We start from the raw sequence: 72,089 nt of genomic DNA, 5'->3' as shown, positions 1-72,089 counted from the left end.
AACACTGGGCTGGATGAAGCACAAGCTGGAATCAAGATTGCCAGGAGAAATATCAATTACCTCAGATATGCAGATGACATCACCCTTATGGCAGAAACTGAAGATGAACTGAAGAGCCTCTTGATGAAAGTGAAAGAGAAGAGTGAAAAAGTTGGCTTAAAGTTCAACATTCAGAAAACTAAGGTTATGACATCCAGTCCCATTACTTCATGGCAAATAGATAGGGAAACTGTGGAAATAGTGGCTGACTTTATTTTTTGGGGCTCCAAAATCCCTGCAGATGGTGATTGCAGCCATGAAATTAAAAGACACTTCCTACCAGGAAGGAAAGTTATGATCAACCTAGACAGCATATTAAAAGGCTGAGATATTACTTTTCCAGCAAAGGTCAGTCTAGTCAAGGCTATGGTTTTTCCAATAGTCATGTATGGATGTGAGAGCTGGAATATAAAGAAAGCTGAGAGCTGAAGAGTTAATGCTTTTGAACTGTGGTGTTGGAGGAGACTCTTGAGAGTCTCTTGGACTGCCAGGAGATCCAACAAATCCATCCTAAAAGAAATCAGTCCTGAATATTCATTGGAAGGACTGATGTTTAAGCTGAAGCTCCAATACTTTGTCCACCTGATGTGAAGAACTGACTCATTGAAACAGACCCTGATGCTGGGAAAGATTGAAGATGGGAGGTGAAGGGGATGATAGAGAATGAAATAGTTGGATGGCATCACTGACTCAATGGACATGAGTTTGAGTAAACTCTAGGAGTTGGTGATGGACAGGGAGGCCTGGTGTGCTGCAGTCCATGGGTTGCAAAGAGTTGGACATAACTGAGTGACTGAACTCACTGACTGATTTACACTCTACAGAGAGAATATGGGCCCTGGCAGAGGGCTAGTGCAGACACAAAATGTGGCACGGTAGTTTTTGTAGTCTGGGTAGTTTCATATGCTAATGAGTGGAGGTATTATTGCAGTTATTCCTGGGAAAGGGTGGAGGTTTCCGGGAATTGGCCCACCACCTCCTCCTTGGTCTTTTGTCAGGGCCTTGGAGCTGTCATGGCTCCTCTGGCTGTGCCATTTAGCTTGCTGACTGAGGATCAAAGTCTAATCAAAGTCGACTTGTCTGCCATCGAGGACCCATTTGATTCTAAACTGTTAATGTTGTGTCCTTGGGCTATGTCCATCTTTCAGAAGTTGTGCTTTGCCCCTTTCCCTCTTGTTACACACTCACTCAGTAGCACCTTGGCTTGAGGTCAGTGTCCTCAAAGTGCGTCCTGAGAGTGAGAAGCAGCATTATCATCTGGGACCTTATTGAAATCAGAAAATCTGGTGTGGCACCCAACAAGCTCAGTTTTTGTAAGTCTTTCAAAGTTCTTGGGAAGCATGCCAAATTCTGGGAGTCACTAATGTAGGATAATTTGGCTAAGGGCAAGTGTTGTAGGATAAATTGACTTACCCCTGAGGATATATCCTACATTAAGCCTGGTTGATCGTCAGTGGGAAAACGAAGCATATACCATTTAACACGTTGCATTTATCCTTTCTTAATTCAGGATAATTGTGCTGAGACCAGCGCCACTTTTCACAACTTATCTTATTGTCAGGCCACTCTATTTATGTCTTCTCAAATGCAGCCCAGAAAGTCCTCTGATTCTTATATTTGGGATTGACTTTAAGACAACTCCTGATAACCCTTAAAGATAAATTTTCTGGCAGGAGGTATCTGGTTCTTTTAGAAAAAGGCTTGATCTTTTCTCTATACCTAATTGTACTGAAAGATTAGCTATCTTTTCTCTTCTATTGGGAGCAGAGATAAGGGAGCTGACTGGAGTTTATTTTCAGCTGGAAGCCTACAGGGGAATGAAAGTTATGTTAATGGTATGCTGAGAATTCTATTCTGACACCATTTGAGATCTGCCTGTAAAACATAAAATGACTTATGTACATAATTTTTATTCAGTTTCTTGTAGTCAGAATTTGGGAAAGGTAATAGATGAAAAATTAATTTTCTTTCACCTGTTTTTACTAGACTTATAATGTGAAAACACCTATGCTATTATGAAAACTTGTCAAAACAAATCATTTGATTTTTTTTAAAGATAAGGATGACATATTCTAGCCAGTGTTTACCAAAGGGTGGTGCTTATATCATTGATTTTATTTAGTACAATGTAAAGGTTTCAGCTGAGATGCAAAAATGAGAAGTTACATTCTATAATCACTGGGTTCCTCTTATTTTCTGTCCTTTCTTTCCCCTCCCCTCCCCTTCTCTTCTCTCCTTCTGCTGTGGTTTTGCTGCCCTAAATTCTTTTCTTAAATGAACTGATGCTGCCAAATAACTGGCTGTTATCACTTCATCCCACTAGGGTTCTTTCTGATTGCCTTGACTAGGTATTTAGATTTCCCAAATCAAATCCCTCCCAGGAACATCAAAAGGAGCTCTGTATCCTCCAGGCACATAGTTAAAGCAGGAGACTGCAGATCTATAAAATATGATACTGCTCTCATGGATATGACTTGACTAGGCCAAGCATTATTCAGGGCCAATGAAATTGCCTGTCCTGGGAACTGGAACAAAAATATGCAAGCCATAGGCTAGTGTATCTATGGATAGAAGAGCTATAAACTTGGAAGCTGGGTCAGTTACATCTTGTTGTGTAAACTGGTTATCATAAAACTTTGCTCTTCAGAGACAAAAAAGTGAAAACCAGTGCCCTGAGAATTTCAGGGGGTAGTGATGGGAAGAGAGAACCTTGATGCTGTTTTGGTCCTGATTCTAATTTATTGCTAACGTTAGTATTTGCTCATGCACTAGGGTGCGGGAAGTAACAATTAAACAAATCCTCCTTTTGTAATCAGTGAATTCAATGGAATTCTGTTTCAGCTTTTCAACCAAAAACATTGCATATGTGTAGTATTATATTTGTGTTTCTTATCACAAATGGACACTTAAGTTGGTTTTATAAACTCAGATTAGAAACCTAAAGAACATATTGCATACTTTTATAGTCAAAAGAGTTTGGGGTTCAGAAATTTTTTTTAAAATAATTTTTATTCATTTATTTATTTGGGGGGATTGCACTGGGTCTTGGTTGCTGCCCGGGCTTTTCTCTAGTTGCGGCGAGTGGGACTTACTCTCTGGTTGCGATGAACAGGCTTCTCATTGTCTTGGCTTCTCTTCTTGCAGAGCAAGGGCTCTAGGGAGTATGGACTTCAGTATTTGCCACAAGTGGGCTTAGGAATTGCAACTCCTGGGCTCTAGGGCACAGACTCAATAGCTGTGGTGCACAGGCTTAGTTCTTTTGTGCCCCAAAGATGTTTCCCGATCAACGATCGAACCTGTGTCTCCCGCACTGGCAGGTGGATTCTTTACCACTGAGCCACCAGGGAAAGTCCCTGAGTTCAAAATATTAACGAAAAACAAAATTTTAGAACTGTTGTCCTTTTGTGAAGGACTGTATTTGTGTTCTTTATTGATATTTTAAAATACTATGGAGCCTACAATATTTTTTATTCATTGTGACTTTAAATCATGTTCTTTTGAAAATAGCTTAAATTGTTTATAAGGTTAAGTATGCTTTTAGATATTTGTCAAATTTTATATCTGAGAGTAAATATACAAGAGGTGCATGATAACAGTATGCTGCTCTCATATATGTATATATACATATAGTACTTATTATTGGGTGCTTTCATTTATTCTAACCCATAAATGAGAACCAATTCATTTTTTTAAATAATGTTAGCATCTTCAAATCTTAACATACTTCTAGATAATACAAATCATCTGAAAAATAATACTATGGTATTCAGGAAGAGAAAAAAAGAACATGTTTTACTTTAGTGTAAACTGAAGGGCTCATAAATCCAACATTCAAAATTAAGAAATAATGTTAAAAAATAAAAAACAGGCAAAGATATTATGAATCTTACTACAATTTCCAGAATAAAATAAATTTGTAAGCTCTATAATGTTATTAATATGTGAGTGATTTATTAAGGAAATTTACACATTTTTTTGTTTTTAATTATAGAACTGAGATTAAATGCATAAATATATAAGAAAACAAATTATAATGAGAAAAGATAGAAAGTTTTGTTAGATGCTTATTCCAAGACACTTTCCTAGTTCACACTAGTTACATTTTTGGTGGTTCTTCCTTCACATTGCTGTCACTTGGTATCTATTAAACTAGATACACAATAAATGTTATTTATCTGCAACTCATTTCTCAGATACTTTTGCCATCATATTTAGTTTTGAATTTCTAGATTTTCCATGTGTTTTTGGATAACAGTATTGTTTTAGATAAATTTCCTATAATTTCTATTTATAAAGTTTTAATTGGAAAAAAACAGGGACACTGACATTTATTGATTCCCTTTTGAGTGCCAATCACCTTCTATGGATTACTCAGTTATGCTAGCCACCCAACATATACTCAGCAATTTACATTTTGAGATTGAGATTTTCCCCTAAGTATCTGAGATTCAGAGCAATTGAGAAACTTGCTGAAGAATTCAGAGCTTTGAGAATTGAAGCCTGAATTTCAATCACAAGCCTACCTTCTTTCTAATACATCTGTCACCTGTTTCAAGTAAACACTAATGTGCTGAATACAGGGAACTGAATTTCACATCACTGAATGAATGGTTTGATATAAACATTTGTTTGATCGTGTAGGACTGACTTTAATAGCTTGAAAGGTTTATATTTTGGCCATGTCAAAGTTTATGCATTTGTTGAAATCAAATGGAGATGTGTAAAACAAAAGATAGCTCCGCCTTATTAATTCTATGAAAGTAATGATAGAACTTTTGAATCCATGAAACATTGTTATACAGATTTTTTTAGATAATTAAGGATATATATTTGCTTTTCTCTTATGAAGCATTATGAATAGGTCTAAAGCATAAAATGAGCATTTTAACGCATTTATTATGCTTTTCAGCAGGCATTATGTTCTCCTACTGGAGAGTTAAAATATTCAATATATATAATCTGTACCTAAAAAAGATAAGTGTGGATATTAACATATATTCCACGTTTCACTGTTAATTCAATTATATGAGAGAAGGAAATATCACAATTATTATAAGGAGATTACAAAAATTTGGTTAGGTTTACAATTGTAGGCTATAACATCCATGCATGTTTTGTATATTAATAAACAGAAAGTAATGAATTCTACCCTGTGAACAAATATACCTTTACTTAGAATAAAGCAACCACAGTAGCCAGAGTTTGCTGACACCTGGTTTCTCAACTAAGTCACAACTAAAAAGGTATCCAAAGCAAGCAATTTTAAGTTAGGCATTTCCTAAGGCAGAGTAATGCCTCTCTTCTGAGCCTGCGTTTGAGTGCCACTGGAAGACTATGCTTGTGTTGGGCATGTGCCAGTGTGAGTGAAGTTTCTTCCTGCATACTAGATCGTAACAAGGGCATGGAGACCAGGAACTCATCACGTTAAGAAAGTTCTGCAGTCCACTGAAGACTGAAGGTCAATTCGAGATGAACACACGTTGGTACATGTCTTAGAGTAGTTAAAAAAAAAAAAATGTACTCTTTAAGTTTTCTGATATAAACAACATCTGGGGAGCTGAGCTGCAAGATTGGAGGAAGATGGCTCCTTCCTAGTTAACTGGAGCCATCTTATCGAAGGTATTTGTTCAAAAATAAACAAGTAAAGGAAAAGAAAGGGAAGAAGGGAAAGGAAGTAGGAAATAGAGAAGGGGAGAGAAAGTAAAGACAGAAAGAATCATTTGTGCAGTCCAGAATAACTAGAAATACTGTGCCTTGACAAAGAATGCTAATTTTGATTTCTAAAAGCAGTCTGACAAATCTTTTCTAATTTAACTCCTGAACAATTTTTCATTTATTACTACACTGTCGATCTCCCTTCACTTTGGTCCTCAGTCTCTGCTGACTTTTTGTTATAGGCATATATGACTAATACAAATTTGTTTCATATTTTTATTGTTTACAAGTTTTGGCACATTCAGAATCTTACACCAAACCACTAGATGTTTTAAGGGACAAAAATGTCAACATTTTTTTCCATATAGTAACAAATAGTTATATTAACGTTCTTACACAGATCTTTTGTCTATGTGCCAGTGAATTTCTGTAAAAATTATATATCACATTTAATAAATTGGATATGTTGGAACTTATTATATGAAAACTGGAACAATTCACAGGAACTTTCCAGGAACAACTAAAAATTTAGTACACTTAAGTCATGCAGTCTTCTAAGGCATCTTTTCCTGCTTCAACAGAAATAAGTGAGACTTATGTATCTACACAGAGTAGAAAGTATTATCATTGCATGATTTAAGTTACTGATGGTGACTGCAGCCATGAAATTAAAAGACGCTTACTCCTTGGAAGGAAAGTCATGACCAACCTAGATAGCATATTCAAAAGCAGAGACGTTACTTTGCCAACAAAGGTCCGTCTCGTCAAGGCTATGGTTTTTCCTGTGGTCATGTATGGATGTGAGAGTTGGACTGTGAAGAAGGCTGAGCGCCAAAGAATTGATGCTTTTGAACTGTGGTGTTGGAGAAGACTCTTGAGAGTCCCTTGGACTGCAAGGAGATCCAACCAGTCCATTCTGAAGGAGTTCAGCCCTGGGATTTCTTTGGAAAGAATGATGCTAAAGCTGAAACTCCAGTACTTTGGCCACCTCATGCAAAGAGTTGACTCATTGGAAAAGACCCTGATGCTGGGAGGGATTGGGGACAGCAGGAGAAGGGGACGACAGAGGATGTGATGGCTGGATGGCATCACTGACTCAATGGACATGAGTCTGAGTGAACTCCGGGAGTTGGTGATGGACAGGGAGGCCTGGTGTGCTGCAATTCATGGGGTCGCAAAGAGTCGGACACGACTGAGCGACTGATCTGATCTGATCCGAAGAGCAAAAGCAATGTCTTTTGGTATATAAATATAGATAAGTGTGTATATATCACACTATATATGTAGTACAAAGCTTTATAAAAATATATATTTTCTACAATGGCTTTTATCAAATACAACACAGACTTATGTTTTTCACTCATGTATTTTCTCTTGGCAGTGGTACCCAAAAGTTATCAGGAAGTAAATAAGATGTTTTTTTGGCTGCAGGATCAATACTCTACATTGGGCAAATACAGAACTCAAAGTGAGTTATTTACGCATCAGTTTTTCTTTGAAGAATGGTCAGCAGTAGCAGCATCAATGATAACTATCTCAAAAGGGAGCAGAGGGGCCGTGTGGCCTGCGCTGACGGGCAGTCTGTGAGTGCTGAAGCCCACACTGAAGCCTGGGTGTATCTGTGCATGAAGCTCACCGCACGGCGTGCAGCCGCGTTTTGGGGCCTCACAGCAGCCACGTGAGCACCGAGGGCCGTGTTTCCCTGCTTTGGAACCTGCGTGCCTAGTCCCTTTTGTGCACTGCCATTCCCTGGCTTCTGAAAAGTGATGCCAGCTCAAGAAATGATGGATCGTTTATTCTAGGGAGAGGACGTAATGTTGTACAGATACATTGCCAAAATAACATTACCTAACAGTACAATCTCAACAGTCAGTGGATAAAGCAATAAGCATTTGCAGCTCTTCTCACCAGCTTACAGGCCTGCTGACCATGTTTCTTGTTTGTTCTCACTCATGTATCTACAAGTTAGTAACACAGTGTTTCTGATCTTCCCTAAGCTCTTTCCTGTTTCTGGGGTTTTTTCCCCTGAGACAGATAGACTGACTTGGAACTCTACACTTTCTTTCCAACAATGTAGGTAGGAGTCAGAAGTAAAAAAGCAATGAAGCCATTAAACTCAAACTTGGTACTGGAAAATCATCACGTTTGCCATACTCTATTGGCCAAGCTAGTCAAAGGTTTATCTCAGCATCATTGTGAGGACTCTGAATAGCCTCTTGTGGAATCAACTCAATTATGGATAGTAAGAGACATGGAGAATTGGATGAGTTTTTCAATAAATCTACCACAGGGAATCTTACATATAGTTTGACAGACATGACAATGTCTCCCAAAAATGTTCAATCCTTATTTATAATCTTTACAGTTTAGTATTCAATTTTTGGTATACTAGAAAATTGCTTAAAATTAACTCAAGATATCTCAATGAAAAATTCAACTAAATTTTTCTATTATCATTTTTTTAAATAGAATATTTGGATACTAAATGTCACAAAGTGAGCAACATTAAAGTTACATCTCTCTGTTTCAAATCTAACAATAAACCAAATAATCACTGATATCCTAAAACAGTAAACTCAGCAACTTGGTATTTTGCTCTAGGAATCCCTCTTCTGAACAAACATCAATGAAGCAAAACTTTTTTTTTTTTAACAAAATGCCAGGTCCATGTGTTACCAACTTCTTCATTGGAACTCCTGTTTACATCAACAGGAATAATTTATGTAGCATATGGTCTTAAGAGGTAACTTTTATTTGGAATTTTAACTCCAAAAACAATAAAGGGCTTTCAGTTATAATTTTGCCTTTTCCTCCAGTTATTACTCTTTTAAGGGATCAGAGGCTTATTAGCAAGAACATTGTAAGAAATTTTAAAAGCCCACTAATTTGCACACAAGATAGTTTTGCAAAGCTGATATAGTCAATATATTAAAAGAAAATAATATTATGCAAAAGTAATATGTGATAAAATATTTGTATTAATTATCAAAATAAAAACAATTTCCTTTAAGTTAACTCTTAACTTTTTCTTATTTTATTTTTATGTGTATTTGATATCTGAAGAAGAAAAACATAGCAGAATAAATGTTTTTCTTAAAGTTTTATCTGAAAATTAAATGGAAAAATACTAACGTCATAAACAACCTATGGTTTACCAAGATAAGTTTTAGTGGGCTAACATAATCCAAGAATGTACAAAAAATGCAGCATCAGAGCACGAACATTAGAGTCTGACAAAAATAGGTATTAATTTAAACATGGAAATGCACGAACTGGATAGCTCTAATTTTTCTTGCCCAAGCCACAGTTTTCTTATTTGTAATACAGGAATAACAGCGGTTCCACGCATCGATGACATGAGGATTAAGGCTTCATGTATAAAGAGAATTTTACATAGTACCCGACAAAACTATCATCTGTTAAGAAAATACGCACTAGGCAAGCTGAACCTTTTGTGTTTCGTACTTATTTTTGTCCTTATTGGTGCTAACATTCTCATTCCCTTTTACTTTCTCCCTCACCTTTTCCTTACACCTTTTCCTCCTCCTCCTCTGACTCTTTCTTCTTCTTCTCAGGATTCACATTAATATTAGAAAGGTAGTTACTAAAGATGCAATAAAACTAAATTAGTTCCCTGCTTGTTATCTTATCTCATTTCCCTTCAATTAGACAAGTATGAGTCCTGTATAAGATCACAGGTCTAGTTAGCTTTGCACTTGGTAACTCAGACTGTTTTATTCTTCCTTTCATTCATTCAGAGAGTCTTGCACATAGAGCCTTTCATAAACCATAGGAATCAACTCACTCCAGAAAAATCACGTTAACGACCTGGCAAGAAATTCACTATCACTTTTGCAAATTACAAGAGCCCTTTAGTGAGGTGGGAAATTAAGATGACATTTAAGGCTGATTTCCTATTAGGTTTTCTTCAGTAAAACACCGGACTGCTGGAAAATAAGCCATATGTGGAGCATGATAATAGAGAGGGCAGCAAGTGAGTTAATTAAATGTGTAGAGTGATTTTTCTTTCTTCAGAAAGAAATCCATAAAAGAAATATAAGAAATAATTTTGTGAAATATTTTTACATTCCCCCTTAAAATGATGAATTTGTTTAAAATATAATTTTTAAACTCTCACAGGTGAAATGCCTCAAGGAATTATGGGGGGGGAAAGACATTATTAGCAGTTGTCAGTTTTTGTTCTGGATATATAGTATAGAAAAAAAAAATAGAGATAAATGCTACACTGCATGTTTTGTGGAAGTAAATATTCATACATATAAAGTATATTTATGGACTGCACCCAGATAAACAGATAAATACTAGTCCTTTAGGAGCTTCCCAGGGGGCGCTAGTGGTAAAGAACACGCCTGCCAATGAAGGAGACTTCCGAGGCACAGTTTCAACCCGGATCAGGAAGAGCCCCTGGAGGAGGGCATGTCAACCCAATCCAGTATTCTTGCCTGGAGAATACCATGGACAGAGGAGCCTGGCAGGCTACAGTCCATGGGGTCACAAAGAGTCGGACACGACTAAAGTGACTTAGCATGTGTGCACACACAGTAATATAGTACACAAAAAAATTTCAACTCAGAAAGATAAATTTTATAAAATGATTATTAGAATATTTAGAGTCTGGCTGAAATATGACTTTAGTTAATTGCCTGTTTACATCTACAATGAAACATATTCAGTAGCAGTTTATCATTCTTCTTTCATAAACATATGCCAGTTGGCAACTTATTTCTTACCAATTGGTGAGTTTGAAGTTCACACTGATATTTGGGAACAATCGTGGTGTGGTGTGTACTTATGGATATCTGTATGTATAAGGGGGGTGGGAAGTGATGGAGCGGAAAAGTGTATTATGTACCAATTCTGGATTCAGTTAGATGGATGAGAACTATAGAAATTTAAGACACACATCCTATCAGTATTCACTCTGCATGCCTAATGAATTGGGATATTCATTTGCATTAGTCTCACAGCACAAAAATACCTGGGGAAACAAAGATTCCATCTAACTTTTCAAAAAAATCACCAATATTGTATACTTTAAATATTAATTTTATATCATACTGTGAATTTTTCCTCTGGAAGAGTGTGGTTGAAAATTCCAGTGGCTCTTTTAAACCTACTATTATTTTTCTAAGTTATGACTAAAATAATTTTAAAATAAATGTCAAGATTTTGTTGTGTTTATTATGAAGGTTTAAAGTATATAGATGTATATTTATACACCACATAATTACAGATCCCCTCCTACAGCTAATCATGCATGCATATCCATTACACTCAAAGCTTCCATTCCTTAATCAAGCATTCTGTGATTATGCAAATTTAAAAGATAACGAGGTACACCCTATAACAGACAGCAAATCAGCCTTGTTAAATATGTCCTGAAAAATGAAAAAATTGAATCTTCGGTCTTGAAAATCTTAAGGAACTTTCATAATTAGTGAATTAGCCACATGGAGGAAAGTGGCATATTTCGTACATTGTATCAGTTATCTCTTTGTACTTATTTGGTTGTTTCCTTTCCTCATTGTCAGTGATTAAATACTCCCTAAACTTCTGGTCACCTCCAGCAATCAGAAAAATGATGAAGTAGATAAAAGAGAGCTTCAATCCAAAACCATATTTGTCATGACTATTGCCTATTGCTGGTTCAGAATTTTGTTTTTAAAGATTTACTCTGCATGAATCACTTGCCTAATGAAAGCTGTGATACTTTCAAGAATCATGTAGAATTTTAGGTTTTGGTACTTTCTCATCCAGATGTATGTGGCAGCAGAGTAAGTAACTGCATTTTTCACACTTTGCTCTTTCTTATACTGTGTTGATCCCTTCCATATAACTTCGCTTTAATCATTGTGGTGGACTACAGAGTGGTCTTATGCAAGTCAAAGTACATTTTTACTGAAAGTTGTCATTTTTTCCCTTTTGGAAAGACACTCATGGCATGGGAGGAGTTGGAACAAAATGAAAATGTGTTATATTTTCCAGCGATTTCTGTTAATCGGTCCTTGTTAAGGGTGGGTTAGTAAATACTCCCACTTCAAAAAACAGGAATACATCATAACATAAATATTATTTTCTGTAAAATATAAGAAGTGTGATTACAGATTATTTTAGAAGCCCAATAGGTGTTCAACAATTCAGTGTGATTTAGGATTAGTAAGAGGCCTCCCCATTCTAGGATATTTTGTCTAGCTGTATGTGATAGAAATTGAAATGTTAGTCGTTCTTTCAACATTAGCATAATGTGAGAGGCATATTCATTTTAGGTGGAATAGAAAGTCAAAAGTATAAGATCAATATTCACGTGCTAATAGTTGTGAATTTTATTTGTTAAGTTGTATTCTTTCAAATATGTTATGCTTAGTTGATTATTTGCATCAGATACTTGTATTTGAAGACCCTCACAGTGGTTTACTTTTCTAAAATTCTCAGTCATTTTCCTTCTTTTCAACAGTCTCTATAACTCTTTGTTATAGAGACTGTTTGCTATACAGTCTCTATAGGTTTGAGAATGTTATGTTTGCTGTAACATTCAAATGTTTATATCTTATAGCCTTTTTGATCACTACTGCAATGTACTGTTATATTTTTTCGTATGATTATATTTGAAAATTTTTTTAATCATTATATATTTATTTCTTCAAATGTTTCTTGCCATCGAGCAAACAACATTTCCCTCCCTTTGGGAAGGTAGTAGATAGAACCTAGAGTAAGAAAAGTCAATTAGGTGAAGAGAGATTTCAGCTTATAGCAGGTACTTTAATTTGAAACCAATCACTTTTGAAATGAACACTTCACATAGACATAAACGTATTAACTTTCCAAAGACTCAATTTGAAATTCCCTGCAAGACTCTACAATGCTGCTGCTGCTGTTCAGTCGCCCAGTCATGTGCAACTACTGGGGGCATCTGGTCTTTACAGTGCTAGAGATTAGATTAATGAGTAACAGATCTCGTGATAGCAACCTGTAGAGTAGGGAGTGGTACAGGTGAAGCTGGAGACATGGAGGCCATGGCAACGTGAATTCTGGACATGTTGGGAGGAAATTCAGTATCAGATGGCGTGTTCTTTGCCTGTCACTTAGGGACCTGGCAGGAGACCATCTACTGTGAAGATGAAGAAGCCACAGGTTACATCTGGCATTTTTATAAATGTGGACTCAAAGCAGTGTAAGTTTGTAAACATAAGTGAGTCCGTATCCTCTAGTAAAGATTATTATTAAATAGCAAACATTTATATAAAATTTAATAGTTTGTTATACAAATATTTATTGAGCCTCTATCATGTTACGTAGAAAGAAAACAAGGTCCCTATACTCACAGAACGGACTTGTAGAGAGAAAGGAGGGCTAAAATTGAGAGTTTTCAATATCAGCAGAATTAAGTGCTTCTCAGCTGAATTGAATTTGTTATAGAAAGTAACATTACATTTTTGTAAATCCGAGTAGTGAATATACATGGAGAATGTAAATTTAGAACTTAGAATTCTTACACAGCGTTCAGATCTTTCAATCCTTTATAAAACTTTAGAGACAAGTGAAGGTGAGGGACTTGCCTAGTGGCCCAGTGGCTAAGACTCCAGGCTCCCAGTGCAGGAGGCCTGCATCTGATCCCTGGTCAGGAGAAGGAAGCTTGCTTTCCTGGTGGCTCAGACGGCAAAGCTTCTGCCTGCAAATGCAGGATATCCGGGTTCGATCCCTGGGTCGGGAAGATCCCCTGGAGGAGGAAATGGCAACCCACTCCAGTATAATACTGAGAATTCTCCAGTATTCTTGCCATGGACAGAACAGCCTGGTGCAGGTTACAGTCCATGGGGTCATAAAGAGTCAGACACGACTGAGTGACTTCACTTTCAGGAGAAGGAAATGGCCACCCACTCCAGTATTCTTGCCTGGAAAATCCCATGGACAGAGAAGCCTGGTAGGCTTCAGTCCATGGGGTCACAGAGTCAGACAAGATTGACTTCACTTTCACTTTCAGGGAACAAGATCACACATGCTGCAATAGGAATTCTCATGATGCACCTAAAGTTCCTGCATGCCTCAAGGAAGGTCTGCAATCCTGTGTGCCACAAAGAAGATGGGCTGAAGCCAAATAATATAAATTTAAAAATACTCCCCCCCAAATAAAAACCTTAAAAAAAAGGGACAAAAGCTGAAACAATTATATTTTTAAAAGAAACACTACATGTTATTTGTCAGATTCAACTTTTTTTTTTTTTTAATTAGCAGCGGAGGTTTTCACTTGACCCCTAGTTGTTTCTGCATTCATTTTATGGAGAAATCAAGAGTAATCACGTTCTGTTGAAACTTAAGAAGATATTCCTGACTCTAGATAGACAGAAACATGGATATGCAAACAGACACACTTATTTCTTAACAGTATCCCCTCAAAATTTAACATTTATCTGCCTAGTTGATAATAACTCTTATATTGATAGTTCCTGGTACCTTGTCGATGCTCATTTTATGTTTTTAAATGTATTAAGCATTCATCAGCCAGTATTAGATGTACTGTAGTATAGCTAGGGCTTCCCTCATAGCTCAGCTGGTAAAGAATCTGCCTGCAATGCAGGAGACCCTGGTTCAATTCCTGGGTCAGGAGGATCCCCTGGAGAAGGGATAGGCTACCTACTCCAATATTCTTGGGCTTCCCTTGTGGCTCAACTGGTAAAGAATCTGCCTGCAATGTGGGAGACCTGAGTTCGATCCCTGGGTTGGGAAGATCCCCTGGGGAAGGGAAAGACTACCCACTCTCCAGTTTTCTGATCTGGAGAATTCCATGGGCTACAGTCCATGGGGTCACAAAGAGTCAGACACAACTGAGAGACTTTCACTTTAGTACAGCTAGTACAACTTAGTACAGCTAGGTTTATAATACTTATTTAGTGATTATTTTAATGTACATGTTTTCATTTTAACTATATATCCCCTGAGGAAATTTAACTAAAGTTAGGCAAATTGCCATTCTTCAGCAGAAATGTAGAAAGTCCTGTTGGTAGTAGAACTATACTCATGGGATCCTAGAGTTGAGTTCCTGTTCTATTAAAAAAAAATTGATATCATTAAACTCACAGAAACTGAGATATGGAAGATAGACACCCTGAGAAAGTGAGGGGAGTACAAAGACACATTTTCCTGTATTTTGCAATTTTGCCCAGAGGTTGCTTTGTTTTCCAGTTATGATTTATGACTATGGGAGATCCCTGAGCACTTACATGATTTCACATTATCATCTTTCTACTTTCTGGAAAGATTTAAGTACATTTGAACAGCTGACATTGACACAAAGTTTTGTTTAGCATGGAAGTGCTCCAGGAATTTCAGATCATACTTGGGAGACTACTTGTCACCTAATGGTATTATACATGACACTTCTGTGAAGAAATTTACAATATTTAGCCATCTGCAAATATGTATAAAACAACAGAGGGAGTGAAGACACACAGCAATGCTTTATTTACCCTTTCTCCCTTAGACTAAATGTAAGAAGTTTCTCTTTGATGTCTTTAACACACAGGAGACCACCACTGCTAAATGCCAGCATAGTCACCCACACAGAGTTGATCAGTGATTTAGCATTTGTCGGCTGGAGTCAAGGCAGGAAATCCTTGTTTCAAATGGCAATAATTTCTATCCTGTTCACCTCCAAGAAGATTTGGAGTAAATGCAGGCTTTTATTTTTATCAGGAAAAAAAAAGACCTCATCATAAAAAAACAGACTGACTTGAGCAACTTATCCCTAAATTGGAGGAAGGGTTGGGAGAGACTTTCCCAAGAAAAGTCTTCCTTTTCTCATTAACGTGCTGCTGTGTGTCATGTCACTTCAGTCATGTCCGACTCTTGACGACCCCATGGACTGTAGCCTGCAGGCTCCTCTGTCCATGGGATTCTCCAGGCAAGAATACTGGAATGGGTTATCCTCCAGGGGATCTCCTAACCCAGGAACCAAACCCAAGTCTCTTATGTCTCCTTCACTGGCATGTGAGTTCTTTACCACTAGCGCCACCGGTGACTGTACATGAACAGCAAATGGGAAGCAGGGCTGTCAACTAGTCAAAGGGCTAGGTAAGGCATTGTTTACTTAACTTCTACTTAGTATAATATAGAGAGCCGTAAAATAAAATCCATTTTATGACTTTAAAATACAACTAAGGGAAATCAGGAAAAGCATGCCTTCAGATTTATTTCAATTCTATGAATGGCTTTGCATGGCCCATTTTTAAGTTTGTGAAAACATTACTTGCATTATTGCTATTTATAGTACAAATTGTTTAGGAGACTAATGCTGACGAGTTTTTGACTACACTGTTCTGAAATAAAACAATACAAAGACATGCTAACCTTTAGGATACACGCATGCTTAGTCTCTGTCAAGTCCAACTCTTTGAGACCACACAGACTATAGCCTGCCGGACTCTTCTGTCCAAGGAATTTTTCATCCATGAGCACTGGAGTGGGTTGCCATTTCCTCCTCCAGGGAATCTTCCAAACCGAGGTGTATCCTGTATTGGCAGGTGGATCCTTTACCACTGCACCACCTGGGATTCTCATCCTTTAAAATATGCATAGGTTATAACATGTTTACAGCAATTTGGGGAGAAAATGTAAATAAATATATACAAATTCATAAATATATCCAAGTAAAGAAGGCAAAACAAACTCATGCAAAATCATGATAAGAATAAACATTTGCTTTGTCCTATCAGTTTCAATAAGAAATCAAAGTGATTTTGAGACAAGCTGGTTGGGAAGCAAATTATTTTTACTGAATTGCAGCCACAAATATTTGATTTTTGACATTTACAAAGGCATTTAATATTGACAAGCTAAAGACAAAAAATCATAAGATTATATTAATTTACAGAAAAGAGGATTTTACAAACCATCCATTCTAACCCATTACAACATCCAGCTAACATCATACTTAGCAGTCAATATCATTCCCCTAGGACTGGGAATGAGGCTTTTTCAATATAGCACTAGAAATTCTAGCCATTGCAATAAGTTGAGAAAAATAAATAGAAATATATATAATGGAAAATGAAAAAAAAACCTGTGTTTGTATGCAGATGACATGATTGCAGAGGTAGAATTGGAAGGAATCTAAAGAAACACTTGGAGAATGAAAAAGTGAGCATATTAAGATTGCATGATATAAGACTCTAATCGGGGTCTGACTTCATTTTTGATGTTTAACTGCAACATCTTTTAAGCCTCGTTCTCCATTTTCTCCTAAGCATTTAAAAAAAATCAGTTGCTTTTCCTTATACAAACAACGAACACCCAAAAACCAAAATTAAAAGCACGAAACCATTTATAACTATGCCAAAGAAAATGAAGCACTTAAGTATGTATTTAACAAACCATGTAAAGGAAATGTATGTTCAAAATTAGGGTAGACCAAAAATCATAGAGTGGCTTCCCAGATGGCTCAGTGGGAAAAGAACGTGCCTGCCAATGCAGGATAGGCCAGTTCGATCCCTGGGTCAGGAAGATCCTCTGGAGCAGGAAATGCCAACCCACTCCAGTATTCTTGCCTGGAAAATCCCAGGGACAGAGGAGCCTAGCGGGCTACAGTCCATCGGGTGGCAAAAGAGTCTGACATGACTTAGTGATTAAACAACAACAAAGTCATAGAGAGGCAAACCATGATCATGGAATAGAAGACTCAAGATAGCAAATATGTCATTCAGATCTATAAATTTAACACAATAAGCATAGAAATTCTTGCAAAGTGTTTTACAAATACAGACAAAACTATCTTCAAACAGATATAACAATGTGAAGAAATTAGAATAGTTAAGGCGAGATTGACAAAGAATGAAGTAGGATAATCATTTTACTGAATTGAATACTGTTTTACTATGTAGCTGCAGTAATTGAGAGACTTGCTATTAGTAAAGTGATACATAGAACAGTGGAACCAGATATACAACTATACAATATGCCCAACTGACTGTTAACAAGGTACAATATAATTCAGTAGAGGAAAGATATCCTATTAATACATAGTGCTAGAGCAGTTGGTTATCCATAGGTAAAAAATAAACTAAAACCTAAGCTTCACACATTATTAAAAAATTAACTCAAAATGGAACACAGACATAAATGTAAAACATAAAGCTTATGCAAACTACAAACAAAAAAAGGAGAACGTACTAAGCGAGCATGGTTAGGCACAGTTCATAGTCTTGGCATGAAAGATAATTTCTAAAGGACAATATGATAGCTGTGTCTCATCAAAATTAAAAACATTTCTTCTGGAAAGACTCATGTGGACATCCTACAAACTTAAGAGGAAAATCAAACAAAAAACAACAAAAAAGACAAATAGCCTGATTAAAAACAGGCAAAGACTTGAACAGACAATTCTCCAAAGAAGACATAAAAATGGACAACACGCCATTGTGAATGAAATATAAAGCGGTTTAGCATCATTAAATATCAGGAAAAACAAATCAAAACTACACTGAGATATTACCTCACATCTGTTAGTTTAGCTGTTGTCAAAAAAGAAAAAAAAAAAAAAAGAAGGAAAAAAGCTAACAAGTGTTGCCAAGGATATGGAAGAAGGGAAACCTTTGAACATTTTTTATGGAGGTATAAAATGGTATAACAGCTATGGCAAACAGTATGGCATTTCTTCAAAAAATTAAAATACAACCTCTATATGATCCAAAATTCCCATGTCTGGGTGTATACCTCCCAAGAAATTAAAATGAGGATCTGAAAAAGATACCTTTATTGCAGCATTATTCACAATAACCAAGATATGGCAATTACCTAAATGTCCATTAACAGATGAAAAGATGAAGAACAGGATATATGCATACAACGGAGTATTAGTTCAGCTTAAAAAAGACGGAAATTCTGCCATTTTTCAACAACATAATGAATCTGAAGGATATTCTACCAAGTAAAAGAAGCTAGTCATAGAACGAAAAACAGTACATTATGTGTTCCTGGGCTTCCCACTCCAGTGTTCTTGGGCTTCCCTGGTGGCTCAGCTGGTAAGAGTCTGCCTGCATGCAGGAGACCTCAGTTCAATCCCTGGGTTGGGAAGATCCCCTGGAGAAGGGAAAGGCTACCCACTCCAGTATTCTGGCCTGGAGAATCCCATGGACTGTATAGTGGGACACAACTGAGCAACTTTCACTTTCACTTTCCACTTATATAAGGTATCTAAAATAATTAAACTCATAGAAACAGAGAATATAATAATGGTTGTGAGTGTTGGGAGTAGGGAAGATGGGGAACTGTTGTTCCATGAATGTAACATTTTATTTATGCAAAATGCCAAAGTTTTAGAGATCTGCTATACAATATAATGTCTATAGTTAACAATGTAGTATTGTGCATTTCAAAATTTGTTAAGATGTTAGAGCTCGTATTAAAAGTTCTTACCACTTGCACAGAAAGAAACTCCAAGAAAATTTGAGAGGCTTGGATATGTGTGTTACATTGATTTTGGTGATAGCTTCATGACAGTTCACACATGTATGTCCAAATTCATTAAATTTTGCACATTAAATATATTTAGTCCTTTGTAATAAACTATTCCTCAATAATGATGCTTTAAAAAAACAATGTGAAGATGAGAAAATAAGCTACATTTTGAGGAAAAATATTTATAAACTATGTGTCTGCCATAGGATTAGTATTTATAATAAACAAGGAACTCTAAATATTCACCACTGAAATATGGATAAGAGACACGAACAGACATTTTGCTGTAGATATTTAGCATCAGTAACTACCAGGAAAAGGAAAATCAAAAGTACAAAAATATATCACTGCATACTTCCAAGAATACCTTTAAAAAATAGTGATAAAAACAAATGCTGGTGAGAATGTGGAGAAATTGTATCATTCAGACAGTTCTTGTGGGAATACAATGATACAGCCAATCTACAAAATCATTTGTCTCTTTTGTCTAAACTAGATATGGCACTGCTATAGAAAACAGCAATTGCTTTCTGAGACATTCATCCTAGAGAGAGAATTTTTGTTCATGCCAAATTCCATATACATTTTCATAGAAATTTTATTTGCAACATTCATTTTATTTGTAATGTGTAATATTCTTTGATTTTCTTCCAAAGGTGTATGGATAAGCAACTGTGTATTAGAAATGCTGTTGTTTAGTCACTAAGTTGTGTCCAACTCTTTGCCTTCTCATGGACTGTAGCAAGCCAGGTTCCTGCACCCTCCACTATCTCCCAGAGTTTGCTCAGATTCATATCCATTGAGTCTGTGATGCTATCTAACCATCTCTTACTCTCCCATCCCTTTCTCCTTTTGCCTTCAATCTTTCTCAGCATCAAGGTCTTTTCCAATAAATTGGATCTTTGCATCTGGTGGCCAAAGCATTGGAACTTCAGCTTAAGCATCAGTCCTTCCAATGAATATTCAGGGCTGATTCTTCATTTAGTATTGACTGTTTGATTTCTTTGCACTCCAAGGGACTCTCAGAAATCTTCTCCATTGGCAAAATTCAATGTATCAATTCATTGATACTCAGCCTTCTTTATGGTCTAACTCTTACATCTGTACCTGACTACTGGAAAAATATATATATAGTTTTGATGAGGCAGATCTTTGTCAGCAAAGTGATGTCTCTCCTTTTTAATATGTTCTCTAGGTTTGTCATAGCTTTCCTTCCAAGGAGCAAGTGTCTTTTAATTTCATGACTGCAATCACCATCTGTAGTGATTTTGGAGTCCAAGAAAATAAAATCTGTCACTGCTTCCACTTGTTCTCCATCTATTAGCCATGAAGTGATGGGACCAGGTGCCATGATCTTAGTTTTTTGAATGTTGAGTTTTAAGCCACTTTTTATCACTCTCCTCTTTCACCCTCATCAAGAGGCTCTTTTTTTTTCCTTTTCACTTTCTGCCATAAGGATGGCATCATCTGCGTATCTGAGGTTGTTGATATTTCTCCCAGCAATCTTAATTTCAGCTTTTGATTCATCCAGCCCAGTGTTTCTCATGATGTACTCTGCGTTGAAGTTAAATAAGCAGGCTGACAATATGCAGCCTTGTCTTACTCCTTTCCCTATTCTGAGCCTGTCAGTTGTTTCATGTTAGGTTCTAACTGTTGCTTCTTGACTTGCATACAGGTTTCTCAGGAGACAGAGAAGGTGGTCTGGTGTTCCTGTTTCTTTAAGAATTTTCCACAGCTTGTTGTGATCCACACAGTCAAAGGATTTAGTGTAGTCAATTAAGCAAAATAGATTTTTTTCTGGAATCCTCTCGCTTTATGATGTTGGAATCCAATGATGTTGGAAATTTGATCCCTGGTTCCTCTGCCTCTTTGAAACCCAACTTTTACATCTGGAAGTTGTCAGTTCACATGAAGTCTGACTTGAAAGATTTTGAGCACAACCTTGCTAGCATGTGAAATGAGCACAAATACAGTAATTTGAACATTCTTTTGCATTTTCTTTGTTCAGGACTGGAATGAAAACTTACCTGTTCCAGTCCTGTGGCCACTGTTGAGTTTTCCAAATTTACTGACATACTGAGCGCAGCACTTTAATGCGTCGTCTTTTATGATTCTAAATAGCTCAGCTGGAATCCTGTCACCTCCACTAGCTTTGCTTGTAGTAATGCTTCCTAAGGCCCACTTGACTTCATGCTTCGGGATATCTGGCTCTAGGTGAGTGACCACCATATCATATTTGTATGTATATGCACATGAACCAGTGAAAGTCACTTTAGTCGTGTCCGCCTCTTTGCAAGCCCATAGACCGTAGCCCGCCAGGCTCCTTTGTCCATGGAATTCTCCAGGCAAGAATACTGGAGTGGGTTGCCATGTCCTCCTTCAGGGAATCTTACTGACCCAGGGGTTGAGCCTGCATCTCTTATGTCTCCTGCATTGGCAGGCGAGTTCTTTACCACTAGCACCTTATACAACTCCGCAATAAAAAGGAATAAACTAGGTATGTGTATCAATTTGAATGAATCTCTAGGGTATTATACTAAGTAAAAAATACTGATCTCCAAAAGTATACATAATGTGTGGTTCCACTTATATAACATTTTTGAAAGAAGAACTGTTTCAAAGTGGAGAACAATTTAGTGGTTGCCAGTAGCAGGAGGAACATAAGCATGATTAAGAAGGGGCACTAGAAAGGATCCTGGTGATACTGAAAATGATTAATATCTTGCCTGTGTAAGTTTAGTGTAGAAATAGGTACATATACACAAATGAAAAGAAGTAAAACTGGGGAAATCTGAATAAGACTAGTGGGTTTAAAAAAAAAAAGACTAGTGGTTATACTAAAGTCAATATCCTGATCTTAATACTATAGTATAGTGAAAGTCGCTCCGTTGTGTCCGACTGTTTGCGACCCCATGGACTATACAGTCGATGGAATTCTCCAGGCCAGAATACTGCCATGGGTAGCCTTTCCCTTCTCCAGGGGATCTTCCCAACCCAGGGATCGAACCCAGGTCTCCCGCATTGCAGATAGATTCTTTAGCAGCTGAGCCACAAGGGAAGCCCAATATTATACTATAGTTTTGCAAAATATTACCACTGGGGGGAACTGGAGAAATATGGCTTCTCTATTTCTTATAACTGTATGTGAATCTAAAATTAAATCAATATGAATTTTAATTAAAAAAACATAAAAAGTACATTTGAAAACCAAAAAGTAAAAATTAAAATGCATTTAGTTGTATTAAAGATCTATTGATTCAGTATAAGTAACAAATGTTTCACTCTCTTTATGTACACTCCAAAATATCATTTGTTAAGCCATATGCTCTTCAATTACAAATCATTTTTTTCCTAAGAAGTACAAAACTTAATGTCTTCAGTGTAAGTAACATTTTTCATCACAGTTGCTCTTGCATACATTGGATTTAGTGAAAAAATATATGCAATTAAGAACTATGAAGTCTGGAGCTATAAAAAACTGACATAATTTCTAAGGCAAAAATAAAATAACTGCTTTTGTCATTTTTCAGGTATTCCCAAAATGATGCATATATTTTTTGAAATTCCATTTTTGATGAATATAGGCCAATTCATTTGTAGAATGTTTCCAGTTTATTTTTTATGATGATTGCTTATGATCTGATTCAAATTATGCAATTTTTGAAGGATATCGAAGTCTTGATTTTTTGCCTAAGTATATTTTATTCAGGAGACCTATAGTGTTGGTTTGACCCAACACTGTTAATGTTGTCTTTGATCACTTTGATTGTTAGATTCCCCATGATTAATTATAATATGTCCCTTTATATTGTAATAAGTAATTTGTATAAAGATAGTTTTGTGCAGTATAGATATCTCTCTTCATCAACATTTCACTGCACCCACACTCCACCTGTAGCAATTTGCAGTCATCTTCAGAAGAGATTTTCCTGTTTTACTGATCTATGTTAGAAAAAATATTGCTCCTTAGATTATAGAACTTAAATACACATTGTGTGTACATATATATACATATATATATATATACATATATATATATATATATATATATATATATATATATATATAAAGGCTTGCTGGTGGCTCAGATGGTAAAGAATCTGCCTGCAATGCAGGAAACTCAAGTTCAATCCCTGGGTCAGGAAGATCGCCTGGAGAAGGAAATGGCAACCCACTCCTGTATTCTTGACTGGGAAATCCTGTGGACAGAGAAGACTGATGGGCTATAGTCCATGGGGCTGCAAAGCAGTTCAGACACAACTTCATGTCTAAACGTCAACAACAAATTGGCTTTTTACAATTCTGACTTGTGCATTTTCCAAAACTTAAAAAATAGGAAGATTTTATAAAGTTTTTTGATACGGACGCTGGGGAAAAAAAAAAAAAAAAGCAACTTTCTTCTAAAATGTAAACATTACTGATCTCTGTAGCATAATAGGGTCATGCAATCTTATTCGTGTTTGTGTAAAATGTCTGAAAATTAGGGTCAAAATTAATTGGAATTATTTGAGGCAACTTTTCTTTTCTTTTTTTTTTTTAAACTACACTTTAATGCAGTATTAGTCACTCAGTCATGTCTGACTCTCTGCAACCCCATGGGTGCAGCCTGTCAGGCTCCTTTGTCCATGGAATTCTCCAGACAAGAATACTGAAGTGGGTAACCATTCCCTTCTCCAGGGGATCTTCCTGACCCAAGATTGAACCTGGGTCTCCTGCATTACAGGCAGATTCTTTACCATGTGAGCCACTAGGGAAGCCCTTAATGTAGCTGGGGTAATTAATTTACAAAGGGTTATGAGAATGAATATGGCATTACTTCAAAGGATACACAGTTTAAATGGGAGAGATACGAAAGAGGAAAAAAAAAATTGCTTCATCTCTGTGTGATAAATTCTTTGTATGAGAGCATTGTTCAAGTTGCAATACAACCAGGAAAGGAGGCTGAGGGAAATGCTCCGAAATGCTGAAGGAGAGAACTCAGGAATGTGAATCACAGGAGAAGTCATAATACAGGAAGGAGGTCATCGGGTACTTTTAGGAAGAGCATTTGCAGTGGCTGTCGGGGAAGAAATAATAGTTAAGATGGAACATACTCTTCTTGGTGAATTTGGGTGGAAGAAAGACATAAGCTGTATTTATAAATTTGTTAAGTGTGATAGGAAAACCAGCTAGTCTGTGGCTTCAGGTGGACTGAGCCAAAAAGCGTAAGTTGAAGAAAAAATTTTTAGAAATTTAAATACTTGGAGTGCAATATTTCTGGAAAGATTAGATCAAAATTACAGGAAGGACTTTTTTTTCCTTCCGGCATACGAAATATAGTGAGATACAGATGCAATTAAATTTAAGAGACTTGAATTAAAATATATTCTCTAGTATTTTTAGTTTGCCTTTACCTCTGAATCTCTGCCACAATTGATTGTCTTTTTCATTCCTCCCGCATACTCATTCTTTCCTCCTCCCTTCTCTACTTCCTCATTATCTTCTGTTCCTGATTTCTCTTTTTTTTAATCCCCTGTTCTAATCGGACTCTTCTATCCGACTAGCATCTGATTAATTATTGCCACTCTCCTTTCAAATTCACCTTTGCACATGAACCTACCCTAAAAAATTTTCCTTTTCTTTTTTTCTATTCTTCTATCATTTGACTTCTGTGTTTCTTCCTTAGAAAACATCTAACTACCATGCCTCCTAGACTGCTGAAGATCCAAACGGAAATCATGAAAGGAGATGGCTGAAGTAGGCTGAAGGGTGTGCCACTCCTGTAAAATCAGCCTCACATAGCAGTCAAGACTTTATCTCAAATGGGGCCTAAAATTGGAATCAGAAGGAAAATCGTAAATCAGGTGTTAATAAATATGAGTGCATCCCCTAAAAGTAAGTTAAAGTGTTAGTCACGCAGCCGTGACTGGCTCTTTGGGACCCCCATGGACTGTAGCCCACCAAGTGCCTCTGTCCATAGAATTCTCCAGGCAAGAATACTGGCATGGAGTATTTTGGTTGTCATTTCCTTCACCAGATCACCAAGATCTTCACCAGGTTAGATCTTTCTGACCCAGGGATCACACCTGGGTCTCCCGAATTGCAGGCAAATTCTTGACCATTTTATAGTGAACAGCAGGAGTTTGAATAGTGTTATCAGCTTGTATGACGTCCCTGGTGGCTCAGATGGTAAAGAGTCTGCCCACAATGTTGGATACCTGGGTTCAGTCCCGGGATTGGGACGATCTCCTGGAGAAGGAAATAGCAACTCATTCCAGTATTCTTGCCTGGAAAATTCCATGGACGCAAGAGCCTGGTGGGCTACAGTCCATGGGGTCTCAAAGAGTCAGACATGACTGAACGACTTCACTTTCTTTCTTTATCAGCTTGTATGAACTTCAGTGGAGGAAGGTTTTGGTTTTTGTTTGCTAGGAAAGTGTGGAAGTTTGCTGATCTAGATGGGCAGCAGGAACGTGGACTTGCAGTCTGACTGATGAGGTTGCACGAGAGAAAGAAGAACCTATTTTTCAGAGAAGAAGAACCTATTTTTCAGACAGCTGTTGCGATACTGTGTTTGGGATGAGGGTGTAGTTTTCTGTTAGTGCAAAGAGGGCATGAAAAATAGGGATGCCCTCATAGTTCTCAACATCTTCCCCATGAAACCGTGTTTCCAGAATTGGCAGAAATTCTAACAGGCTGGCCAACACTTGTCTTCAACTTCCAGAGCAGATGGAAGCTATCAAACGTTTCAGAAAAAATCAGGATGTGGACTCTGTGGGAAAAGATTTTCTGTTTCTTTTCCCAACACTCATCTCCGAGGGCATTCTACTGTATCACTACACAGTAGTGGCTTGCACACTGTGTGACTGGAGGAGAATTTATTCTTATGCAGGAGGGGCCACAGTAGAGAGGGAGGAGACGAAAACGCAGGCCTGCTCTCCTATACTATTCGGAGTAACTAGAGTTACAGAGTTTAAAGATGAACTGCTGAAAAGCAAAGAGGCCCCGCCTTCCCTTATAAACCCCTGCCTTCCTTTACACTTAGTCCCCTCTCAGAGGTCCCATTTAAAGCCAGTTGCCTTCACAGGAGACAATTAGACTCCCTTGCTTTGCCAACTCAAATACATGTTTTAACATATGGTAATTTAGATGCTGTTGCTTGTCTCCTTAAATATCCTTCTAAGACCATTTACTGTTTTTATGGCCAGTTTTAATGTGCTGCCATGTTTTTGGTGTTGGCTGCCAGATAACTATTTTAATACTGGCATAGCTCTTGCAAGGAAGCAACCTGCTTCATTATTATTAAGTTATCTCTTTTGCCAGTAAGTTCTGACTGGCTCAAAGATTATGTTGTAGAAGAAGAAGAATGTCCTTTCACAATCATGGTTGCCTCCTTGACGTTTCTCTGATAAACTTGTTTTGTGTTATCTCGTTTGCTTTGTAGAGCTTTTCTTCCAAGATTTCATTACAGCCAGGGTGACAAGGATTTTGTTGTTGTTGTTTAAGCAAATTGGCATGTGCTAAATTGCCTCCGATAGAAGAAGAACTCAATCAAAACTGACATTGTCTGTCTAGTGTTTCACTGAAAGCCCACTAGGTTGTGATATGTTTTAATGTTTAGACTTCAGTTCTGCAGTGAACATTAAATCAAGAACTCTGGCTTGCATACCAATTCAGGGAATTAGCACAGAGCTTGGAAACTCTTGAAAATAAGGTGTGACCCTTCTGAAGATAATTCTGGCTTCCAGGCTTTCATGGAGGATATATTAACTCATTAAATTATTCAAGCATGCTGCATACAAATGCTGACAGGGATTCAAAGGTTTGTTGTCTCCTATTAATCACTTTATTATTCATATCATCCTTTCACTAGAGGCATTAGAATGCATTTGATTAATATCTCATTTCTATTGTTCTTATGAACAATGTTCACTGGGTCTGCTCTAGAGAACTTTGTTTCCTTTTAAGTAAATGTGAATAAAACAAAAGATGATTACCAAATCTTGGTGTTGTTTTCTGCGAGTGCACAGTGTCTCCTGACAAGCATGGCTGTCATGCCTAATTCAGCCTGAGCCTAGGATGGATGATGGTGGTGTGTGGTGTCTCATCTTAACCTGACAAGAGATGAAGACTCATTGATCACCTGCCTGAAGGCACATAGTAACACCTCTGAGTGATCCCTGGCTACCTCATGGTTCTTCCATTTGGTCTCCTTTCACAGAGAGCCCATTCATTTGGTCTGAATGTCAGATCAAGGGGAACTGCTTCTCTTATCCATGCTTCGAACGTAAAGGGAGATGAGGGACATTTTAGAAGTATCTTAAAGCCTCGAATATTAAACTCACTATTGCATATATTCCTTTCTCTAATCTTGAAGGCAAACAAACCATTAGGTAGTTCTTAATGGTTTGTATGCCAACTATTTTGCTTCAATTTTTAAAGCATAGATTATTTTAGAAGCTGTTTTGATTTTATTTAGGAAAAACTCAAATTTGGATGTGTTTCATGTACAAATCTTATGGTCTTTGAACATTATTATTAGTGAATGTGTTGAAAGAGAAAAATGCCATTTACTATGAAAAAGGAAGATAAGCAAACAACGCCTGAAGAATAACAGAAAGAGTGCGCACGGAAACACGCCTCTTGTTCAAAAATATTTTCTTGCAAGTTGCTGATATTTTTTCTCTAGCTCCTAGATGCAGCACTTAATTTTTTAATACAGATAATTGCCCCTGACATTTGGGTCCTGCCTTCTTTCAAATGCCTCTCTCTGCATCCCGTGTGGTGAGCTGTTCACCACAGGAAGCTGCACAGAACATGCTGCTCAGAGCTAACTCCTCAGCATCCAGATGGCTTGATCAAGGTCCTTTATAAGCTTGATTGCGTGCACCTTTCCTAGCATTTATTGACCCTGCTGCTTTCCTTCTGTTCACTGCGTCGCCCTTATATGCGTGTTCATTTTCCGCCTTCCTGAAATTAATAAATAATCAACCAATTGGGCGGAAGATTGCCCCCACAGTAGTCAGAGCCATCTCACTTTATCCAGATTTCAGTTTTCTGGCTGTCTTAGTTCCATAAAATCTAGCCATGACCAATCCCATATTGGTTGTGTGAAGGAAAAAAAAAAGTCATTGAATGAGAGCTCACACTTACAACTGAGGGCATGTCAGCAGATTATCAATACTGTAGGAGGAAGAGTAGAGATGGGTTGCTGGGAGCATTGCTGTTTTGTGCACGTGACTTCATTTTCACACTACTGTGACCCTTTTCACACTACTGTGTGTGTTAGAGGGAGATGGGAAGAAATAGGAAGAGAAATGGCATTTGGGGAGAAAGTGAAAGTGAAGTTGCTCAGTTGTGTCCAACTCTTTGCCACCCCATGGACTGTAGCCTACTAGGCTCCTCAGTCCATGGAATTTTCCAGGCAAAAGTACTGGAGTGGGTTGCCATTTCCTTCTCCAGGGGATCTTCCCAACCCAGGGCTTGAACATGGGTCTCCCACACTGCAGGCAGACACTTCACCATCTGAGCCACCAGGGAAGCCCAGAAAAAGTTTCAAATCTTGCCTTTGGCACCTATGACATTGGGCGAGTTAAACTTGAGTTTCATTTCCTTCATTTGTTAAATAGAGAAATATTACTTGGTTTGTTTAAAGGTTTTGTGATTTCATCTGAAGTTCCTGATCCTACATATGACCTCAATAATTGGGATTTTTATTTCCTTTTCTTTAACTTTATTAGTCCAAGTTCTCCTGTCTTGAGATGTTTTCCACCTAGACAATGGGAAGGATCCAATAAAATATGTTGTGTGAATCTATGGGTGAATAAGTAAACCTTGATATTGCTTCAGAGAAACGCTTAAGTTCTGTTAAGATGCCTTCATAAATCCTAATATTTCTAATAAGGCTGCTGCTGCTGCTAAATCGCTTCAGTCGTGTCCGATTCTGTGTGACCCCATAGACGGCAGCCCACCGGGTTTCACCATCCCTGGGATTCTCTAGGCAAGAACACTGGAGTGGGTTGCCATTTCCTTCTCCAATGCATGAAAGTGAAAAGTGAAAGTGAAGTCGCTCAGTCGTGTCCGACTCTTAGGGACCCCATGGACTGTAGCCCACCAGGCTCCTCCATCCATGGGATTTTCCAGGCAAGAGTACTGGAGTGGGTGCCATTGCCTTCTCTGCTAATAAGGCTAGTTATGCAGTTTTTTAGAATTCAGCAAAAATTGGAGAATTAAATTAGAATTAGGCTCACAGATAGCCAGTCAGGTACACAAACAATAGTAGAATTTACGAGCTCACAGATTGAGGAGAGAGAAAAGCTGAACAACATTTGAGTGTGACCTGTTCCATAGCTCTCCGTGTCATGCTGATTCCGTTTGCTATTATATTACAGAACAGATTGGCATTCAGATAGATAGACGCTTTGAGCCTTAATAGAAAAAGTAAAATTATATGAAACTCATTGTGTTTTAGAAGGCATAAATGTGTGTAATACGTTTCAGAAATATTTCTATTAAGATGGTTACTTTCAAGTGCTTGAAAAGTTTAGCTTCAGTTATCTGTAAAATTAACGTATGTATACAGATCATTCCCCATCGGTGTCAGATTAATAGTGTTCTGCCTATTATCACTACCACTCGTCCTCTGCTTCCATTTGGCAGTTTTCCCCTCCCGAAGTAGGTTACAGTGATGAATAGGTTTTCTAAGGAAGGCTCCTTTTAGGAAAGGTAAGAAGAGCTGCTTTAAAATTAGCAAAAGCTATCCTAGAGCTATTCCAGGTGGTCATTTAAACTTTTATATTTCATTATGATGTCAAGGAGTTTCCCAGGCTCAGCCTGGCATCGGTACTGTGGTATAGGTTTGTAATCTGAGCCAGACATCTGTGAGTGAACTCAACAAGCCCCAGGGCAGGAAGGCTGGCATTTTTCCACCTGAATGCCTATTTAAGTAAAAGCAACACAGAGGAGAAAGACAGGGTAATCTGTTTTCTTTGTAATTGGTGTGGGCTCGAATGTATGCAATTTATAAGCTAGCTCTAAGACTGTTCATTTTCAAGAAGACAATGCTTCCACATAATGTAGCAATCATCGAAGAGCTGGATGATACAGTAACGTTTTAACTATGTGAATAGTCTAAACTTTTCCTTATAGCTATCCTGCATTCTGTAGCTCTGCCCTTCCAAATAGACCTCCGCATCCTTTACCACACACATACCTAAGGTATGTGGACATTTCCTTGCTCTCTTGGCTTAGTTGATAAATGCTTTAAAGTATATTCAAATAAAAAGCAAAGTCTCAAGTTCCTTTTAATGACTCATTGAGTGAAAATGATTTACAGATGGACTGATAAATATTGAATATGAAAAGAAAAGCCAATTATAAAAATCATACATATGTTAATATAGACTCCCATATAAATACAAAATTAAAAATTTGTAAGAAAGTAAAAAAGAGATTAATGCTATCTACAAGTAGATGGTGACTGCAGCCATGAAATTAAAAGACGCTTACTCCTTGGAAGGAAAGTTATGACCAACCTAGATAGCATATTCAAAAGCAGAGACATTACTTTGCCAACAAAGGTCCATCTAGTCAAGGCTATGGTTTTCCCTGTGGTCATGTATGGATGTGAGAGTTGGACTGTGAAGAAGGCTGAGTGCTGAAGAATTGATGCTTTTGAACTGTGGTGTTGGAGAAGACTCTTGAGAGTCCCTTGGACTGCAAGGAGATCCAACCAGTCCATTCTGAAGGAGATCAGCCCTGGGATTTCTTTGGAAGGAATGATGCTAAAGCTGAAACTCCAGTACTTTGGCCGCCTCATGCGAAGAGTTAACTCATTGGAAAAGACTCTGATGCTGGGAGGGATTGAGGGCAGGAGGAGAAGGGGATGACAGAGGATGAGATGGCTGGATGGCATCACTGACTCGATGGACATGAGTTCAAGTGAACTCCGGGAGTTGGTGATGGACAGGGAGGCCTGGCGTGCTGCGATTCATGGGGTCGAAAAGAGTTGGACACGACTGAGCGACTGAACTGAACTGAACAAGTAGAAAGTAAATAGGAAGCTAGTTCCAGTAAAAATTTTTGAGAGCAACTTGAATAAATTATTGTGAATCCTGGTACAAGTTATTTAGTGTAGGTGCCAAGCAGACAGTTCAGCTGGAGCAAACTGTGGACATACAGAGATATACTACATGGGACTTTAGCCTAGCTGTGGGGCTCTCCTTCTTTAATGCTCTTTTTATGGAGCAAGGATAAAAGCAGATGCATATTCAGGGAATAAATATTTTGGCTCAAGCATTCGTCAGGTTGAGCCTATATGCCAGTTTTGAGGAGATTTCAAGGAATTACCATCTGCCTGATACTTGCAGACATTAGTGGTCTTCAGCTTCAGACAAATTGAAGGTGGGCAAATCCCTACCCCCGAGAGGATGGACAATTTCCCAGCCTCAATAGGTCATTTAGGAACAACTGGAAATGAATCTCTGGAGTTTTCTCATCTGATTTTCCTTATTGCTTGTCTGCACAAATGTTTACATATCTACTGAACAGCAATTTTAAATCTGAGATCTTATTATTAGAGAAATATGAATTTTATGGAATTCATTTAGAAAGCATAGAATTAAGAATGTACAACATTTTTCTTCCTTCAAACCCTTCATTTTGCATGTGAAAGAAGAGAGTTTAAGGACTTTATTTGTTGGGATTTTTTTAATCTTTCTTGGTTTGTGGTTTTGGTCTAGAATTATCTTCTCAATAACTAATCAATTTTACTGAAATGAAGTATGTTGCATGTCTCAGAATTACCAGCTGTAGGACACTCTTTTTCTTCTCATTTTTTTTTCATTTTCATTTTTCTTTCTCATTTCTTCTCATACTTCCTTTTAGTACAAATTCTATAATGAACCAAACCTATACCAGTTTCAATGACACAATTTCTGTTGATACATCCTCAGCACTAGAAGGTTCAGGAAACGTTTGTAATTCAGCCTGTCAAAGGAAGTTACTGTGTGACATACACCTTTTCCTCTGCTACTTTGACACTTGTTACTATCCGATCTTGTAAATCTTCATCCTTGGCTTTGCTGAAGATTGGATCCACAGAACAAGCCAATGGCAGTCTCCAGTTAACTAAATATTCCAACTGTGTGAAAGTGAAAGTGGCTTATTTGTGTCTGACTCTTTGAGACTCCGTGGACTATAGAGTCCATGGAATTCTCCAGGCCAGAATACTGGAAAGGGCAGCCTTTCCTTTCCTTGGGGCATCTTCCCAACCCAGGGATTGAACTTAGGTCTCCCACATTGCAGGAGGATTCTTTATCAGCTGAGCCACGAGGGAAGCCCAAGAACACTGGAGTGGGTAGCCTATCCCTTCTCCAGCGGGTCTTCCCGACCCAGGAATTGAACCAGGGTCTCCTGCATTACAGGCAGATTCTTTACCAGCTGAGCTCTCAGGGAAGCCCAAGGGCACAATACATTTCTGTATTTTATGAAAAAGCTAAGAGAACGACCTCCAGCATGTTCCCATAGCCTTATGAAATGCTATAAAACAAACAAATAGAAACCAAGCCAATCTAAAAAACCATCAAAGGTGATGACTAAATAAACCACTGCTGCTGTTGTTCAGTCACTCAGTTGTATATGACTCTTTTGCAACTCCGTGGACTGTAGCCCACCAGGCTCCTCTGTCCGTAGGGTGTTCTAGGCTAGATTATTGGAGTGGGTTGCCATTTCCTCCTCCAGGGCATCTTCCTTACCTTGGGATCCCTGTGGTTCCACATCTCCCTGTATTGCAGGTGGACTGTTGACCTCTGAGCCCCCAGGGAAGCCCAAATAAATCATAGCAATGTATATCTATACTGAGGCAAAGATACTCAAATATGGAAATGAGACTGAGGACAATACCCCCACAATATTATATTAACTATTAAATGCATAAATGGCTGCAGAATGATATTGTAACATTAAAAAATAATAATGAAACTCTACCATAGAATATAGTATTTATAATTTGGGTACTTAATGAACCAAATAAATATTTTAAAAGGCCCTAAAAATACAGAACAAATTGATGAAAGTAGTTCCCCTTCAGGAATGAGGATGGGGTTAGAACTGGAGATGCTGATCTAGAGAACTTACACGTAATGACTCCTTTTATAGGAACTGATTAAATTATTTTATGTAAATCAATGAGCTTTGCTACCTATCTTGTTGAGTATGAGAATGTAGGAGGGATTTATGAATGGCCAACGAAAAGGGCCAGTGCTGTTCAGAAGTGAATTTTTTTTTTTTTTAATAGAAAATAAATAAAGAAAGAAAGTCAATTCGCTCAGTTGTGTCTGAATCTTTGCAACTGTAGCCTGCCAGGCTCCTCCATCCATAAAATTTCATAGTTGTCTTTTATTAAGCCTCCTACTAAGGTCCAGGCAATGCACCAGGAGTTTTAAATACATTAATACTAAGCTATTTTTAAAATCGATTTATAATTGACAGACAGTACTATGTTGGTTTCAGATATATAGCAGAGTGATTCAATATTTTTACACTCTATGAAATGAACACCATAATAAGTCTACATAACCATCTGTCACCATTCTAACTTATTACACTATTATTGACTAAATTATCTACACTCTACATTATGTCCCTGTGATCTTTTCTTTTATAAGTTTGTACTTCTTAATTTGCATATTTCATCTATCCTCCCATCACTCTACCCTCTGTCGACCACCTGCTTGTTCTCTGTATCTGTGAGTATGTTTCTATTTCTTATGTTTGTTCGTTGGTTTTGCTTTTTAGACTCCAACTATGAATGAGATCGTATGTTGTTTTTCTCTGACTTATTTCACTTAGCATATCTCTAATGTTTTCACAAATGGCAGTGTTTTATTCTTTATTATCAATGAGTAATATTCCATTATATCTATATCTCCCAGATCTTCATTGTCCATTGATTTATAAATAGACTCAGGTTCTTCCATATCTTGGCTATTGTAAATAATGCTACAGTGAACAATGAGGTTTATTAACTTTTTCAAATTAATATTTTTGTTTTCTTCAGATATATACATAGAAATGGAATTTCTGGGTTATATAGTAGCTCTCATTTTAATTTTTTGGAGAAAACTTCATACTGTTTTCTACAGGGGTTACACCAATTTACACTCCCACCAAGAGTGTACACGGGTTCTTTTTTCTCCATATCCTCATAAATACATGTTGTTTCTTGCCATTTTGATAATCACGATGGTGTGATCACTCACCTAGAGCCAGACATCCTGGAGTGTGAAGTCGAGTGGGCCTTAGGAAGCTTCACTATGAATAAAGAGGGTGGAGGTGATGGAATTCCAGCTGAGCTATGTCACATCCTAAAAGATGATGCTGTGAAAGTGCTGCACTCAATATGCCAGCAAAATTGGCATTTGAAAATGCCAAATTGGAAAACTCAGCAGTGGCCAAAAGGCTATAAAAGGTCAGTATTCATCCCAATCCCAAAGAAAGGCAATGCCACAGAATTTTCAAACTACCATGCAATTGTACTCATCTCACACGCTCGCAACATAATGCTCAAAATTCTCCAAGCTAGGTTTCAACAGGACATGAACCAAGAACTTCCAGATGTTCAAGCTGGATTTAGAAAAGACAGAGGAACCATGGATCAAATTGCCCATACCCACTGAATCATAGAAAAAGCATGAGAATTCCAGGAAAAAACATATACTTCTGTTTTATTGACTATGCCAAAGCCTTTGACTGTGTGGATCACAACAAACTGTGGAAAATTCTTCAAAAGACAGGAGTAGCAAACCCTCTTACCTGCCTCCTGAGAAACGTGTATGCAGATCAATAAACAACAGTTAGAATCAGACATGGAACAATGGACTGGTTCAAAATTGGAAAAGGAGTATTTCAAGGCTGTTTATTGTCCCCCTGGTTATTTAACTTATATGCACAGTACATCATGTGAAATGCCAGGCTGGATGAAGCAGAAGCTGAATCAAGATTGCTGGGAGAAATATCAATAACCTCAGATATGCAGATGACACCACCCTTATGGCAGAAAGTGAAGAAGATCTAAAAAGCCTCTTGATGAAAGTGAAAGAGGAGAGTGAAAAATCTGGCTTAAAACTCAACAGTCAAAAAAGGAAGATCATGGTATCCGGTCCCATCATTTCATGGCAAATAGATGGAGAAACAATGGAAACAGTGACAGACTCTATTTTTGGGAGCTCCAAAATCACTGCAGATGGTGACTGCACCCAGGAAATTAAAAGGCACTTGTTCCTTGGAAGAAAAGCTATGAAAAACCTAGACAGCATATTAAAAACAGAAACATTACTTTGCTGACAAAGGTTTGTCTAGTCAAATCTATAACTTTTCCAGTAGTCATGTATGGACGTGAGAGTTGGACCATAAAGAAAGCTGAGCACCAAAGAACTGATGCTTTTGAACTGTGGTGTTGGAGAAGACTCTTGTGAGTCCCTTGGACTGCAAAGAGATCAAACCATTCAATCCTAAAGAAAATCAGTCCTGTATATTCTTTGGAAGGACTGATGTTGAAGCAGAAACTCCAATATTTTGCCACCTGATGGGGAGAACTGACTCATTGGAAAAGACCCTGATGCTGGGAAAGATTGAAGGCGGGAGAAGAAGGGGATGACAGGATGAGATGGTTGGATGGCAACACTAACTCAATGAACATGAGTTTGAGAAAGCCCTGGGAGTTGGTGATAGACAGGGAAACCTGGCGTGCTGCAGTTCAGGGGGTCGCAAAGAGTCAGACGTGGCTGAGCGACTGAACTGAACTATTGATAAATACGTCCTTATTGCCTATTAATTGTTTTTGTAGTTCTCTTTTCCTATCTTCCCTTGTGGTGGTCGTTTTGGCTCTTCTCAGGTCAGATTTGGAGAAGGGAAATGGCAAACCACTTCACTATTCTTGCCTGGCGAATCCCATGGACAGAGAATCCCGGCAGGCCATGGTCTATAGGGTCACTGAGAGTCGGACACAACTGAAGCGACTAAGCATGCATGCAGGTTCCTATCTTCTCTTGATTCTTCCATTGTGATTTGATGGATTCCTTTAGTGTTATTTTAATATTCCTTTGTCTTTGTTTTTTGTGCCTTCGATGGAAGTTTTTGGTTTGTGGTTACCAAGAGGTTCATATGTATCAACCTGTGTGCATAGCAGACCATTTTAAGCTGACAGTCACTTGACTTTGAACATCCGAAAACCTTGCATTTTAGTTTCTTCCCAACATGTTTTATGTTTGTGATGTATTTTACATTCTGTTATTACAAAATAAATTCAATTCTTAATTTAATTTAATTAATAAAATTAAATTCTTACTGTAGTTACACAGTTATATGATGGGTTACTTGTGTCCACTCACCACATATTCAAAAATTTTTGTTTAATTTTAGTTTGCTCTCTAGATCTACAGTGTCCTACCCATAGATGAAACCACTCATGGACTGTGTAGTACTATAGGATAAATATTGAAAAAATTCACATATAAGTGTATCTGTGCAGTTCAAACCTGCACTTTTACCTGTGGTTGACTGTTTTACTTTGTCACTAGCATGCATGCTAACTTCTTAAGTAGCTGATCCCCTGCCTATACCATACATTTGTCTTTACCAGTGAGATTTTTTTCTTTCTTTTATATATTGTCTTATTTCAAGTTGTGGTCTTTTTATTCCATTTGAAGAAGTCCATTTAACATGTCCTGTACGAGTAGTTTAGTGGCGATGAACTTCTATATTCTTTGGTTTTCTGGGAAACTCCTTATCTTTTGTTCAATTCTGAGTGATAACCTTGTTAGGTAGTTTGATTCTATTCTGTAAGTTTTATTGTTTTTGTTTTTCCCCTTTCAGCACTTCTTCTGGTCTGTCTAGTCTGGTCTGCCACGTTCTTCTGCTCTGTAAAGTTTCTGTTGAAAAACAAGCTGACAGCCATTATGGGGTTTCTCTTATATGTGATTTTCTCCCCGCCCCCACCTCTTGTTGACTGTAAGACTTTTCTCTATCTTTAATTTTTGCAATTTTAACTATAATATATTTTGGTGTGGATCTCTTTGGATTCATGTTGTTTGGGATTCTATACTTCCTAGATTTTTATGTCTATTTTTTTTTTTTTTAAAAGGTGGGAAGTTTTCAGGTGTTATTTCTTCAAATAATTATTTCTGTCTCTTTCTCTCTATATATATAACACAAATTTTAGTAAGCTTGATATTGTCCCAGAAGTCTATCATACTATCCTAAATTTCTTAAAATATTTTTCTCTCTCTTTTCTGTTCTGATTGAGTGATTTCCACATTTCTTTCAAAATCATTTACTCATTCTACTATATCAATCTTCTACTGTATTTTTCATTTCATTTATATTCTTTAGTTATGAATATTTTCTTATGTTTTCTAAAGCTTTGTTAATGTCCTTGCAGGGTTCGTTCATTCATTTTCTGAGTTCAGTGAGCATCTTTATGACCATTGCCTTAAACTCTTTAGCAAGTAATTTACTTATCTGCATTTCATTAGTTCCCCACCCTGGGTTTTTATCTTATTCTGTCATTTGAATATATTCCTCTGTGTCCTCATTTTGTTTGACCTTCTGTGTTTGCTTCTGTGAGTTAGGCAAAACAACTACCTCTTCTCATCTTGAAGCAGTGGCCTTGTACAGGAGCGTCCGCAGCAGAGACTGCCCGCACCAGCCTTGCCTTGATGGATGGCTGGGGTGAGTGTGGGATAGGAGGAGTCTGGAGGGGCTCAAAAACAGTGGTGCTTCTTGGTGCCTCTGATCCCTCACAGGGTTGCAACATCCCTCTGCTCACTTTATAGACACTTAAAGTTTAGTAATTGGATTTTCTTCCTGCATAGATTATGTGCCCTTTAAACGGCTGTGATTTTGCTTTGTCCTAGGCTGGGTGAGTCTGGGCTCACATTCTTCATGGTTATCCTTCCCTACTGCAGGTTGCTGTGATGAGAGTGGAGTTCCATGGACACTGTGTCTCTGTTTTTCTCATCTATATATATGTGGTCCCTCTATATGCTGAAGATGTTCAATCATCCCTCACATCTTCTTTTGGAGGAATTGCTTTATATGTCTGTGTTAATTCAGAGTATCTGTAGAAGAAGGTAGGTTCAGGGTCTTCCTATGAATCTTAGACCTGCTTTTGAGGCTAATTTTTTTTTTTTTTAAGTATAGCATTAAATTCACTTACTAATTTTCAATGACAGATTTTCTTCTAAAGCAACACACAAACAAGTAGACCTTAATGCTCAATGTATGTCTTCTCCTTAAACTTCTTCCCTGTGGAAGCATAAGTTGCAATATCAACTCCAAGGAGTTTACACTGTGAATATCAGTGTCACCGATCTTTCCCTGTAACCAGGAGGCACTGCTTTATTAGGATATGTGTCCGTTTCGAAGTCTGCAGAGAACGTGGCTTTTCTTTATACTCTTAGTTGTTACCTGGAATAAAATAGAAATAGAACAACTTCTATTCTGGCCATTTGTTTGAGGACTACAAGTGCTGATGGCTTGAATAAAACCTAGATTTATTCAGGTGTGTTCTGTGGTGTGCTTATTTGCTCAGTCGTGTCCGACTCTTTGCGACCCCATGGAATTTAGCCTGCCAGGCTCCTCTGTCCATGGACATTTTCCAGGCAAGAAAAAGAGGATGAGTTGCCATGCCCTCCTCCCGGGGGTCTTCCCAACCCAGGGATGGAACCCAGGTCTCCCACATTGCAGGCAGATTCTTTACCATCTCAGCTAGCAGGGAAGCCCAAGAGTACTGGAAAGAGTAGTCTATCCCTTCTCCAGGGCAACTTCCCTTATCCAGGGCAACTTCCCAACCCAGCAATCAAACTGGGGTCTCTTGCATTGCAGGTGGATTCTTTACCCATCTGAGCCAGCAGGGAAGCCCAAGAATATTAGAAAGGGTAATCTATCCCTTCTCCAGGGCTACTTCCCAATCCAGGAATCAAACTGGGGTCTCTTGCACTGCAGGTGGATTCTTTACCAACTGAGATACCTGGGAAGTTATTCAGACATACTCAGTCTTAAAACAAACATCTTCTCTGTTTTCAAAGAACCAGCTTTTGAATTAAGAACTCCAAAGCTCTTGGTGATACTCCAAGGTAACACTTCCTGCTAAGTGCCACCTCTCCATCCCTACTCCTTCCAGTAAATTTTCCTTGTTCTGTCTTCTAGTTTAGGATCTACCTCTCCAGTTATAGCCTCCAGGCAAGATCCCTGCTGATCAGGATACTAATTTAAAGATCAGTTTTTACTTGTTGAAAATGCTAGTTTACTGTTGTTTGTTTAGTTGATTTTGCATTTTTAGTGAATCAAGATGAGAAACCCAAACTCTATGATGAGTGTATCTGAAGTTATTGTGTTGAATTCATCTTTAAAGCACTAAGCGAATAATTCACAGATTTCATTACAAAGTGTCAAACAAGACTTTTCAGATAAAACCACTCAAGTTCATGACCATGTCCTCTCTTATCTTCTCTGGGATTTTTATGTATTTGATGTTTTCTTTCTTTTTTTAAATTTGTACCTTTCATTCTTATTTTTATACAGTGAGTTTTAAGTCCTGTCCCTCAACTTCTAAATGTGCTCAGGTTCTCTGTCATTTAAAACTAATGGTTTAACTAACAAACAAAGTGTGTCTCAGCTATTGTTTACCTTTTATTCTTTGCTCTCGAGGTCCTAATTTCCTTACTTGCCATTCTTTTCACCCCTGAGTCTAATTTGTTTTTGACTCCACTTTCTCTCACTGAGGCAGAGGATTTCTTGGTATTAAGGTAACAAGTTGCTCTGAGAATCTAATCCAAACTTTAGGGTTCAACCCCAGGAGGAAAAATGCCTATACAGTACACTCTCCCAAAAATTTTCCAGAGGCTACTTATGTGTTTGTCCTGAATTAAATACCTGGAAAACAGAACCCATGAGTTCAGGAATCACAGCTCTCTTTTTCTCTAATTTATTCTTAAGACAAGCACAGTTTCCAGAAGCCAGTAAGTATTTAATAAATAAGTGCTACATAACTAAATCAGTGTGTTAGGTGGCATGCAATATGGTGAGTATTTTTCACCCTGCTAAATTATTGAGTATCAACAATAGACCATACAATGTACCAGCCTTTTTGCATAAGTTTTATATGTGTAACCCACATGAATTCTGGAATCAATATCTATCCATTATTACCCAGGAAGCATTCAAACAATCCAATTTAAATAGCTACAAGAACAAAATCATTCCAGTCCTTACTTGAAACACATTAAAGAGAATGCAATTCATAACCTCCAGTAATATTTCTTAGAACCTTAATTTTCACAGGTCAGACTTCTCTGAAACTTTTTATTCACCAATCACATCCTAATTTCTCTTTGCTCAAACTGTCCTCTATTCATTGCATTTCACTTCATCTTTTTTCCCTCTCAGAACTTAATAATTTAGATTGGCTTTATCTCTTTATCTAAGTAATTTTATTTCTCTTCAAGTGTTAATGAGTCTGCCTTTTTGTGCCTGTCATGTTATATGGCACAGAAGTTCAGAATTTGTCTGAAGATCATTTTTTTTTTTCCTACAGAAGTTGGAAAATAGAAGAGGGGATGTGTGAGAGGAGATAGCATTCTGTTTCTGAACCCTAAATAACTGTAGGCTCTCTTATTACCCTTCTGTAAGTTACCAGAAGCAAAAGCTCACAATATAAAGCTATTTGGCCACAGGCTCGCTAAGGGCTTACCCAAGATGCTTCCAGATCCATTTATTCCCAAAAGCCTGTCCTTTGGCATCATGCTATACTGCTTACTTGAAACTGAATTCATTCATTCAATACACATCTAGGATTATCTACCACAGGGAAGTCTGGTGTGCTGCTGTCCACAGGGGTCCCAGAGCAGGCCGTGACTTAGTGACTGAACAACATCCATGTCCCAGGTGTACCGACGTTAACAGAAAACTATGCAAAAATTCTTGACCTAATGGATCTTATTTTCAAATAGAAGGATAAAAAAATAAAGAGAAAAAATAAACAAAAAAAATTAACTATACAACATTTACAAAGTGCTACAAAATATAGAACAAAATAAGGGGGCATCTAGAAAGGGAAGGATGATAAGGGGTTGATGCTTTAATTAGATCGGTTGTTGTCATCCATATGAGGAGGAGATATTGGAGCTGTGTCTTGGAGGAACTGAGAGAGTGAACCAGACGGATAAATGAAGGGGAATCCTTCCAGGCAGATGGATGGTCAGTGCAAAGACTGACTGTGATTCTGGGTGTTTAGAAACTGACAGAGGCTGTCATGGCTAGATGGGCGTGAGCCGAGAGAAGAGCAAGGGAGAGAGAGATGTATGGGATACTGAATGTTGTGTGTTTGTGTATTTTTCTAAGTTAATGGTACATTATTTTACAAAGTTCTCCAAAGAGTTGGTGAATCAAAGCGGTTAAATTTCACTCCCCTGGGGAAAAGAGAGCTGGTAGATAATTTGCTGCTAGCATGACTGTGTATTGCTTACCCCTTGACATTCTTTCCTCTTATCCCCCAAAAGAGTGTATGCTCCTGGACCAGCTCATAGGTCTTGGGATCTGCAACTTGTTTCCATCATTAGATCATATTTCTCAACCTCAGTGGTTGGTAATTGTTCACTGAAAAAAAAAAATTACATGGAAAAATATCTGGAATCTGTGTATTTAGCAACAAAATAGGCCATTTAGTCATGTGGACCACCCATCAGAGATTTGATCCGTAAATTGACTTTGACGGAACATTTGTCAGAAAATTTCTTGAGACTGACATTTAAGAGTCAGGCTTTCTACATTCTCAAAATTCTATCCTTGTCAAAAGTTAACTCCCCTAAATGGCATTCCTGAGTTAATCTTTCAGTTGTTCTTAACTTTTCTAAGGGAGATATTTGTAAGAAGTATGTACATGAAAAGTGTATTTTATCTCAGAAATAATAATCATGTGTTATTAAGTTATAAAATCTATTCCCTCTCACAGGAGGACCCATTTGGCATAGCTTCTATAGAACTCAGTGCAAGAAGAGCATGTTTTGCAAATTAACTTTCATGCATTTTCTGTTGTTTTCCTAATGGGAATAAACTATGTACAATCCCTTTCTCACTGGCCTGATAGTTTAAAAATCTCTTGAATATTTATTGAAAATATGTGACATAGAGGACACTATATAAAATCAATTTGTGAAGTGTACAGTGATTGATTGGGTAGTGATCCTGTTTTCACAAATCCTGCAGTGAGGATAAAACTTACATGTAAACAGCAGTGGCATAAGAAGTCAGGTAATAAGGACATTAATGAAGTTGAGGGGATAGGTTATTTCCAACAGTGGAGAATTATAGTAGTTAACTTTTGAAAGTATCTATCATCTTTCTCAATGTTCTTTCCTGTAATCATTTTATTCTGTATGTCAGAGCACAGTTATTCCTTTCCACAGATACTCAAGGAATATATCATTGCTTAAAACAGTAATTTCAAAACATTCCAAATCCTTATCAAACATAGCATCACACATCCTGATCATTCCCTACGTATTTTAGAATTTAACTAGCTTGCCTGGTGGCTCGGTAGTAAATAATCTGCCTGCCAATGCAGGAGACATGAGTTCAATCCCTGGGTCGGGAAGATCCCTGGAGAAGGAAATGGCAACCCACTCCAGTATTCTTGCCTGGAAAATTCCATGGACAGAGAAGCCTGGAGGGTTACAGCCCATGGGGTCACAAAAAGAACCAAACATGACTAAACAACAACAACAATTTAACTAAACAGCTAAACAACAACAATTTTAGAACTTGTCCTAAAATGTATGCTAACAAAGTTTACTATCTAAGAATGATGAAACAAGCAAAAAAAAAAAAAAAACCTAAAATTTTTTTTAGTGAAAATTTCCTGGAAAACAAACAAAACAATAATTTGTCCTGGGATATATATTAAGAATTGTCTACCTTTCTGAAGTGAGAGAAATAAACCAGATAAATCACAGGGTAAACTGTTTCATAGGTCTCTGTTTTGCTATTGATTTTCCATATGAGAAAAAGCAGAGCTATGCCTAAATCTGTGTGCATTTTGACAAGGGAAGATTATGGTGTGTGTATGTCTCTATGTGTTTCTATCAGAATATTTACCCTGACTTGGATCAGGAATTTTATCCACGATTTGATTGGTACATACATAAATTCGACTTAGTGTGAAAGAAGTAAATTCAGCAACAAGACAGGCAGTAAAAGCATGCTTTTGTAAATAAGAGACTGAGTTATAATTAAATGTTTTAGAGACAACAGAAGTAATTATGAGGTTGCAAACGAAAAAGCTGTCTTCAGATCCTGTGTACACAAGATATAATTTTGGTGATTTCCACATTTAAAATTTAGTTCTTTGTATATTAAGAGTAAGTTTGCAGTTTCAAAGGGCTATCGCTTATTCAATATCACTTAATTTTGTAGAAAATATAGTTAGCTGAGCCCCACATCAGTCACATGAAACCCCATTAGAAGTACAGTCTCTCACTCTCTATCACAGATAACAGGTAGGTATTGATTAAATCATAATTATTGGTTAAAGACTGACAGCTGACCTTCAGAATCCCAGCATCATCTCTATTCATGCCAGAGGAATTCAAACATCATGGACTAAATGGTTTTTATCATTAGGTTTACATATAAAAAGGAAGGCATAGTTACTATTTCTGAGTTGGTCAGTGTATCTAGAGACTTTTCTTGGCCCAAACTTTCCATTTACCAGCACTATGATCAAGGCCCAGCATCTCTCTCCAGTGTAGAAAGCCTGTTAGAATGTCATGATTCCATAAATATGATAAACACCACTAAAAGAGCCTTGGCTAGCTAATTCATCTCATTTCACAGTTTGGGAAGGAGGCAGGCTGCCTAAGTTTAGCAGTCCTTTAAAATAAGGGTTTCATAGCAGCCTTTTTGTTCACACAATAAGCTCTCCATGATGAAAGAGGATCTTACATAAAATACCTTTATGATCTGAAGAGTACATTCCTCATTACATTTTTAGATCTCCATTTCAAAGACTCCAGGCCTCCTTTCCTCTCCTGAAGTAAGACCTCTCTAAAGAGCATCACAGATGGGCTGTCACATACTGGGTCATAAACTGCATATTGGTTGATTAGAGAAAAATAAAAGGCAACGTTGGGATTTGCTCCCCTGGAAGTTGGTATTCTTGCCACTGACTTTTGCCCTTACCTGTCTGTGGCACCTCTCTCAGCATCCCATCTGATTTCTTTTAGATCAACCTGATATAAAAAAAAATCTCTGTAGGTGGCTTTATTCTCATGGTAAGGCTTGTGAATTTGAATTCTTTGTTTCACAAAAGCCTGACAAATTCACCCTTCACTCAGTCTCTGAACACAGTTGTTAAGCAACTAAACAAGAATAGTAAAAATCTGACAGCTGACAGGCTTTGCATAGATTTTTCCTCTGCGGATGGATCATTTCAAAGAATTTGAGCCTAGTGATTTTGACAAACACTCAATTAATTTATGCCACATACTGCTCTCATATCACCTGCAACTTTATATTCAAACTTTAAGGAGATTTAGGGTAAGGTCAAATGAACCTTAACAATAAGCATTCTTCATCTTAAAAAGATTGTATGTTGAGACTATCATAATTTTTGTTCACTTCCTGCAGAACTTAGTAACATCTCAGACACTCCTTTATATAAGCAACAGCAGACCCTGTCTCCTCAGATTCTAGCCATTCTTAAAGGAAATGGCAGAGGAAAGTAAAATTGAATTAAAAAAATGAGAAACTTGTGAATGTGGTTTAAATAAAGAATACAGAGATTGGACATCTAGAAACTACATATGAGAAACCAAAATCAGGTTACAAAGTGTACTTTACTAACACCAAAAATATAGATTAAATAGCAAGGCATAAATTTACATTTCTCTTCCATGAAATTATATTTTTCATAAATGAAGATGGGTTTTAGGTGTTTGGTTTCTGTGCATATTTTTCCCAGATTACTTATAAATAGTGTGGGAAAGAATGGGACGGGAGCAGGTGCTTGGCAATATTTTGGGCAAGGAGTTAATGTTGAAGCAGCTGCTGATAATTTTCCTACAGTATTATTCATCACTCTAAAAATTAAAATGATTATAATGACCCTGATATGTTACATCATATGTGACTAAAAAGAGGAAGGGATGATGGAGATGGAGAAAATGTGCATCTCCCTAGAGTTAGGTGCTCATTGCTCCGTAAACTCCTGCAAGGCTGCTTTCCATGGGATGTTGCCCCAGTGGATACAGCTCAGGTAAGTAATAAAATCTAGCAGAAGGCCCGCGCGTGCCAGTGGCCACCTGATCAGAGCTCATTTAGTGATTGTCATCACTTTGCAGCAACCATGCAGTTTAATACCCAGTGTATTTGACACCTGCTATGTTAAATTAGTACTTGCAGAATTAACACCTGCTGTCAGCGACCCGGCATGCATGTTGCTTTCTTCAGAATAAAGGGGAAATGAATTATTTCCCTAGAAATTTGTGTAAATTATTTTTGTGGATGAAGTATTACTTGGAAAGATCTTGGGACTGGCAGTCAAGATTCTTCTTCTTCTTCTTCTTTTTTTTTTTTTTTTTATAGAGTTAGCACTGTTAGTAACTCAGAGTCTATTTCTGGCTCTCAGAATACAGGGCTAAAAGATGAGCTTTCTCTCATCCCTAGAAATAAACAAGACACTAGAGGGAAATGTGTTTTCTAAAGTATGAAAACTTATATAGGTGTGAAGTGTTATGTTAATTGTCCATTAATAATCATAATAAATTTGCCATTTTCAATTCTTACTATTTGTAAATGGGAAAATATCTCTTACAGTACAATTTCTTATAGTAGGGAACAGTATTTCTTTATATAGAACCCTATACCTGTTTATATTATAGTGAATATAATATTACATAGTTATCTTTTAAAAAACATTTTATCTACTATGATTTTTATTAATATTATGTGGTTACATATTCGGAGAGCACAATGGCACCCCACTCCAGCAGTACTCTTGCCTGGAGAATCCCATGGATGGAGGAGCCTGGTGGGCTGCAGTCCATGGGGTCGATAAGAGTCGGACACAACTGAGCGACTTCACTTTCACTTTTCACTTTCATGCATTGGAGAAGGAAATGGCAACCCACTCCAGTGTTCTTGCCTGGAGAATCCCAGGGATGGTGGAGCCTGGTGGGCTGACGTCTATGGGGTTACACAGAGTCGGACACGACTGAAGCGACTTAGCAGCAGCAGCAGCAGCAGCAGCAGGGAGAAGGCAATGGCACCCCACTCCAGTATTCTTGCCTGGAAAATCCCATGGACGGCGGAGCCTGGAAGGCTGCAGTCTATGGGTCTCTGAGGGTCGGACACGACTGAGAGACTTCACTTTCACTTTTCACTTTCATGCATTGGAGAAGGAAATGGCAACCCACTCCAGCGTTCTTGCCTTGAGAATCCCAGGGACAGGGGAGCCTGGTCGGCTGACGTCTATGGGGTCACACAGAGTCGGACACGACTGAAGCGACTTAGCAGCAGCAGCAGCAGCAGTTACATATTATATTATGAAGTATAATATACACACAACTTCTCTAAAATACTTCTCTAAAATATGTCTACTTGTAAATAAAACAATAATAATAATGGTATTACCATGGTGTGGTAAACAGGCACCTTAGCACGTGCCAGATGTAGGATAACCCTTTCCAGAACAAACCAACAAGCAAAAGTAAAGAATGTAAAATAAATTTAAATTAAAAAAAAATGTAAAGCAGGACAAAACAAATTCAGAAACCATAATAATGCAAAGACTTCCTATGTGAACCACAGTAATAATACATGTATAAGACTTGAACCTTAACTTTGACTTGCTTACTCATTTTAATTCAGCAAAATACTGTGGTTCAGTCCAGTTCAGTCGCTCAGTCGTGTCCAACTCTTTGTGACCCCATGAACTGCAGCACGCCAGGCCTCCCTGTCCATCACCAATTCCCGGAGTTCACTCAAACCCATGTCCGTTGAGTCGGTGATGCCATCCAACCATCTCATCCTCTGTCGTCCCCTCCTGCCCTCGATTTTTCCCTTTACTGTGGTAAATACTATAAATACTGTATAAAATACAGTTTCTGACTTCATAGTGTTTAAATATCTTGAGGATAAAAGTTTCATCATTTCCTATAATACAAGGAAAATCAAGTAAGCAGGAAAAGGCAACCCACTCCAGTATTCTTGCCTGGAAAATCCTATGGACAGAGGAGCCTTAAGGGCTACAGTCCATGCGGTCGCAAAGAGTTGGACACAATGAAGCAACTTAGCACAGCACAGCTAAGTCAATGGACTTCCCTGGTGGCTCAGACAGTAAAGCGTCTTGCTTACAATGTGGGAGACCTGGGTTTCATCCCTGGGTTGGGAAGACCCTCTGGATAAGGAAACAGCAACCCACTCCAATACTCTTGCCTGGAAAATCCCATGGACAGAGGAGCATGGTAGGCTACAGTCCACGGGGTCACAAAGAGTTGGACACGACTGAGCGACTTCACTTCACTACTCTCAAGGAATAAAATAATAAAACAGTAGACACTGAGAAAGTTTCAATTTGAGGAATAATATAGAATATCTGGGGCTTCCCTGGGTGGCTCAGCAGTAGAGAATTCGTCTGCAGTGCAGGAGACTCAGGACATGCGTTTTGCATTCTTGGGTCCAGATCTCCTGGAGGAGGGGCATGCCGACTTCAATGTTCCTGCCTGGAAAATCCCATAGACAGAGTAGACTGGCGGACTACAGTCCATGGGGTTGCAAAGAATTGGACACGACTAAAGGGGCTCAGCATGCATGCTCGCACACATAGGATGTTTATTAAGAACTTGGAATTGAAGTGAGAGAGTGGCCTGACCTCTACCAAGTACGTTAACCTTTCTGTGCTTCTGTTTCTTTATTTATAAATTGGGGATGCGACACTATCTATGCATGAGGTTAGTATAAGGTTTAAGTGTTTTGGAACAATAGTTAGCACATACTAAACATTCTAAAGGTGTTCATTATATAATTTAAAATGGGAAGTTTGAGAGAGGGTTTACCAAATTTGAGAAAGGGTAATATTAATCTGGACTGGGCCTTTGTGAAGTTAGAATAAATGGGTGAAAGCTATTCCATGTGAGAGAACAATGTGCCCATAGGTAGAAGACTTGGAAGTTGCTGGTCACTTATATATTTGTGATAAATTATAACTGGAGATAAAGCTGGGAGGCAGAATGGGGGTCTGCCCATTGAGAGCCTGAAAACCATAATCAGAAAGATGTGTTATAATTCACAGGTGAGAATAGCCATTGAAAGCTTTAGAAAACAAAAATGTCCATGTTTTCAGAGGAACCAGAAATCAAGGAATAGTGTATGGAGACTGAACTGGGTGAGTTTATGAAAAGGAAGTATCGTACATAATGAAGAGGACTGGAGAGAGAGCCCAGTGATGATGCTAGTCCTAGCCTCATATCAGGATCTAAGTTAGTAATTACAATTGAAACAATTACATATAAACCAGCCAGCTCATAGAACCCAAAGCCTTGTTTGTTTTTTCCTTGTCCGAGACTCAGGCCATGGTCATGGCACTGAATACTTCTTTTTTTTTTTTTAATTTATTTTATTTTTAAACTTTACATAATTGTATTAGTTTTGCCAAATATCAAAATGAATCCGCCACAGGTATACATGTGTTCCCCATCCTGAACCCTCTTCCCTCCTCCCTCCCCATACCATCCCTCTGGGTCGTCCCAGTGCACTAGCCCCAAGCATCCAGTATTGTGTATCGAACCTGGACTGGCAACTCGTTTCTTACATGATATTTTACATGTTTCAATGTCATTCTCCCAAATCTTCCCACCCTCTCCCTCTCCCACAGAGTCCATAAGACTGAATACTTCTTGACTTTTGGCTCTGTGATCTACCAGGAACTCACTGGTACTGTGATTTGAGAGATGCAGTTATACCAAACTTGAAGAAATAACCATTTTAGAGGTTAAACTGTGCAGAAGCCTTCAGTGTAGGTAGTTCCTAGGAATCTTCTTGATTGGATCTACAAAGACCCAGTTTAAGAACATTCTGCCCTTAAAACTGTCTGCAAGGATGGACAAAAGCACGCTTTTGGAATTCAGTCAAGTCTAATGACTTTAAAGTTGGAGTCAATAACACTTTTTTATACCAGGCATCAGAAATGTAGAATTCAAGACCAAACTGGCCAACTTCTTTCTTGAGAAACACTGACTGAAAAAAAAAAAAAAACCAAAAAACAGAATAATGATAATTGATTGAGCTAATGTTAATGGAAATGGTCTTTCCTTTAGTAAGTGACAAAATTCAAATCCAAGTTTGCTTCAAGGGCCTCCTTAGAGAAATACATTTGTAAAATGATCTTAACTCAATAAAGGAAGGAGATTATAAGTATAACACAACAGTCGTTATTCAAATCTGTATCTTCCTCCTCCCTCTGGATGTGGGTCTTAGTTCCATGGAGAAAGAGAGCATACATTTAAAAACTGTGAAGTAATTTTATTTAAATTCTTAATGCACACTAGGGCACAGTCATTATTGTACTGACAGTTTTCATTTACAGACTACTACCCAGTTTTAGCTTCCTGAAATGGTGTTTAAAAATTTCTATACCAGAGAAAAATTAAAAGTGACAAAATGGCCTTATGGAGCACAGCAAATTTATAAAAAGACAGAATATAGGAAGTATATCCTGTGGGCCTTCAAAATAATTGAGGTACATTGTAAAGGGCTAAAGTGCTGAAGCTTCAGCAAATGAAGATCACTAAAGTCAGTAATGTTGACATAAAAGGCCAATATGACTATTCCACCCACCAGACTTTACATTAGCTTTCACTCTTATCTGGGATAAATTCAAAATTCTTAAAGTGTCCTACAAGGCTCTATGTCGAGGCTCTATGGCCTTTTCATTAACTTTCTGCTCCTGTCTCTTCCTTCAAAGGCAACTTCATAAGTCTGTGATCTGTGGAGCCGCACATAGCTTCTGTTTGATATAATGTTCTGTTGCCTTCTTAAAATTCTTACAATATAATCCTTGATTTTTAAATGAAATCCGGTGGGTAACAGGGCGAGTAAGGAGACCCACACAATATGTATGCTGGCCCTTGCAGTCCTGCTGTCTTACACCCTTTGTCATGAGCCATGAGGGCAGAGTTCCAGGGGTTGCAAGTACGTGGATCTTCACAAGGTTCCCATGAGAACAAGGCAAGCATGTTGCATCTGTAACTGAGCAAGCGGCATTATGCTGGTCATGGATCTAAGACGTCACTCGTCCATTTGAACAAGAGCTTACTTTGAAAGGAAAAGGGCAATGGCAGTCTTAAAGACAAAAAAATGATGAAAGGAACCCTATCCTGCCTTTCCTTCCTCATACTAATATTCATTTAAACACTCCTGTATTAGCCAACTATTTATGCCGAAGATAATGACAAACAAGGAATACAAAACCTAGAGTAATCCACAGCTCCTTTCCTTTCCATTTTGTGTTTACTCAGCAGTAAGTGGAAGGTTCCTAGAGTAAGAAATGGCAGCCTGCTCCAGTATTCTTGTCTGGAAAATTCCATGAATGGAAGAGTCTGGCGGGCTACAGCCCATGGGGTAGCAAAAAGTCAGACATGACTGAATGGCCGAACACATATGCATGCAAGCTGAAGGTACAGTGGATTGGGAAAACTTGCCTCAGAAGTTGAGGTAAAAGCAGTGGAGTCTGTTGAACTGTTTTCACTATTCTGATTATATATGTGTGTGTGTATATATATATATATATATACTACAACATGCAAATTGTGTAATATCAGTGATTCCATGTGAGTTCAATGCTCTTATATTTGAACCTAAAACTGCTATTACACAGTATAAAGTTAATCAGGAAAATTGATGCTAATAATTTAGAAATTTTATTTTTCTTCACTCAGAACTATATTACAAAGTGCATTTAAAAATACCTCAATAAGTCTAAAGAAGGACTGGAAGGAAGGGGGAAGCTTTATTTTGCAGGATCCTTAACAATACTTTTTTTTTCCTTCTTGTTTAAACAAGGTCTTCCCACATTTTTATTTTCCATGCGATACCACCGATTATGTCGAGAGCCCTATCCATTCTTGCCAGCTCCCTTACTGCTTTGCAAACCACACTTGCTCTCTTGCTTTTACTTGAATGTGTCAGAATCTCTCTCAATTGCAAGGTCTTTATACCTCCTCTCCTCCCTGGCAAGCTCTCTTCCCAAACATCCACAGCAGCCTTCTCATTTCCTTCACATTATTTCTTCCAATAAAATTTGCCCACTAAAGCTCTCCCTGTCCAGGCTGCTTGACGTGTAGTCTCTCTCAGCAAGTGAAGTCTCAATTCTTTTTCCTCTGAAATGTATAATATAGTACATAATTAATTTGCTTATTGTCTATCTGTTCCATTTGTTGTGAGAAGGCATAAATTACCATCCAGAAACAAAGGTCTAGGCAGATACAGGGTAATGTATTTATGATTTTCCCTATAGAAAACATCATTTCAACTAAATGGCAAATTTTTGGCCTCTTTCCTTTGGAGTTAATATTCAAAATGTGCTCAAACATGGTTGTCAAATCGGATCTTAATCTTAATATAAAATTTTAACTCTTTGGCAAGAGAATAGGCTCATATGTTACTTGTGTAGTAAAATATAATTAAACATAAAAGTTAAGATTAAAGCTTATTTAATTTTAAATCTTTAACCTGTTTAAAGCCCCTAGTCTACATTTTTACTTTTTACTTTTATTTTTTAGTGAGCGGTAAGCATTCTGATTGGCAAATGGCAGGTGTTCACCATAATTTAACAAAGCAGGTGTCAAATATTGTTTACTGGGGCTAACTGCTACTCCTTCTGGAAAGCTCTTTACTTTGGGGTTTCTCCTAATTAAAAATATCTAGCCATCACCTGTCAATTTTGTCTCAGTGGGACAGTGAAACCTTTAGGGAACATGACTTGAGCAATCTTTCAGATAAAGAAAGAAAGGGGGGAAAGATTGCCATTAATTATTTACAGATATTTTTTTTCCTCTCTACTGTCAAAATTAGCTGCATAGGATAATTAACTCCTTCTGGAAAAAATACTGTTCAGAGTCTCAGACTGGTACAATCTGATAAATAAATTGAATCCCAAAGATTATGCATAACAGAGAGATAAAATGCAATGTTAGATCATAAATTCACATGTCTTGCATTATTCTATTTCCTATAAAGCACCGACACAACTAATCTGTTTTGAGAATGCCCCAAACAGGCACATAAGGTCCAGTGAGTAATTTAATAATAAAGTGATAATGATATGTTCTAATGACAGAGGTTTTCCTAGCATTCTAACTGTGAGATAACACTAAGTTCCAAGGAACTGTATTTGTGGGTCACAGCTTACATATTTGGCATGATGACTGGGGTTTTTTTAAGACTTTGTACATACTTTTATTTGTATTGCCAGGACAGAACACGGAACTTCAACTTCATGGGGAAAAAAAAAAGATTTTTGGTTAGTGGCACTGCTTTCAGAGTGAATGGGGTCGTCACATTAAGGAAGTTTCCTGATTAAGTATCTGAAATAAATGTATGTAAAAAGACTACATGTACTTATTAGCCATGTTTTTATTTTTATCTCATCATATTTGTTTGAATTTTACCCAAACATGCAGCTGTATTGTGCTGCACTCACTTATATATAAATCTCAATTGTTGAGTTCTATCAGTATTAAGAAGTGCATATTAGATTGGATCATAAAAAGTTGATGAGGTAAACACTGGCTATTTAATGTCTAACCTAATATATCCCTACTAAGCTTATCTGACGATTGCTTTTTAATTGAGCTTTATTTTTTATTTTAATTTGTTCTTGGGGAACAGGATACCTATAGTTAAATGCATAGGGAAATGATCTGAATGAATTTTCTAAAGCAAAGTGGGAAAAGTTAAAAATGATTTTCTTTCAAATCATTTAAGTTTGAACCATGAAAATGTATTTAGTCAATCTACATTATATTTTTTATGGTTTCATAGATTTGAAATTTAAATTTTCTTATTGTGGGCAATAGTAGCAGAAACTAAATTCACATACACAACACACACATCAAAAAATTGCCAATACAATGGTTTAAAAACCTAAATATAAGACACGGCATCATAGAACGCTTAGTAGAGAGCATAAGCAGGTAAATAAAAATCCCATCCTTTTGGATGGGAGAAGCAACAACTACATAATCATGTGTAATTGGTTCCAGAAAAGCATAAATCACAAAGTTTGTAATGATTAAAGCACAGATTATCTAGAATATTTGATAGTATTATTGATATTTGTATTATTTGTAAGCATTAAATAACAGGGAAGTTTCTAGACTTTATAAATTTGGATGTTTTAGAAATATATAAGAGCACAAGTGAATTGTACATTAATCAACATGCAATCGTGATAGGTTATTAAATTTAGAATTCTTATTGCAAACACTCCAGTCTAAAAAACAATCCAAACAGTAGCGTAGGGCTGCTTTTACCATCTATAAATTTACTTCGTTTTAACAAAGTGAATCTAATGAATGATTATAGGAAATTCTATATTGAAAACAATTTAAGAACCAAAACCTATTGAAGAAATCAATCAGTATCCATATACTATTCTTTCTAGTAAAATCAGAAAGTACGTCAAGACAGTGAAAGTAGTTTATAGAATATTGAAGTTTATAAAGATATAATTTCATCTGATTTTATCTTCATACTGCCCACAGTAATGGTCTGGTTATTTTATCCACTTAAGTATTAGAACTTTAAACTTGAATCAGCTGATTATAATAAAATTGAATACTTGATATTTGACATTAAACAGCCAATCCATTTTATTATAAAGATCCTGCCTTAGGTTCCCCTTATAGCTATTAAAATTTAACTTGTCTTATAATTTAGGCAATGAGGAATCCATTTAATCAGTTGTAATAATTTTAAATGACTGTTTGACAAGCAGTACTTTTCTGCTTTCAATTAATCCCTAATGTAGACAGCAGATCTGATAATTCAAAAATAAGTTTTTTTTTTTTTCCGTTAACCTAAATTATCTGGTTTGGTTTACTACACTGGCTGTGTTAATTGAAAAATTGCCAAATATCTATTTCATGCTGTGCTGTGCACACAGAGCAATAACATATTTGATATACCAAATGATTTCATAGATAAATATAATGACAACAAGACACTTTATTGCCATATTTATATTCATTCCTCAAAACCTGGCCTCACAAATCTTGTCTTCCATTTTGGTTATCATTGTTATCACTACCATTTGCCAAGACCTTACTGATGAGTTGACAATTTATAATCATCATCCAGGTCAATAATTTATAAATTCTTAAAAAGATGATTTGGACAAACTGCCATCTTAGAAATCTATACCTAATCATTTAGAATAAATTTCTTTGTTTTGCTGACGTATTTCCTACTTTGATGATCAGATTTTATTATTAGATGATGATGTTCCTTCTGGATTATATATGTTTCCATAGCTATTTTGCTTATAATATCACTTTTATTACATACACTTCAAATGCTACTGCAAATACAACCTAATATTCTGAAGTTTTTAAATGTATGTTACATGATAATTTGACTTTTTCCCTTTCTAGATAGATTAGGGTTTCCTTTGCTTCCCTTATTGATATTTTTGTGAAACTCCTTCAAATATCTAATATAACTTTATCAGTATTTAGTGAATGAGTGAAGGCAATGGCACCCTACTCCAGTACTCTTGCCTAGAAAATCCCATGGATGGAGGAGCCTGGTAGGCTGCAGTCCATGGGATCGCTAAGAGCTGGACACAACTGAGCGACTTCACTTTCACTTTCCACTTTCATGCATTGGAGAAGGAAATGGCAACCCACTCCAGCATTCTTGCCTGGAGAATCCCAGGGACGGGGGAGCCGGGTGGGCTGCCGTCTATGGGGTCGCACAGAGTCGGACACGACTGAAGTGACTTAGCAGCAGCAGTGAATGAGTGAAAGTTGCTCAGCCATGTCTGACTTTTTGCGACCCCATGGACTGTATAGTCCTGAATTCTCCAGGCCAGAATACTGGAGTGGGTAGCCTTTCCCTTCTCCAGGGGAATCTTCTCAACCCAGGGATCAAATCCAGGTCTCCCCCATTGCAGGCCAATTCTTTACCAACTGACCCACCAGGGAAGCCCTATTGGCATTTAGATGCTATATATATTTACCTTTTTTTGGTTAAATGGTATAAGTCATAATAATAAATTGCTGAAAATATAGGATCAAACTTGCTTGGAGGATTCTAGCTCTCATGACTTTATAATACTGTTTCTCGTTTTCATAGAATGAATATTCAGATCGATTAACTACAGTTAATTTTGGCACTGCTTTATTTTCTTAAAATAAGACACAGTTTGGCATCCTATGAAGGAGGCTGGGAAACTGAATCTTACAAATGTTGCCAAGGCTCTTCTCCCACTTGGTAAGACTACGTGGGAATTCTGGGTGGTGTAGAGTCCAGAAAAACACAGAGTGAAATAATGGTCTTGGGCAGTCAGTCCACACTGATTCCTGCTCATGTGGTCCTCGACCTTGACCTGTACCATCCTGGCTGAGTCCCAGGTCAATAATTCTATTCATTTTTGCTTTAATACAAGTGATCCACTAGCCCACTCTCAGCCTTCAGGTTTTCTATCTGGGTGTCAGATCACAGTCCAATTTTCTAGCCTACCACAGGGGATGCTCATCAAGTTCTGAGAAGAATTTCTCCTACAGAGAACTGCCCATTACCCTTTGAGTAAGATGCGGGTTCCTCAGTTGAGATGGGGTATTTATGAGAGGGTGAACCTCATCACCCATCAGCAGCTTTGTTCGAAACAGCTTTCTGAAAATAAGCATCACTGAGTTGTAGTCTTACTACATATTTTAGTGGGAATCAATCACTTAAATGTGTCTTGGCCTTATTTTGAAGTTTTTCAAGTGTGAGTTGTCTTATTCTCACTTGGTATTTGCTAAATATCTCAGCTAAAACTCCTACTTTAATATTCTGCAATTCAGTTTCTTCATTTGTAAAAAGAAAAAAAAAAACAAAAGGAGCATATTTTTTAAACATCCTATGTGGACAATAATTTCTTCAGGTTATTGTGAAAAATAAGTTATTTCATGTTTAGAAAATAGAGATTTTTAAAAAATTAGATTTTTTTTTTCCTCTAAAGCTGAGGAGTCTGCCTGATAAATGAACAGGTGTTTAAGTGGCTGGAAGGAGGTTGGACAGAGGCAGCAACATTGGCTTGTAAGTTTGAAACTCTTTCTGTATTTCTTTCCATCCTTTCAATTATTTTAACTACAGATACTGACCTCTATGTTTGGATACTGATTTTAACCTGAAGTTAGTTTGTAGCTGTGCATTAGCCAAAAAGAAAGAAAAAAAAAAAAAAGCAACTGATTTTTGTCTCTAATTTCTTCATTTTTAATGATTCAGAATAGAGAATCTGAACATTTGAGGTTTTTATCTGATAAAATTCTAATTAATTTGGATCCGTCTATCATATTATTTCAGATGAAGAATTTTATGTGATGTAGCAGGCATTGTGAGTTGTCTACATGCTCTATCCCATAGCTGTTCAAAATAATTGCTGCTTGCTCTTAGGGAATTATAATTCCTTTTACCAATGACACTACACTAGCTTTGACCAATATACATGAGAAAAAGCTGTATGTTTCACTAAAATGTAATGACACTAAATTACTAATTTTATTATATACTCTGATTTACATTTTATATAAACACACATGTATATTCATAAAGTCACATGGATTACATAGTAAATTGTGTTTTCTAAGACAGACTTTCAACTTCTGGATTCAAAGAGAAGTGAAGTCAATGTATTAAAAAGAAAAGAAAAAAACTCATTCATACAAAAATCTAATTAAATTAAAATGTAAATATGAAAAATAAAAATAGACCAAGGAAAATATGAGAAACTTCACCTAAGGAAAAGCAATATAACCATAAAATAAGCATATTCATTATTGAAAATAAGAGAGTCAACTTCAGAAATCAAGACAATTGTTAAAGCAGGACTGGTAAAGAAAAGTATTTACATGGACTATCTCTCAAAGATTTCATTGATTCTTCCATCAGCCCTGTGAGTAAAGTAGGAAGCCCTCAAAACTGGGACAGAATTATCTCTGAAAACCACTGATTTACAGGGAAAAAAGTGCAAATGGCTATGAATTATTTTTTTCTATTTTAATGAGACAAGAGAAGAGAAGAACCAGAAAATAAGGATGATTACACTAACCTATTTATTTAACAGAAGGAGGTAGATAATTTGTAACTTTTCAAAGTTACTTAGGTATAGAAAGTTACAAAAGATCCTTGTCCTCAGCTTAGCACAAAGAACAAGGCAGATGTGCTACAAAATTATAGTTTCTGTGAATTTATTAGAAAGCTGAGGGTGAAAAAATTAAAAACCTGAAGAACTAAAATGCAGAGAGTAACTTGCAAGAATAGAGATGACCCAATATTCATTTCCATGCTGTTAGAATATTGGGCCAAAGTGAAATTCACATGGCCTGGATTTTTGGAAAACATAGATCTCATTAGATTGTTAACTAACCTTCATTTAGGCTCTGAAATCAACTGGTATTGCAATGAACCATTCAACCATCACATCCTAAAGAAAATCAAATTACAGATACTGGTTTAAGAGACAAGTAAGATTACAGGAAACTATGAAAATAAGAATAGGTAGCCATAGGAGAAAAAAGCCAAATCATTAATATCTGTCATTATTTGATAAAAAGAACCATAAGTTACCTCAGTCACAGAGCAATTCTGCAGCTACTTGTCAAGGTTTCCTATGGACCATACATAGTCAAGGCTATGGTTTTTCCAGTGGTCATGTATGGAAGTGAGAATTGGACTATAAAGAAAGCTGAGTGCAGAAGAATTGATGGTTTTGAACTGTGGTGTCAAAGAAGACTCTTGAGAGTCCCTTGGACTGCAAGGAGATCCAACCAGTCCATCCTAAAGGAAATCTGGGTGTTCATTGGAAGGACTGATGCTGAAGCTGAAACTCCAGTACTTTGGCCACCTGATAGGAGGAACTGACTCATTTGAAAAGACCCTGATACTGGGAAAGATTGAAGGTGGGAGGAGAAGGGGATGACAGAGGATGAGATGGTTGGATGGCATCACTGACTCAATGGACATGAGAGTTTGAATAAATTCCGGGAGTTGGTGATGGACAGGGAGGCCTGGCGTGCTGAAGTCCTTGGGGTTGCAAAGAGTCGGACATGACTGAGTGACTGAACTGATACTTGAGTGAATGGATATATCGTGTGGCACCAAAGTAAAGGCCAGGCATGAAAGCAGAAAACACAACCTCTGAGATGTGTGGGATTTTTTCTGCATACAAAACAGTGGAACACTGAAGTTTGAAGTCAAATAAAGAGAATTAATTCAGATCAGGCAATGCAGAGTTTTCTGACGAAGCAGCCCGTGGATTTTCTGCATTTTTACATATCTTGTGATCAGAGGCATTGACAGTCTTTCACCTTAGATTATTTTTTAATAATGTTTTATAACAAAAAGCCGTGGAAGGTAGGGGAAGCTGTCTGCTTCTAAATGAAAGGGCCAATATTTTGCTTTACAGTATAATAAAGATAAAATCTCTCTTTGCAGCAAAAGTTCTATGGGTTGGGTTGCAACTCGTTATAAAAACTTGGGTTTCCAAAGTTCAGAATTTCATGTGTACCCACTCCATGTATAGCATCCAGCTGGCCCACTTTCACCTTATTGCCAAGGGACTTAGTTGGGAAAGAGATCCAATGTGAACATAAAACTCTAACTATCTGCTGTCCTGTAAGAAATAAAATCTGTTGTCTGTAACCCAGGAACCTCCAGTCTCCTGCCAGCATCCATTAAATCATGGCAGACTAATGAGTTAGCTTGCAAATAGAGAAATTTTTCAAACTTTTTTGCAGCTCCTGGTAATTTTCAACAAGTGCAAGCATAAGCTATTAAAGGCTAGAGGCAAGAAAAGAAGGATGAGAGAGAGTTCCTGCTGTCCTGAAAGACCAAAATGGTACTGGAGATGAAAGAGAACTTCCCAATGACACCAAAATACAGTGAGCAATCTGAAACCCCCAAAAGAGAGCTCTGTCACTGCTGAGCCTCCAATCTCTTTTGAAGGGAAAGATGTGATTTCACAAACAAAATGTTTGAAAGCTAAGTTAAGTTACTCAAACTAAGAATGCAAAATAACTCCAACTATAGTTGAATTATATAATAGGGAGAGAGTCAATTCCACAAACTATCAGTTCTCCACAAGAAGTCACAAGCTCTATTATGATAATTAATATCATTAATTTAATTAAATCACACTGTTAAGGGAAGAAATTATCAATAATGGAAAGTAAAAGGTGTCTTGAAGGTTGGAACTCTCAGGAAGTTATTTTAACATTGATATCAAAGCATAAAGGGTGATTATAAATAATGTCCATTGCAGAAAGAGGATGCACCAAAGAGAGGTAAGTAGAAAATATATACCCAATGGAAAAAAAAAAAAAGGAAATAAAAAATAGAAAATATCTAAAGAAGAATTCTGTCGATGGGTGTTACTATATTTTGATACATTGGTTGAAGGAATATGTAGATATGAACATAGCACCAATAGAAATTATAAAATTGAGCTACCAATAGAAAAGTGTGAAAAACATAAAAATGTGTATTTGAGATATATGGTCAATTACGATGAATATAATCCATGTACAACTGAGCATCAAAATAACAGGAGAGACAGGATAAGGTGAAGATAATTTTCAAAAGGATCATGGAAACGATTTTTCATAACTGTAGAAACATTTCAAATAAGAAAAAGAAAAAAAATTTAGCAGCATACAAACTTCAGGTAACACATGCAGAATAAATACAAAGAAAGTTATCTCGGCATACTAAATCACATTGCCAAGATGAAGAAAATATTTTTTTACTATCCAGCAAGTAAATAAAATTGGCTCTGTTTGCATATCAAGATCTTATATATTGAAAACCTTTTAGACTTCACCAAAACTATGAAACAACATAAATCTATGTAAAACTAATCAAAAAATTCTGTAAAGTTGCAGGATACAAAATTAATATGCAAAAATAATTTGTGTTTTTTTACAATGAAAAGCTATATGAAAGATAAATTAAGAAAATCCATTAAGATTTATGAAATTAGGAAAATCCAATTTCTAATGGCATCTAAAACTATAAAATACTTATGAATAAATTTAATCCAGAACTGAAAGATATTTACATTGAAAGTTATAAGAAACTGTTGAAAGAAATTGAAGAAGACATAAATGGGAAGATACCCTGTGTTCTTAGATTTAATGGATTAATACTGTGAAAATGTTCATTCTACCCAAGATGATCTACAGACTCAATGCAATCCTTATTAAAATTCTTATAATATTTTATAAGAAAAAAGCCATCAGAAATTTGTAAGGAGCCACAAAAGACTCAAAAAGCTAGAGCAATCTTGAGCAAGAACAAAGATGGGGACATCATACTTTCCTTAAATTTCAAATTACAAACTGCTGCTGCTACTGCTAAGTCGCTTCAGTCGTGTCCGACTCTCTGCGAGCCCATAGACGGCAGCCCACCAGGCTCCCCCGTCCCTGGGATTCTCCAGGCAAGAATGCTGGAGTGAGTTGCCATTTCCTTCTCCAATGCATGAAAGTGAAAAGTGAAAGTGAAGCTGCTCAGTCGTGTCCGACTCTTCGCGACCCATTGAACTGCAGCCCACCAGGCTCCTCCGTCCATGGGATTTTCCAGGCAAAAGTACTGGAGTGGAGTGCCATTGCTTTCTCTGATATTACAAACTAATAATTATCAAAATGGCATGCTTCTGGCATAAAAAAGGACATTCATCAATGGAACAGAAAAAAAAAAAAAAAACCCACAGAAATAAACCACATATACATAGGCATAGCTTGGAGATATGCTAGTTTGCTTCCAGACCAACCTCAAAAAAGTTAATATGAATATTGCAACAAAAAAAGTCACATGACTTTTTTTTTCACTTCCCAGTGTGTGTAAATATTATGTCCACACTCTACTGTGGTGCATTAAGTATGCAATAGTATTATATCTAAAAATTAATTTACATACCTCAGTTTAAAAATACTTTGCTGCTAAAAATGTTAGCCATCATCTGAGCCTTCAGCAAGTAGTAATCTTTTTGCTACTGGAAGGTCTTGCCGTGATGTTGATGACTGTCTACTGATCAGACCACCATAACAAATATAATAATAATGAAAAGTTTGAAATATTGCTAGAAATATCAAAATGTGACCCAAAGGCACAAAGTGAGCAAATGCTGTTGGAAAAATGGAGCCTATGGGATTTCTCAATACAAGATTGCCACAAACTTTTTAATTTGCAAGAAAATAAAACAAAAACCAAAACCTGCAGTATCTGTCTAGTGCAAAAACACTGAAGTGCAACAAAGTGGAATGCAAAAAAATAAAGTATGCCTGGACATTTAACTAATCTTAGATAAGGGTGACGTGAGTGCATGCTAAATCACTCAGTAGTATCTGACTCTTTGCCACCCCGATGGTCATCCCACCAAGCTCCTCTGTCTGTGGGATTCTGGACGCAAGAATACTGGAGTGGGTTGCCATGACCTCCTCCAGGGGATCTTCCTGACCCAGGAATTGAATCAGTATCTCTTTATGACTCCTGTATTGGCAGGCAGGTTAAAATGCAATGGGAAAATACTAGGTTACAATGAGGAAAAACTTGTTTCTTCCATAAATGGGGTTGGGAAAAATGAATACCATCTTGGAAAAGCATGAAACCAGAGTCTGATCTTGTACTACCCACAAAAACTTACCTGAAATGTATTAAAGATCTAAATATAAGGCCTGAATCATAAAACCATATGACATCCAGAAGAAAGCCTGGGGGGCGGGGGGGAAACCTTCCTAGACATTGATCTTGGAGACTTTTTTTGTTTGTTTTTTGGATGTTGCACAAAAAGCACAGGAAACAAAAGCAAAACAAACGGAACTACATTGAGCTGAAAAGCTTCTGCACAGCAACGGAAACCATCAACAAAATGAAAAAGCAGTCTACAGAACAGGAGAAGGTATTTGCAAACCACATAACAGATAAGAGGTTAACATCCAAAATGTATAAAAAATTCATAAAACTGCATTGAACCTGCACACAGGAAAAAAAAAAAAAAAAAAAGAAAAAATAAGAACATGCACACAGGAAAAAACAAATTCCCAATTAAAAAAATAAGCAAAGATCCTGAGTAGAATTTTTTCCCAGAGACATCATAGAAATGGCCAACATGTACATGCAAAGGTGCTCAACATAACTAATCATCAGGAAAATGCAAATTAAAGTCACAAAGAAATATCACCTCATACCAGTCAGGAAGTATATCATAAAAAAAAAAAATAAGATAAAACATTTTGGTGAGGATGTGGAGAAAAGGGAAATTTGTATATATTGGTGGGAATGTACAATCATTGTGGAAATCAGTATGGACGTTCTTCATGAATTAAAAATAGAATTACTATATGATTAAACAATCTGTCATGGATATATACTCAAAAGAAATTAAAGCAATATCTTGAACAGATATCTGCACTCCCATTATCACTGCAGCATTATTGACAAGAGCCAAGATATGGAAACAGCCTATGTTCTCATCAGCAGATGGACAGCAAAGAAATCAGGATATAGATACAACATCATTTAGAATATAACTTATCTGAAGTGACTTGATTAAAATATTGCCTCTCAGATTACCATTGCTCCTGTGTTAGGTTTCTTTGCTGTAGAAAAACAACTGTACACTACTATTGTTTCTATTATTCTGAATCCCTGACCAGACACTTTGAATACAAAAACCAAGCAGTATAAATCTGATTGGTTCAGTTGTCAGTTCAGTTCAGTTGCTCAGTCATGTCTGACTCTTTGTGACCTCAAGGATGGCAGCATGCAAGGTTTCCCTGTCATGTCCATCGAGTCGGTGATGCCATCCAAACATAATGCTCTGTCATCCCCTTCTCCTTCTGCCTTCAATCTTTCCCAGCACCAGGGTCTTTTCTAATGAGTCAGTTCTTCCCATCAGGTGACCAAACTATTAGAGCTTCAGCTTAACATCAGTCCTTCCGATGAATATTCAGGACTGATCTCCTTTAGGATGGACTGGTTGGATCTCCTTGCAGTCCAAGGGAATCTCAAGAGTCTTCTCCAACACCACAGTTCAAAAGCATCAGTTCTTTGGTGCTCAGCTTTATTTATAGTCCAACTCTCACTTCCATACATGACCACTGGAAAAACTATAGCTTTGACTAGACGGACCTTTGTTGGCAAAGTAATGTCTCTGCTTTTTAATATGCTGTCTAGGTTGGTCATAGCTTTTCTTCCAAGGAGCAGGCATCTTTTGATTTCATGGCTGCAGTCATCATTTGCTGTGATTTTGAAGCCCAAGAAAATAAAATCTCTCACTGCTTCCATTGTCTCCCCAACTTTTTGCCATGAAGTGATGGGACCTGATGCTATGATCTTAGTTTTCTGAATGTTGAATTTTAAGCCAGCTTTTTCACTCTCCTCTTTCACTTTCATCAAGAGGCTATTTATATCTTCTTCACTTTCTGCCATAAGGGTGGTGTCATCTGCATATCTGAGGTTATTGATTTTTCTCCTGGCAATCTTGATTCCAGCTTCTGCTTCATCTAGACTGGTATTTCTCATGATGTACTCTGCATATAAGTTAAATAAGCAGAGTGACAGTATATAGTCTTGGCATACTCCTTTCCCAATTTGGAACCAGTCCATTGTTTCATGTCTGCTTCTAAATGTTGCTTCTTGACCTTCATACAGATTTTTCAGGAGGCAGGTCAGAGGGTCTGGTATTCCCATCTCTTTAAGAATTTCCACAATTTGTTGTGATCCACACAGTCAAAAGCCTTAAGGTGGTCCCTAAAGCAAAAGTAGATGTTTTTTATGGAACTCTCTTGCTTTTTCTATGATTCAACGGGTGTTGACAGTTTGATTTCTGGTTCCTCTGCCTTTTCTAAATCTGGTTTGAACCTCTGGAAGTCCTCCATTCACATACTGTTGAAGCCTGGCTTGGAGAATTTTAAGCATTACTTTACTAGCGTGTGAGATGAGTGCAACTGTGCGGTAGTTTGAACATTCTTTGGCATTGCCTTTCTTTGGGATTGGAATGAAAACTGACCTTTTCCAGTCCTATGGTCACTGTTGAGTTTTCCATATTTGCTGGCATAAAAATTGAACTTTCCCAGCTGATCTTTGAGGATTTGGAATATCTCAGCTGGTATTTCATCACCTCCACTAGCTTTGTTCATAGTGATGCTTCCTAAGGCCCACTTGACTTTGGACTCTAGCATGTCTGGATTTAGGTGAGTGATCACTCCGTGGTGGATATCTGGGTCATGAAGACCTTTTTTGTATAGTTCTTCTGTGTATTCTTGCCTCCTCTTCTTAGTATATTCTGCTTCTGTTAGCTCAGTACCATTTCCGTCCTTTATTGAGACCATCTTTGCATGAAATCTTCCCTTGGTATCTCTCATTTTCTTGAAGAGATTCCTGTATGTCTCTGCACTGAGCGGTGAAGAAAGCTTTCTTACCTCTCCTTGCTAGTTACTCCTATTTTTCAAACGACTGCTTGCTTTTGTTTCTTAGCTTATTTGTTCATTTTATCACGTGTAGGTGTGCAGCTTTGTCAAAATGCTTTTTATAATTTTTTGAGGGTATCTGAGCAATTACCATTGGAGAGTGAAATGGCAACCCAGTCCAGTGTTCTTGCCTGGAGAATGCCGGGGACCGGGGAGCCTGGCGGGCTGCCGTCTATGAGGTCGCACAGAGTCGGACACGACTGAAGTGAATTAGCTTCGAGCAATTAGCAGGAAATGGTTTAATATCTGACTTCTATTGTCAATGTTTCTAATACTGAACTATTTTTATTTATCTGGAATACAGTATTTTGTCATTTGTTAGAGTTACAATTATCCTTTTTTTTTGTTGTTATCTAGGTTAATAGCTTACATTAGACCCAATTTCATTTTACAGTATCCATTATTCCTGTTATGTAATCAAAGTTTTCTTTATCTGATATAATACATTAGATAGATTTTTCTTTTATGTATTCCCTGAACCAGACTGTGTATTTTAAACATAGTCTATGAATGTTTGACACATTATGCATACATATAAGATTCATTAAGTATGGTGCATTTTGAAGGACAGTATTTTTTTTCTTTCATTTCTTTAAACTTTATTGGTTGTACCATAATTTTAAATATGTTTAAATACATTCTACCATATGTACACCATTTTAATTAGAATTGTTGCTAAACATTTTTAGTTTAAAATTTAAAATATTTATATAAAATGTTAATTGGAACATTCAGTGAAATAAAATCTGCTCTATTCGAGATAGGTAATCTTCCCAAGTGGTTCAGACAGTAAAGAAACTGTCTGCAATGCAAGAGACACAGGTCGATCCCTGGGTAGGGAAGATCCCTTGGAGAAGGGATTGGCAATCCACTCCAGTATTCTTACCTGGTGAATTCCAGGGACAGAAGACCCTGGCTGGCTACAGTCCACGGAGTGGCAAAGATTCAGACATGACCCAGCTACTAACACTGACACACACCAGAAAGTATAAGATGATTCCAAACGTTTAGAATATCTTAGGATTTTCAGTTCATACTACGAAGTTGTCCTCTGTAATTTTGCAGTAATAAACCCCAGTTGCTTAATGGGTGCCCAATTTCTGAGGCAGCTGAGTTGGAAAAAAAGTCTTAGTTGTTTCCCTTCTGATTCTATACCAGGAATTTAAAGGACGTCAGGGTATTTGAGCAAGTTAGCAAACACACATGTTTTGGCACTAAATACAGAAACTTGTAATTGAACAAGCAGAAACTAGAGTCATTCTATAGAACTGACAGCAAAGTCTCCTGATTGCTAGACCATAGTACTCTGAGACTTTATCTAAAACTCTACAAAATCAAAGCATGGGGATATTTAAAGGGCATTACACGTTTAAACAAGTTTTCACTTTAGTCATGTCTGACTCTTTGCAACCCTGTGGGCTGCAGCCCACCAGGCTCCTCTGTCCATGGGATTCTCCAGACAAGAATATTGGGGTGAGTTGACATGCTCTCCTCCAGTAGAACTTCCCAACCCAGGGATCAAACCTGTGTCTCATATCTCTGGCATTGGCAGGCAGGTTCTTTACCGCTATTGTCACATGGGAAGCACAACGTTTTCATGTAAAATGATTTCAAGGACGATGAGGCTGCGTTCTAGTTAAGTAGATGGTAATTTAAGGCATGATTTTTAAGATATTGTTATAAAAGAGATCTCTATTCTATACATTAAATAAGTTTCATAACAAATAGTCACACAAATATATTTAGTGTATTTTTAAAGGTAATTTTTTATATTTAATACTTCTCTTTATTAACAGGGTATTTCATCATATTATGTGTAATTCAGTTAATTTATCAGATTTGGCAAATTATGCTTTTTTTTTCTTTTAAAAAAATTTTATTGGGTGTAGTTTATTTAAATACTGTTATATTCATTTCATGTGTAGAGCAAAGTGAATTTGTTACACAGATACATGCATCCACTCTTTATAGATTCTTCTCCCATATAGGCTAAAGACCATTGACTAGAGTTCCCTGTACTATTCAGTGAGCCCTTACTAGTTATCCATTTTATGTATAGTATTGTATACATCAATCCCAATCTTATAATCTATCCCTCCCCGCTCCTTTACCCTCTGGTAACCATAAGTTTAATTTCTACATGAGTAACCCGATTTGTTTTGTACATAAGATCCTGTGTACCCATTTTTTATCTTCTGCATATATGTAATATTATATGATGTTTTTCTTTGTCTGACCAACTTCACATGGTATAACAATCTCCTGATTCATCTATGTTGCTGAAAATGGCATTATTTTGTTCATATTTATGGCTAATATTCCATTATGTATATGTTTATATCACATCTTCTTTTATCCATTTATCAGTTGATGAACATTTAGGTTGCCTTCATGTCCTAACTATATACTGTATGCATATGTATTGCCATATTTATTCTTTACTGTTTTTTGTTTTCAAAATTTTGTTTTTTTTAAATTAATTCATTTTGATTAGAGGATAATTGCTTTACAACTATGTGGTGGTTTTTGGCATACATCAGCATGGATCAGCCACAGGTGCCCATGTGTCTCCCCGTCCTGAACCCCCTCCCTCCCCACCCCATCCCTCTGGGTTGTCCCAGAACACTGGGTTTTGGTGGTTTGCTTCATGCATGAAAATTGCATTGGTCATCTATTTCACATATGGTCATATACATGTTTCATATATAAACATTTTTCATATACATGTTTCAGTGCTATTCTTTGAACTCATCCCATCCTCATCTTCTCCCAGAGTCCAGAAGTCTGTTCTTTACATCTGTGTCTCTTTTGCTGCCCCGCATATAGGTTCATCATTACTGTCTTTGTAAATTTCACATGTATGGGTTAATATACAGTATTTTTGTTTCTCTTTCTGAGTTACTTCACTCTGTATAATAGGCTCCAGTTTCATCCCTCATTAGAACGGACTCAAATGCGTTCCTTGTTTATATGCTAATATTCCATCGTGTGTATGTACCACAATTTCCTGCTACATTCATCTGCCAATGGGTATCTTTACTATTTTTTTTTCTTTTTTAGTTTCATTCCACATTCCTTCTATTGCTGTCTGCAGAACATATCTTTATGAAGTTTGTTGGTTGCTTTCTTAATTGTTTAAATCAGCGTGTTTGAGAACGACTGTTACCTTCACAAGTAAATGTCTTTGTGTTCTTTTAGGTTACTATAGCTAATACATTTAAGACAACACAGATTTTTGAAGTGAATGTCTTCTTATAATTTGGAATGTCTTTACATTTTCTTTATAAACATAATAGAACAGATTTTGAGATATTTTCTCTTTGTTTTACATGGGATAAGTTCAACTTCCACTAATGTCTAGTTATTTTACTTAAGATTTTATGAAGCATTTTAAATTTAATATGTATTGATTTTCTTCAGTTTGTTCTATGTTCTAGCTTCATGACAGAATGACTTTAACACCGAACCACAAAGTTCTGTACTCAATGCCTGTTATCTTTTCTCTCAGTCTATTAATCATCATATTCATTTTTTGAAATCTCTGTATTTTCATTCTGCATGTATATTTTAATTTAGTGTATATATATATATATATTTATTTATCAAATGATTATTTTCACTTTGATTCTATCAGCTTGCACATCCCAGGTTGCTCTGAATTGTACATAGTCAAAATTTAATTCATTTCATCTTAGTTTCACAGATTCAACACATTTTCTTTTAATCCTCTTGAGAAGAGAAAAGAGTAATTTTATATACTGTATGTGCATTTCCTGTGAAAGATCTATATTTGAAAGAATTATGAGAAATGCATTATATAGAGACACTTTTCAATAAGTATATAACATTTAAAGTGTAGATATTTGAGTTCAATGTTCATATTTTTAAGTAATCTCTTTTCTATTACATACTGTCCTAGAAGTTCATGGAGATGGCTTACTGTGCAGCATATGCTTTCTATTTTCCATAAATTTCCTCCATGAATGCTTTCTATCTTTTGTACCATGTTTGTTTCATCTAAAAATGACTTGGAATTCTATGTTTACTAATGATTTCCCTCTACTTCTCTTTTTTCTATAGGCTTATCTATTTACCATTTTCTTTGCTAATATTTTCCTGGGATATCATTAATGGAAAATGAACAAATTATTATAAGTAATTTCTTAGAATAATCAGAAGCTTCAGTGGTTCTCTATTTCCTTACAGTTATTTAAATTTAGTGTCTAATACCTATGCATAATTTCCCAAAATGATTTGCTAGATATTAATATCAAAATAGATTCTTATAATTCTCAAAAAATGTAATTATTTTGATGCTTGTAAATGGAATGTAGGAGAGAAAGACAACTGTTTACAGTACTGAAGGCCCATCTCTGAGGTGATAAACATCTGGAGTTAAACTCTAGTGATCTGGAGTCTTTGCACCAATCTCCCTTAAGTATTTTCCTTTTTATCACTTAACTTGGAGGGTGAAACCAGTCCTTGATGGAAGCATTTTCTCAGTAGAAACCAGCTGCATACCTTTGATTTAATTTTGTCTGAAGTCAGTCCTGGTCTTCTGAAGCCTTTCCCGTGTACTTTGTTCTGAATTAAATAGTCATCCGTGTTGGTGCCAGTGGTAGGGAAGTGATTCAGATCAATTGATATTTTCTTTTTGAGTTTGTAAAAATAATAAATGCTGACAGCTAATGGTTTCATTTCCTGTTTTCATGAGTAAATACTGGTGTTGCTAGCATTTTCACTTTTCTTTATTGTCCTATAAGTCCTAGTAAACCTGTTTTGCTATTATTTTCTTATTTCATAATTATAGCTGATTTTTAGTGGGGGAATATTTTTGTGTCAGGAATTGTGCTAAGTTCATTGCACATATTATCTTATATACTTCACATAAAAGCCTAAAAATTACTATTCATGTATCCATTTAAGGAGAAAAAACTAAATCTTTTACAGGTTATATAAATTTCTAAAGTGCACACAACTGGTAAATTACACACTCAGAAGTCAAGTCCAAATCTGTGAATATGAGTGGATGGTGTGTGGTATAATCTTTTTCACTGTGGTAGCAGTAAAGTAGAAAGCAAGTGAAAGTTGCTCAGTCGTGTCCAACTCTTTGCTATCCCATGAACCATACAGTCCATGGAATTCTCCAGGCCAGAATACTGGAGTGGGTAGCCTTTCCCTTCTCCAGGGGATCTTCCCTACCAGGGATCAAACCCAGGTCTCCCGCATTGCAGGTGGATTATTTATCAGCCGAGCCACAAGGGAAGCCCAACAATACTGGAGTGGGTAGCCTATCCCTTTTCCAGCAGATCTTCCTGACCCAGGAATCAAACCAGGGTCTCCTGTGTTGCAGGCGAGTTCTTTACCAACTGAGCAAAGCTTAGTTTTTGTCTTTCATCTTTTTTAAAGCTTAGTAAGTTATGATGCACATTCGCAGAGTTCACTTATTTTCTTAAATGGGCTATCCTATAAAAACTCAAAAATTAACTTATTCTATTTTTACACTTTAATAATAATAAAAAAATAAAAATACTCCTTTCATACCAGCAAGGTATATACAATTCTAGAATAACTATTTCCCTTCTCCAAGCGTTCTTCCAAACCCAGGGGTTGAACTCAGGTCTCCCACACTGCAGGCAGATTCTTTACCAGCTGGGCCAGGAGAGAAGCTTAAAAATATTGGAGTAGGTAGTCCATCGCTTCTCCAGTGTATCTTCCCAACCCAGGAATCAAATCTGGATCTCCTGCATTGCAGGTGGATTCTTTACCAACTGAGCTACCAGGGAAGCCTAGAATAACTATAAAGTCTAACTCTTGGTGTGGGAAAAAATAAATACATAAAATCTGCTGAAATATCTCTGTGTGCTTTGTGGTTAGAAGATGGCTGACATAGGAAATAGTACCATGTTTGCATAAAATGACATCTTTGCAAAGAGGGAAGTTCTCCAAATGCATTTCATTTCATATTTTCATCTAGATATGACTTATATACATAGACTTTTTATTGCAGGAGAATTATGGGTAAGGAAGCAACAGCTAGAACTGGACATGGAACAACAGACTGGTTCCAAAAAGGAAAAGGAGTACGTCAAGGCTGTATATTGTCACCCTGCTTACTTAACTTATATGCAGAGTACATCATGAGAAATGCTGGACTGGAAGAAGCACAAGCTGGAATCAAGAACCTCAGATATGCAGATGACACCATCCTTATAACAGAAAGTGAAGAGGAACTAAAAAGCCTCTTGATAAAAGTGAAAGTGGAGAGTGAAAAAGTTGACTTAAAGCTCAACATTCAGAAAATGAAGATCATGGCATCTGGTCCCATCACTTCATGGGGAATAGATGGGGAAACAGTGGAAACAGTGTCAGACTTTATTTTTTGGGGCTCCAAAATCACTGCAGATGGTGACTGCAGCCATGAAATTAAAAGACGCTTACTCCTTGGAAGGAAAGTTATGACCAACCTAGATAGCATATTCAAAAGCAGAGACATTACTTTGCCAACAAAGGTCCATCTAGTCAAGGCTATGGTTTTTCCTGTGGTCATGTATGGATGTGAGAGTTTGACTGTGAAGAAGGCTGAGCACTGAAGAACTGATGCTTTTGAAGTGTGGTGTTGGAGAAGACTCTTGAGAGTCCCTTGGACTTCAAGGAGATCCAACCAGTCCATTCTGAAGGAGATCAGCCCTGGGATTTCTTTGGAAGGAATGATGCTAAAGCTGAAACTCTAGTACTTTGGCCACCTCATTCGAAGAGTTGACTCATTGGAAAAGACTCTGATGCTGGGCGCGATTGGGTGCAGGAGGAGAAGGGGGCGACAGAGGATGAGATGGCTGGATGGCATCACTGAATGGATGGACGTGAGTCTGAGTGAACTCTGGGAGTTGGTGGTGGACAGGGAGGTCTGGCATGCTGCGATTCATGGGGTCGCAAAGAGTTGGACACGACTGAGTGACTCAACTGAGCTGAACTGAACCCTTTTATGTTATCTTGTGAGAATTTGTATTTATGAAGTATATAAAATGTATATTAGTAAATGAATAATGTAAAACTAATTATTGCTAATCACTCCATTTAGAACTTACCAAAGAGATTTAGAATAAAAAATTAAAATACACACAACAACAAAACACATCACAAATTAGAACCATCAGTTCT

The sequence above is a fragment of the Bos indicus genome, chromosome 7 (assembly GCF_029378745.1).
Source record: "Bos indicus isolate NIAB-ARS_2022 breed Sahiwal x Tharparkar chromosome 7, NIAB-ARS_B.indTharparkar_mat_pri_1.0, whole genome shotgun sequence".
NCBI lineage: Eukaryota > Metazoa > Chordata > Mammalia > Artiodactyla > Bovidae > Bos > Bos indicus.
This window is presented reverse-complemented; position numbering follows the sequence as displayed.